This window comes from Leuresthes tenuis, unplaced genomic scaffold (genome assembly GCF_036924035.1).
Source record: "Leuresthes tenuis unplaced genomic scaffold, fLeuTen1.0.hap1 SCAF_6, whole genome shotgun sequence".
Taxonomy (NCBI): Eukaryota; Metazoa; Chordata; class Actinopteri; order Atheriniformes; family Atherinopsidae; genus Leuresthes; species Leuresthes tenuis.
Window position 1 is genome coordinate 32,453,318 of NW_027325360.1, and position 72,089 is coordinate 32,525,406.

The 72,089-nt window shown below is 41.9% G+C and overlaps 6 non-coding genes across 6 annotated transcripts; 4 read left to right on the forward strand and 2 right to left on the reverse strand.

Annotated features, from left to right (window-relative positions):
• The first annotated feature begins 3,909 nt into the window (after positions 1-3,909).
• On the forward strand, positions 3,910-4,023 carry LOC140310838 (U5 spliceosomal RNA). Its single transcript, XR_011916871.1, has one exon. It is a non-coding gene; the product is annotated as a U5 spliceosomal RNA (small nuclear RNA).
• Positions 4,024-4,331: 308 nt separating this feature from the next.
• Positions 4,332-4,515, forward strand: LOC140310453 (U2 spliceosomal RNA). The gene has a single exon (XR_011916522.1). It is a non-coding gene; the product is annotated as a U2 spliceosomal RNA (small nuclear RNA).
• Positions 4,516-7,661: 3,146 nt separating this feature from the next.
• On the reverse strand, positions 7,662-7,775 carry LOC140310769 (U5 spliceosomal RNA). Its single transcript, XR_011916809.1, has one exon. It is a non-coding gene; the product is annotated as a U5 spliceosomal RNA (small nuclear RNA).
• Positions 7,776-16,912: 9,137 nt separating this feature from the next.
• On the forward strand, positions 16,913-17,026 carry LOC140310591 (U5 spliceosomal RNA). The gene has a single exon (XR_011916646.1). It is a non-coding gene; the product is annotated as a U5 spliceosomal RNA (small nuclear RNA).
• Positions 17,027-17,334: 308 nt separating this feature from the next.
• LOC140310454 (U2 spliceosomal RNA) lies at positions 17,335-17,518 on the forward strand. Its single transcript, XR_011916523.1, has one exon. It is a non-coding gene; the product is annotated as a U2 spliceosomal RNA (small nuclear RNA).
• A 34,051-nt stretch (positions 17,519-51,569) lies between these two features.
• LOC140310833 (U5 spliceosomal RNA) lies at positions 51,570-51,685 on the reverse strand. Its single transcript, XR_011916867.1, has one exon. It is a non-coding gene; the product is annotated as a U5 spliceosomal RNA (small nuclear RNA).
• Positions 51,686-72,089: the final 20,404 nt, after the last annotated feature.

Genomic DNA, 72,089 nt, shown 5'->3' on the forward strand with positions numbered 1-72,089 from the left:
GATGTATAGTCGGGCATTCTCACCCTTTCTCATCAGCTTTTTGCAAATTATGATCTGACATTCACACCTACTTGCAGTCGAACAGCTCTGCTCCCGCTTTTGATTATGTTTGGTTGGATATTCGAACCTTTTCTTAACTTCTTTTTACATATTTTGGTTGGACGTTCACACATTCTTGTAGCCGAACACTTCCACTCCTGCTTTTGATGATGTATGGTTGGGCATTCACACCTTTTTTTTGCCCATTTTTCAGGAATTATGGGTGGACATTCACACCTTGCAGCTGAACACCTCCTATCCCACTTATGATCATGTGCGGTTTGATTTTCGAAAAGTTTCTTCCATGTTTTCTAGCAATTATTGATGGACATGTAGACCTTCTTGCAGCTGAACACCTCCGCTCCCGCTTTTGATCATACATTGTCAGGCATTCGCACCTTGTCTTACCCACTTTTTACAAACTTTAGTCGAACAATCACACCTTTTTGCAGCCGAACACCACCTCTACCGCTTTTGATGATGTATGGTCCAGCATTCTTACCTTTTCTAACACATTCTTCAGCAATTATGGTCGGACATTCACACCTACTCAGAGCCGAACACCTCCGCTCACGCATTTGATGGTCTATAATCGGGCATTCTACAGCGGAAAAGACTCATTCTTATGTTTGGTTAGATATTCGAACCTTTTCTTAACTGCTTTTTACAAACTTTGGTCGGACGTTCACAATATCTTGCAGCCGAACACCTCCACTTACGCTTTTGATGGTGTATATTCGGGCATACGAACCTTTTCTTACCCGCTTTTTACAAACCAAGGTCGGACTTTCACACCTTCTCTTAGCTGAACAACTCCGCTCCCTCTTTTGATTGTGTACAGTCGGGTAATTTAACCTTTTCTTACCCGCTTTTTACCATCTATGGTCGGACATTCACACCGTCTTACAGCGGAACACCTCCGCTCCCTCTTTTGATGATGGATGGTTAGGCATTTGCACCTTTTCTTACCCATTTTTCAGTAATTATGGGTAGACATTCACACCTTCTTGCAGCTGAACACCTCCTCTCCCGCTTATGATCATGTGCAGTTTGATATTCGAAAATTTTCTTTCATGTTTTCTAGCAATTATTGATGGACATTCAGACCGTCTTGCAGCTGAACACCTCCGCTCCCATTTTTGATGGTGTATAGTCGGGCTTTCGAGCCTTTTCTTCCCCGGTTTTTACAAATTATGGTTGGACATTCAGACCTTCTTGCAGCCGAAAACCTCCACTCCCTCTTTTGATCATACATTGTCGGGCATTCGCACCTTTTCTTACCCGCTTTTTACAAACCATGGTCGGACATTCACACCTTCTTACAGCAGAACACCTCCGCTCCCTGTTTTGATTATGTATGGTTTGACATTCGCACCTTCTCTCACCCGCCTTTTACTATGGTCGGCCATTCACAGCTTCCTCTCCACCATACTTGTATGGTGGGATATTCACACCCACTTGCATCCGAAGACCTCCGCCCCCACTTTTGTTGATATTTAGTCGGTCATTCGCACCTTACCCGCTTTTGGCAAACTATGGCCTTCTTGCAGCCAAACACCTCTGATCTCGCTTTTGATGATGTAAGGTTGGGCATTCAGACCTTGCTTCACCTGCTTTTCACCAAATATAGTCAGACATTCACACCTTCTTGCAGCCGAACACTTCCGCTTTTAGTGTTCTATGAGGCATTCACATATTTTTTTTCACCGTATTTTATAGATTATGGTTGGAAATTCTCACCCACTCTCATCCGAAGACCTCTCCTCCCGCTTTTGTTAATATATAGTCGGGCATTCGAACCTTTTCTTACCCGCTTTTTACAAATTATGGTCGAACATTCACACCTACTTGCAGCTGAATACTTCCGCTCCACCTTTTAGGTATGTATGGTTGGCATTTGCACCTCTTTTTATACTGATTGCTGAAGATTAAGTTGTTCTTTCTCAAACTACAAATTTTTTTTAATTGTTGAAACTTGATTTGAAGGGGATAAATAAGGAGGACAAACAGTTTTAAGTCAGGCTGATAGAAGGAATTCATTTTATAGCAAAATCTGTATTTCGTCATATGTCGAGAGATGCTTATTGCTGAAGAAGTTCTTTCTCATCTTTCTCACAAAGCAGTCTTAACTTGGTTTGAGTTAATGAATTCGTTTTATAGGAGAATCCGAATTCGTGCATAACTCATAAAATAGAGCTTATTTTCGGATTCCTGAAGAATGAGTCTGGTTCTTTCTCATAATACAAAGTTTGTTGTTTATTGTTGAAACTTCATCAGAAGTGAAGAAATAAATGACTGCCTATCAACAAATTTGGGATCTAAACTCTAGTGCTTCCTCTAAAATAATTTCCTTTCTCAATTTAGAAATGTGTGTGTGTAAGTCACAACCCCCGTGACACCAAAACGGCTTTCTTTTCTCTACACTCTGCACTATGAGCACACACACCAAATCAGAAAGGCTTTTTTCTCTCTTTTCTACATTATGGACTCTGGGGACACAAAAACGCTCTCTCTCTTTTTTTTTTTTTATCGTGTGCCAGGGCGTTGTCTCACGTATTAGATTATGCTTAAGATACGAATGGGTTTATCAGTCACATCAGAATCCATACATACTGATCCTCCCGTAATAAAATGGTCGGATCTTATCAAACACACTTTGTTTCTTGTGACAATCAAGTCAGCGAAACAGCGTATACACGTCAAGACACTGAATCAAGTTTGCCACAAGAACTCATAAGTTTGGCAGTATTGCTCTGCCGTCAGCAATCATACACCCATTTTATTTTCGTGAGACATGTGCAAGCACCTGTTCATCTACTGTTCTATCACTATGAATTAGTGATATATTATCAATAAGGATACTTCTACAACTACTATCAAAGTATGTCCGGACTTCTTATGTTGTCAGTTGCTATATATGAATAAGTGGGTAGCTACTGACAAGCATTAAGCATGTCACACAGCCCAAACATATAACATTTCAGGACACACCACACAGTTAACAACCACAGTGAAGCGTGTCAAAGCCCAAACATGTAACATTCAACAGGACACTTACACAACACATTCAAATCAAACAGTCAGACAACATACAAGAACATATACCCCAGCCGGCATTGCTCCCTGCCTATTTTCGTACAGCACACTATGTGTGCGCACACCTTTATTCACAAACTCTTCAACTTATACTCTTTTACCGAAGCTGCTACAGCTCGATTGGCCGAATACCCTTTGATCCTATTTCGGTGAATTTGACATCTGCCTTACATATAACAGATTAGCGGTTTAGCAGTTTTAATTTAGTTTGAGTGAAGGAATTCATTTTATAGCAAAATCCGAAATCGTGAAGAACTCATGAAAGTAAGCTTATTCTCGGATTCCTGAAACTTTAGATTTGCTCTTTCTTTTACTGCAAAGTACAACGTTGTTTTTTTTGTTTAAATCTTTCTAGACATGGTAAATATTAAGGGCAAAGCAGTTTTCACATAGTTTGACTGAAGGAATTCATTTTATAGATAAAATCCCAAGAGTCTGCTGAGAAAAGAGAGTGAATGCGAAGTAGACTTTAACACGGCTATGGGAGCGAGCCGAGTGTGGGCTAACCGGGAGAATTGCTTGAAAGAAACGCGACACCGAATGAGCGGTCAGAACAAAGCCTCAATACGGGATTCTCGTGGTGTTTTTGTTGCTGCCTTGTCTTTTGCATAGAGTAAAAGACAAGGCAGCCATCGAATAGGGCCCGATTGTTCCTACTTGGTCAGCCGAGGAGCAAGGGGGGGGGGGCAAGCGTCTCAACCAAGCAAAGCTCACCATGGGGAAGGTGGCTATACCAACTAGCCTGATGCCCTGCTCCCGCAGTGACGGATAATCGTACTCTGGTTTCTCTTCATAACATACAAGTCTTTCGCCTTTTAGTAAAGACTTCCGTGGAGAGCAGCACTAATGAGTTGTTTCTATTATTGGCAGGCTTTACCTTTGCGGGTGAAGCCCTTTCTGTCTGTGCAAAAGAAATCTTGCTACTTTGCAGAGTGACTTCTCTGAGTAGAGTCGCCTTACTTGTTGCGACTGTGCCGATGTTCGAAGCTGGAGTGCAAAGTTGTTGCTTGAATGGTGCTTGCTGGAGCATGCGGGAGTGCAAAGTTATACCATTTAAAAGGGCTGAAGAGTGCTCAGTGCAGCGGGTGGGCGGAGGTGCAACGTGACACTCTGGCCACCTATGGCCATAAAAAGAACATTGCTACAAGTGCGCATTGTGCCAGCAAGGGCCCTCGGACCTGAAACAGTGGACAGTTATCGCTTCTCGGCCTTTTGGCTAAGATCAAGTGTAGTATCTGTTCTTATCAGTTTAATATGTCCTCTATACGAGGACAACATATTAAATGGATTTTTAAGAATAGGAGTTGAAAAAGAAGCTTGCTCCGTTCACTCCAAGCCTCGACCCGGTACTGCAGTGCCGCTGGGAACGGTGCGCTCTCCTCTGCTCTTGTGAAAAAGCAAACAGCGGTGCAGGATGGAAGTTTCAGGGAGCCCAAGATGAAACTTTCTTTTAATCTGCTGAGAAAAGAGAGTGAATGCGAAGTGGACTTTAACACGGCTCTGGGAGCGAGCCAAGTGCGGGCTAACCGGGAGAATTGCTTGCAGCCATCGAATAGATTGTTTCTACTTGGTCAGCCGAGGAGCAGGGGGGGGGGGGGCAAGCGTCTCAACCAAGCAAAGCTCACCAAGTAGGAACAATCGGGCCCTTTTCGATGGCTGCAACACCTGAAAGAGATATTGATGCGAGACCCGATCAAATGCTTTTTCAAAGTCTAAATTTAAGATGACAAGCCGGGTGTTTCTGTCTCTAGCGTAATCAATGATGTCTCGAATCAGTACGAGGCTGTCGGTGAGTTGTCTCCCTGAGATGGCACAAGCTTGGTCTGGGTGAATTACCTCCTCTAAAACAGAGGACATCCGTGTCGCTAAAACCTTGCTAAAAAGTTTACAGTCAAAGTTTAAAAGTGTGATGGGCCTCCAATTCTTTAGGTCAGTCTTATCACTTTATCATGATAAAGTAGAGTCACTATTCCCACTCTAAAACTGTCAGGCAGTCGGTCGAGTTTTTCAAAATCTTTAAAAACATCTAAAATGTCTGATGATAAAAGGTCCCAATAGGTCAGATAGAATTCTGCAGGAAGCCCGTCTAAACCCGGTGCTCGACTTCTCTTAAAACCTGTTAGGCATTTTTTTAACTCTAAAGCAGTAAAATTCTGTGTCAAGTGTGCATTCTCTTTTACGGTTTTGTCAACGAATTTTAAGATTTCTGCCGATGTTTCCAAGTGCACTGGTTTCTCTTTGTACATGTTACTATAAAAGGTATGTACAGTTTCAATCATCTCTTGTGTGGATTTTGTTAAAAACCCATCTTCTCTTTTTAGATTTTGAATACACTCCTTTTTATTTATAACTTTCTTTCTTTTTCACCTTCCTCAATTTCCTGCTCCCTGCTTCTTACAAAAATTCCTTTACTCTTTATTTCTGCTAAAACTGACATTTCCTTTTTGACATCTTTGATTTCTTCTTTAAAGTCTATGCCACACTGATTTAGTTTAAAGTAGCGCTGTAAGTGTTTATGTAGTCCCATCATACATCTATTCTCTTTCCTTTTTTTACGTTTACCTTGCTGTTTAAAAAAAGTCTGGGTCGTTTCCTTCACCATTTCCCACCATTGTGCATGTGTTTCGTAGAGGTCTTGAAGGGTCTGCCACTCTTTATAACATTCCCTGTACTGACTGACTATGATTTCATCCTCCAACAGGGAACAGTTGAGTTTCCACAGACCACTTCCTACCGTCACACCAGAAGGGGGTGAAAGGGTGCAGGAGAGCATAAGGTGGTCTGAAAAGAAAAAAGGGGTTAATCTAACATCAGTGGGTGGGCAATCTCTAGTAAAGAAATAATCAATGCGAGAGGCTCTGGTGCCATCATGACTAAACCAGTTGAAGCCCTCCTCTCTGGGATGCATGGTTTTAAAACAGTCAGTAAGCTTAAAATCCCTGCATATGCCCTGAAGTAAAATCAAAGTCTTATCCACTTTAAAATCTACCCCTGCTCTTTTTCTATCTTTCCTGCTCAAGATACAGTTAAAATCCCCTCCTACAACTAAAGGTACTTGCCCTAGCATGTAAAGCTGTATATCTTCTAAAAGGTCATACCTTTAATTTTTTCCATTGAAACCATAAATATTTAAGAGGTTAAAGTCTTGCCCCATAAAATTCAAGTGTGCTAAAAGTGCCCGTCCGTCTCTCACCACTGTGCTACCTTTCACCAGAACATGCGGATTTTTAATTAGAATGGCCACACCATCATTTTTATTTTGATTTGAGCCACTCCATATCGATAAATGGGGCCACATTTCCTCCCATTGTCTATGGTTTTTTAAAAAAGGTAGTCCACATTCTTGTATTAAAAACACATCTGATTTTATGGAGTCTAAGAAGGATAAAATACTCTGGGCTCTTGTCTTTGATTTCACACTTCTCACATTTAGTGTTGAGAAGGTGAGAACCATTAAAAGCATAAAGGAAAGTAGGTATGTCATTTTCGTTTTTCTAAGTTATCAAAACAAATTACACACAGGTTATTTCTTGGGAAATTAGCTCTTCCTTCATTTCTTTAGGTGAAAAGTGAGTAGGGTGATCTATATTTCCTTTTCGGACTCTCGGTGTTGGCCTCTGACGCAATGTTGCATTTAACTTTGAGTCCCTGGGGGTTGATTGCAGAGCTGAAGTTAAAAAGGAGACCTCATTTGGTGAGTCGGAGGGGAAGAATCTAGGTTCTTCCACTGAAGAACTGTCTGAAAGGGACCTAACCCTTCCCCTCTTCTCTGATACCACTGGGGAATCAGAGGCTCAGATGCCGTCCTCTTCGGCTGTTGACCTTCGGGGAGGTGAGTATCTTCACTAGACTCACCTGTCTGCTCTTCCTCCTCATTTAGCGTAGCTCCACCCTCTGCCTGTGAATTCTCACAGACTTCAACACTGAGTGGTGAGGCCTCTACAGGCCCCTCCCCTTTTTGCTCCTCACTTCCAATCCAAGCTTTTGGCGGGAAGTTTGAATTTATTGGGTCAACCTCTTCACTTTGTTCACCAACTGCCACCTTTGGTCCTTCTCTTTGTTGGCTTGACTGTGGCTTTACCGTCTTTAATTTGTTGGCAAAAGATTTAGGGCAATCTCTGAAGAGGTGATTTCATTCTCCACAGAGATTACATTTCCTGCCATTTGGACACTCTCCAAAAGTTTGCCCAATTTCTCTGCTCTTCCCACATAACACCTTGGTACAAGCCTCAACCAGGTGCCCATGCTCACCACACTTGCGGCAGAACTTGGGCTGCCCCTGGTAGTGGATGTAACCTCGGTTTTCAAGGTGGCCAGAGTGTCGCCCACCCGCTGCACTGAGCACTCTTCAGCCCTTTTAAATGGTATAACTTTGCACTCCCGCACGCTCCAGCAAGCACCATTCAAGCAACAACTTTGCACTCCAGCTTCGAACATCGGCACAGTCGCAACAAGTAAGGCGACTCTACTCAGAGAAGTCACTCTGCACAGTAAGAAGATTTCTTTTGCACAGACAGAAAGGGCTTCACCCGCAAAGGTAAAGCCTGCCAAAAATAGAAACAACTCATTAGTGCTGCTCTCCACAGAAATCTTTCGTAAAAGGCGAAAGACTTGTACGTTATGAAGAGAAACCAGAGTACGATTATCCGTCACTGCGGGAGCAGGGCATCAGGCTAGTTGGCATAGCCACCTTCCCCATGGTGAGCTTTGCTTGGTTGAGACGCTTGCTCCCCCACCCCTTGCTCCTCGGCTGACCAACTAGGAACAATCGGGCCCTATTCGATGGCTGCCTTGTCTTTTACTCTGTGCAAAAGACAAGGCAGCAACAAAAACACCACGAGAATCCCGTATTGAGGCTTTGTTCTGATCGCTCATTCGGTGTCGCGTTTCTTTCAAGCAATTCTCCCGGTTAGCCCACACTCGGCTCGCTCCCATAGCCGTGTTAAAGTCTACTTCGCATTCACTCTCTTTTCTCAGCAGACTCTTGGGATTTTATCTATAAAATGAATTCCTTCACTCAAACTATGTGAAAACTGCTTTGTCCTTAATATTTACCATGTCTAGAAAGATTTAAACAAAAAAAACAACGTTGTACTTTGCAGTAAAAGAAAGAGCAAATCTAAAGTTTCAGGAATCCGAGAATAAGCTTACTTTCATGAGTTCTTCACGATTTCGGATTTTGCTATAAAATGAATTCCTTCACTCAAACTAAATTAAAACTGCTAAACCGCTAATCTGTTATATGTAAGGCAGATGTCAAATTCACCGAAATAGGATCAAAGGGTATTCGGCCAATCGAGCTGTAGCAGCTTCGGTAAAAGAGTATAAGTTGAAGAGTTTGTGAATAAAGGTGTGCGCACACATAGTGTGCTGTACGAAAATAGGCAGGGAGCAATGCCGGCTGGGGTATATGTTCTTGTATGTTGTCTGACTGTTTGATTTGAATGTGTTGTGTAAGTGTCCTGTTGAATGTTACATGTTTGGGCTTTGACACGCTTCACTGTGGTTGTTAACTGTGTGGTGTGTCCTGAAATGTTATATGTTTGGGCTGTGTGACATGCTTAATGCTTGTCAGTAGCTACCCACTTATTCATATATAGCAACTGACAACATAAGAAGTCCAGACATACTTTGATAGTAGTTGTAGAAGTATCCTTATTGATAATAGATCACTAATTCATAGTGATAGAACAGTAGATGAACAGGTGCTTGCACATGTCTCACGAAAATAAAATGGGTGTATGATTGCTGACGGCAGAGCAATACTGCCAAACTTATGAGTTCTTGTGGCAAACTTGATTCAGTGTCTTGACGTGTATACGCTGTTTCGCTGACTTGATTGTCACAAGAAACAAAGTGTGTTTGATAAGATCCGACCATTTTATTACGGGAGGATCAGTATGTATGGATTCTGATGTGACTGATAAACCCATTCGTATCTTAAGCATAATCTAATACGTGAGACAACGCCCTGGCACACGATAAAAAAAAAAAAAGAGAGAGAGAGCGGTTTTGGGTCCCCACAGTCCATAATGTAGAAAAGAGAGAAAAAAGCCTTTCTGATTTGGTGTGTGTGCTCATAGTGCAGAGTGTAGAGAAAAGAAAGCCGTTTTGGTGTCACGGGTGTTGTGACTTACACACACACATTTCTAAATTGAGAAAGGAAATTATTTTAGAGGAAGCACTAGAGTTTAGATCCCACATTTGTTGATAGGCATTCATTTATTTCTTCACTTCTGATGAAGTTTCAACAACAAACTTTGTATTATGAGAAAGAACCAGACTCATTCTTCAGGAATCCGAAAATAAGCTCTATTTTATGAGTTATGCACGAATTCGGATTCTCCTATAAAACGAATTCATTAACTCAAACCAAGTTAAGACTGCTTTGTCCTTCATATTTATTCATGTCTAATCAAGTTTCAACGATAAACAACGTTGTACTTTGTAGAATGAGAAAGAACTTCTTCAGCAATAAGCATCTCTCGACATATGACGAAATACAGATTTTGCTATAAAATTAATTCCTTCTATCAGCCTGACTTAAAACTGTTTGTCCTCCTTATTTATCCACTTCAAATCAAGTTTCAACAATTAAAAAAAATTTGTAGTTTGAGAAAGAACAACTTAATCTTCAGCAATCAGTATAAAAAGAGGTGCAAATGCCAACCATACATACCTAAAAGGTGGAGCGGAAGTATTCAGCTGCAAGTAGGTGTGAATGTTCGACCATAATTTGTAAAAAGCGGATAAGAAAAGGTTCGAATGCCCGACTATATATTAACAAAAGCGGGAGGAGAGGTCTTCGGATGAGAGTGGGTGAGAATTTCCAACCATAATCTATAAAATACGGTGAAAAAAAATATGTGAATGCCTCATAGAACACTAAAAGCGGATGTGTTCGGCTGCAAGAAGGTGTGAATGTCCGACTATATTTGGTGAAAAGCAGGTGAAGCAAGGTCTGAAGGCCCAACCTTACATCATCAAAAGCGAGATCAGAGGTGTTTGGCTGCAAGAAGGCCATAGTTTGCCAAAAGCGGGTAAGGTGCGAATGACCGACTAAATATCAACAAAAGTGGGGGCGGAGGTCTTCGGATGCAAGTGGGTGTGAATATCCCACCATACAAGTATGGTGGAGAGGAAGCTGTGAATGGCCGACCATAGTAAAAGGCGGGTGAGAGAAGGTGCGAATGTCAAACCATACATAATCAAAACAGGGAGCGGAGGTGTTCTGCTGTAAGAAGGTGTGAATGTCCAACCATAGTTGGTAAAAAGCGGGTAAGAAAAGGTTAAAATACCCGACTGTACACAATCAATAGCGGGAGCTGAGTTGTTCGGCTACTAAAAGGTGTGAAAGTCCGACCATGGTTTGTAAAAAGCGGGTAAGAAAAGGTGCGAATGCCCGACAATGTATGATCAAAAGAGGGAGTGGAGGTTTTCGGCTGCAAGAAGGTCTGAATGTCCAACCATAATTTGTAAAAATCGGGGAAGAAAAGGCTCGAAAGCCCGACTATACACCATCAAAAGTGGGAGCGGAGGTGTTCAGCTGCAAGACGGTCTGAATGTCCATCAATAATTGCTAGAAAACATGTAAGAAAATTTTAGAATATCAAACTGCACATGATCATAAGCGGGAGAGGAGGTGTTCAGCTGCAAGAAGGTGTGAATGTCTACCCATAATTACTGAAAAATGGGTAAGAAAAGGTGCGAATGCCTAACCATACATCATCAAAAGAGGGAGCGGAGGTGTTCCGCTGCAAGAAGGTCTGAATGTCCATCAATAATTGCTAGAAAACATGGAAGAGAATTTTCGAATATCAAACCGCACATGATCATAAGCGGGAGAGGAGGTGTTCAAATGCAAGAAGGTGTGAATGTCCACCCATAATTACTGCAAAATGGGTAAGAAAAGGTACGAATGCCCAACAATACATGATCCGAACAGGGAAGGGAGGTGTTTGGCTGCAACAAGGTGTGTATGTCCACCCATAATTAATGAAAAGCGGGCAACAAGTAGGTTTGAATACCCATCATCAAAAGCAGGAGTGGATGTGTTCGGCTACAAGAAGGTTTGAATGTCTGACCATAGTTTGTAAAAAGCGGGTAAGAAAAGGTTCGAATGCCCGAACATACACCATCAAAGGAGGGAGCGGAGGTGTTCCGCTGTAAGAAGGTGTGAATGTCCAACCATAATTGGCAAAAAGCAGGTAAGAAAAGGTTAAAATACCCTATTGTACACAATCAATAGCGGGAGCAGAGTTGTTCCGCTACTAAAAGGTGTGAAAGTCCAACCATGAATTGTAAAAAGCGGGTAAGAAAAGGTGCGAATGCCCGACAATGTATGATCAAAAGAGGGAGCGGAGGTTTTCGGCTGAAAGAAGGTCTGAATGTCCATCCATAATTTGTAAAAATCGGGGAAGAAAAGGCTCGAAAGCCCGACTATACACCATCAACAGCTGGAGCGGAGGTGTTCAGCTGCAAGAAGGTCTGAATGTCCATCAATAATTGCTAGAAAACATGGAAGAGAATTTTCGAATATCAAACCGCACATGATCATAAGCGGGAGAGGAGGTGTTAAAATGCAAGAAGGTGTGAATGTCCACCCATAATTACTGAAAAATGGGTAAGAAAAGGTACGAATGCCCAACCATACATGATCCTAACAGCGAGCGGAGGTGTTTGGCTGCGACAAGGTGTGTATGTCCAACCATAATTAATGAAAAGCGGGCAACAAGTAGGTTTGAATACCCATCATCAAAAGCAGGAGTGGATGTGTTCGGCTACAAGAAGGTTTGAATGTCTGACCATAGTTTGTAAAAAGCGGGTAAGAAAAGGTTCGAATGCCCGAACATACACCATCAAAGGAGGGAGCGGAGGGGTTCCGCTGTAAGAAGGTGTGAATGTCCAACCATAATTGGCAAAAAGCGGGTAAGAAAAGGTTAAAATACCCTATTGTACACAATCAATAGCGGGAGCAGAGTTGTTCCGCTACTAAAAGGTGTGAAAGTCCGACCATGAATTGTAAAAAGCGGGTAAGAAAAGGTGCGAATGCCCGACAATGTATGATCAAAAGAGGGAGCGGAGGTTTTCGGCTGAAAGAAGGTCTGAATGTCCATCCATAATTTGTAAAAACCGGGGAAGAAAAGGCTCGAAAGCCCGACTATACACCATCAAAAGTGGGAGCGGAGGTGTTCAGCTGCAAGACGGTCTGAATGTCCATCAATAATTGCTAGAAAACATGAAAGAAAATTTTCGAATATCAAACTGCACATGATCATAAGCGGGAGAGGAGGTGTTCAGCTGCAAGAAGGTGTGAATGTCTACCCATAATTACTGAAAAATGGGTAAGAAAAGGTGCGAATGCCTAACCATACATCATCAAAAGAGGGAGCGGAGGTGTTCCGCTGTAAGACGGTGTGAATGTCCGACCATAGATGGTAAAAAGCGGGTAAGAAAAGGTTAAAATACCCGACTGTACACAATCAAAAGAGGGAGCGGAGTTGTTCAGCTAAGAGAAGGTGTGAAAGTCCGACCTTGGTTTGTAAAAAGCGGGTAAGAAAAGGTTCGTATGCCCGAATATACACCATCAAAAGCGGAAGCGGAGGTGTTCGGCTGCAAGATACTGTGAACGTCCGACCAAAGTTTGTAAAAAGCAGTTAAGAAAAGGTTCGAATATCTAACCAAACATAAGCTGCAAGAAGGTCTACATGTCCATCAATAATTGCTAGAAAACATGAAAGAAAATTTTCGAAAATCAAACCGCACATGATCTTAAGCGGGAGAGGAGGTGTTCAAATGCAAGAAGGTGTGAATGTCCACCCATAATTCCTGAAAAATGGGCAAAAAAAAGGTGTGAATGCCCAACCATACATCATCAAAAGCAGGAGTGGAAGTGTTCGGCTACAAGAAGGTGTGAACGTCCAACCAAAATATGTAAAAAGAAGTTAAGAAAAGGATCGAATATCCAACCAAACATAATCAAAAGCGGGAGCAGAGCTGTTCGACTGCAAGTAGGTGTGAATGTCAGATCATAATTGCTGAAAAATGTGTTAGAAAAGGTAAAAATGCCGGTCCATACATCATCAAAAGCGAGAGAGGTTGTGTTCGGCTGCAAGTAGGTGTGAATCTCCGACCATAATTGCTGAAAAATGTGTTAGAAAAGGTAAAAATGCCGGTCCATACATCATCAAAAGCGAGAGAGGTTGTGTTCGGCTGCAAGTAGGTGTGAATGTCCAGCCATAATTACTCACAAACGGGTAAGAAAAGGTAGTATTGCCAGACCATATATGATCAAAACAGGGAGCGGAGGTGGTTCAGCTGCAAGAAGGTTTGAATGTCAAACTAAAGTTCAAATATATTAACAAAAGCGGGAGGAGAGGTCTTCGGATGAAAGTGGCTGAAAATTTCCAACCATTCCAACTAGAATATCGGACAATACATCATCAAAAGCAGGAGAGGTGGTTTTTCGGCTGCAAGAAGGTGTGAAAGTCCAACAATGGTTTGTAAAAAGCGGGTAAAAAAAGGTTCGAATGCCCGAATATACATCATCAAAAGCGGAAGCGGAGGTGTTCGGATGCAAGAAGGTGTGAACGTCCGACCAAAGTTTGTAAAAAGCAGTGAAAAGCGAGAAAAAGCATTTCGTGAGTTCTGCATGATTTGGGATTTTGCTTAAAAAATGCATTACTTCACTCAAACTATGTTAAAACTGATTTGTCCTCCGCTCCCTCTTTTGATGATGTATGGTTAGGCATTCGCACCTTTTCTTACCCATTTTTCAGTAATTATGGGTAGACATTCACACCTTCTTGCATTTTAACACCTCCTCTCCCGCTTAAGATCATGTGCGGTTTGATATTCGAAAATTCTCTTCCATGTTTTCTAGCAATTATTGATGGACATTCAGACCTTCTTGCAGCTGAACACCTCCGCTCCAGCTGTTGATGGTGTATAGTCGGGCTTTCGAGCCTTTTCTTCCCAGATTTTTACAAAATATGGATGGACATTCAGACCTTGTTTCAGCCGAAAACCTCCGCTCCCTCTTTTGATCATACATTGTCGGGCATTCGCACCTTTTCTTACCCGCTTTTTACAAACCATGGTCGGACTTTCACACCTTTTAGTAGCGGACAACTCTGCTCCCGCTATTGATTGTGTACAATCGGGTATTTTAACCTTTTCTTACCTGCTTTTTGCCAACTATGGTCGGACATTCACACCTTCTTACAGCGGAACACCTCCGCTCCCTCCTTTGATGGTGTATGTTCGGGCATTCGAACCTTTTCTTACCCGCTTTTTACAAACTATGGTCAGATATTCACACCTTCTTGCAGCCGAACACTTCCGCTCTACCTTTTAGTGTTCTCTGGGGTATTCACACCTTTTTTTTCACTGTATTTTATAGATTATGGTTGTAAATTCTCACCCACTCTTATCCGAAGACCTCTCCTCCTGCTTTGGTTAATATATAGTCGGGCATTCGAACCTTTTCTTACCCGCTTTTTACAAATTATGGTCGAACATTCACACCTACTTGCAGCCGAACACCTCCGCTCCCGCTTTTGATGGTGTATAGTCGGGCTTTCGAGCCTTTTCTTCCCCGGTTTTTACAAATTATGGTTGGACATTCAGACCTTGCAGCCGAAAACCTCCGCTCCCTCTTTTGATCATGCAATGTCAGGCATTCGCACCTACTTGCAGCCGAATACTTCCGCTCCACCTTTTAGTGATGTATGGTTGGCATTTGCACCTTTTCTTACCCTTTCTTACCCTACTGATTGCTTAAGATTAAGTTGTTTTTTCTCAAACTACAAAATTTTTTTAATTTTTGAAACTTGATTTGAAGTGGATAAATAAGGAGGACAAACAGTTTTAAGTCAGGCTGATAGAAGGAATTAATTTTATAGCAAAATCTGTATTTCGTCATATGTCGAGAGATGCTTATTGCTGAAGAAGTTCTTTCTCATTCTACAAAGTACAACGTTGTTTATCGTTGAAACTTGATTAGACATGAATAAATATGAAGGACAAAGCAGTCTTAACTTGGTTAGAGTTAAGGAATTCGTTTTATAGGAGAATCCGAATTCGTGCATAACTCGTAAAATAGAGCTTATTTTCGGATTCCTGAAGAATGAGTCTGGTTCTTTCTCATAATACAAAGTTTGTTGTTTATTGTTGAAACTTCATCAGAAGTGAAGAAATAAATGAATGCCTATCAACAAATGTGGGATCTAAACTCTAGTGCTTCCTCTAAAATAATTTCCTTTCTCAATTCAGAAATGTGTGTGTGTAAGTCACAACACCCGTGACACCAAAACGGCTTTCTTTTCTCTCTTTTCTCTACACTCTGCACTGTGAGCACACACACCAAATCAGAAAGGCTTTTTTCTCTCTTTTCTACATTATGGACTGTGGGGACACAAAACCGCTCTCTCTTTTTTTTTTTGATTGTGTGCCAGGGCGTTGTCTCACGTATTAGATTATGCTTAAGATACGAATGGGTTTATCAGTCACATCAGAATCCATACATACTGATCCTCCCGTAATAAAATGGTCGGATCTTATCAAACACACTTTGTTTCTTGTGACAATCAAGTCAGCGAAACAGCGTATACACGTCAAGACACTGAATCAAGTTTGCCACAAGAACTCATAAGTTTGGCAGTATTGCTCTGCCGTCAGCAATCATACACCCATTTTATTTTCGTGAGACATGTGAAGGCACCTGTTCATCTACTGTTCTATCACTATGAATTACTTTATCTATTATCAATAAGGATACTTCTACAACTACTATCAAAGTATGTCCAGACTTCTTATGTTGTCAGTTGCTATATATGAATAAGTGGGTAGCTACTGACAAGCATTAAGCATGTCACACAGCCCAAACATATAACATTTCAGGACACACCACACAGTTAACAACCACAGTGAAGTGTCAAAGCCCAAACATTCAACAGGACACTTACACAACACATTCAAATCAAACAGTCAGACAACATACAAGAACATATACCCCAGCCGGCATTGCTCCCTGCCTATTTTCCTACAGCTCACTATGTGTGCGCACACCTTTATTCTCAAACTCTTCAACTTATACTCTTTTACCGAAGCTGCTACAGCTCGATTGGCCGAATACCCTTAGATCCTATTTCGGTGAATTTGACATCTGCCTTACATGTAACAGATTAGCGGTTTAGCAGTTTTAATTTAGTTTGAGTGAAGGAATTCATTTTATAGCAAAATCCGAAATCGTGAAGCACTCATGAAAGTAAGCTTATTCTCGGATTCCTGAAACTTTAGATTTGCTCTTTCTTTTACTGCAAAGTACAACGTTGTTTTTTTTGTTTAAATCTTTCTAGACATGGTAAATATGAACGACAAAGCAGTTTTAACATAGTTTGAGTGAAGGAATTCATTTTATAGATAAAATCCCAAGAGTCTGCAGAGAAAAGAGAGTGAATGCGAAGTAGACTTTAACACGGCTATGGGAGTGAGCCGAGTGTCGGCTAACCGGGAGAATTGCTTGAAAGAAACGCGACACCGAATGAGCGGTCAGAACAAAGCCTCAATACGGGATTCTCGTGGTGTTTTTGTTGCTGCCTTGTCTTTTGCACAGAGTAAAAGACAAGGCAGCCATCGAATAGGGCCCGATTGTTCCTACTTGGTCAGCCGAGGAGCAAGGGTCGGGGGGCAAGCGTCTCAACCAAGCAAAGCTCACCATGGGGAAGGTGGCTATACCAACTAGTCTGATGCCCTGCTCCCGCAGTGACGGATAATCGTACTCTGGTTTCTCTTCATAACATACAAGTCTTTCGCCTTTTACTAAAGACTTCCGTGGAGAGCAGCACTAATGAGTTGTTTCTATTATTGGCAGGCTTTACCTTTGCGGGTGAAGCCCTTTCTGTCTGTGCAAAAGAAATCTTGCTACTTTGCAGAGTGACTTCTCTGAGTAGAGTCGCCTTACTTGTTGCGACTGTGCCGATGTTCGAAGCTGGAGTGTAAAGTTGTTGCTTGAATGGCGCTTGCTGGAGCATGCGGGAGTGCAAAGTTATACCATTTAAAAGGGCTGAAGAGTGCTCAGTGCAGCGGGTGGGCGGAGGTGCAACGTGACACTCTGGCCACCTATGGCCATAAAAAGAACACTGCTACAAGTGCGCATTGTGCCAGCAAGGGCCCTCGGACCTGAAACAGTGGACAGTTATCGCTTCTCGGCCTTTTGGCTAAGATCAAGTGTAGTATCTGTTCTTATCAGTTTAATATGTCCTCTATACGAGGACAACATATTAAATGGATTTTTAAGAATAGGAGTTGAAAAAGAAGCTTGCTCCGTTCACTCCAAGCCTCGACCCGGTACTGCAGTGCCGCTGGGAACGGTGCGCTCTCCTCTGCTCTTGTGAAAAAGCAAACAGCGGTGCAGGATGGAAGTTTCAGGGAGCCCAAGATGAAACTTTCTTTTAATCTGCTGAGAAAAGAGAGTGAATGCGAAGTGGACTTTAACACGGCTCTGGGAGCGAGCCGAGTGCGGGCTAACCGGGAGAATTGCTTGAAAGAAACGCGACACCGAATGAGTGGTCAGAACAAAGCCTCAATACGGTGTTCCCGTGGTGTTTGTGGCTGCCTTGTCTTTTGCACAGAGTAAAAGACAAGCGTCTCAACCAAGCGAAGCTCACCAAGTAGGAACAATCGGGCCCTTTTCGATGGCTGCAACATTTGAAAGAGATATTGATGCGAGACCCGATCAAATGCTTTTTCAAAGTCTAAATTTAAGATGACAAGCCGGGTGTTTCTGTCTCTAGCGTAATCAATGATGTCTCGAATCAGTACGAGGCTGTCGGTGAGTTGTCTCCCTGAGATGGCACAAGCTTGGTCTGGGTGAATTACCTCCTCTAAAACAGAGGACATCCGTGTCGCTAAAACCTTGCTAAAAAGTTTACAGTCAAAGTTTAAAAGTGTGATGGGCCTCCAATTCTTTAGGTCAGTCTTATAATTTTTTTTATAAAGTAGAGTCACTATTCCCACTCTAAAACTGTCAGGCAGTCGGTCGAGTTTTTCAAAATCTTTAAAAACATCTAAAATGTCTGATGATAAAAGGTCCCAATAGGTCAGATAGAATTCTGCAGGAAGCCCGTCTAAACCCGGAGCTCGACTTCTCTTAAAACCTGTTAGGCATTTTTTTAACTCTAAAGCAGTAAAATTCTGTGTCAAGTGTGCATTCTCTTTTACGGTTTTGTCAACGAATTTTAAGATTTCTGCCGATGTTTCCAAGTGCACTGGTTTCTCTTTGTAGATGTTACTATAAAAGGTATGTACAGTTTCAATCATCTCTTGTGTGGATTTTGTTAAAAACCCATCTTCTCTTTTTAGATTTTGAATACACTCCTTTTTATTTATAACTTTCTTTATTTTTCACCTTCCTCAATTTCCTGCTCCCTGCTTCTTACAAAAATTCCTTTACTCTTTATTTCTGCTAAAACTGACATTTCCTTTTTGACATCTTTGATTTCTTCTTTAAAGTCTATGCCACACTGATTTAGTTTAAAGTAGCGCTGTAAGCGTTTATGTAGTCCCATCATACATCTATTCTCTTTCCTTTTTTTACGTTTACCTTGCTGTTTAAAAAAAGTCTGGGTCGTTTCCTTCACCATTTCCCACCATTGTGCATGTGTTTCGTAGAGGTCTTGAAGGGTCTGCCACTCTTTATAACATTCCCTGTACTGACTGACTATGATTTCATCCTCCAACAGGGAACAGTTGAGTTTCCACAGACCACTTCCTACCGTCACACCAGAAGGGGGTGAAAGGGTGCAGGAGAGCATAAGGTGGTCTGAAAAGAAAACAGGGGTTAATCTAACATCAGTGGGTGGGCAATCTCTAGTAAAGAAATAATCAATGCGAGAGGCTCTGGTGCCATCATGACTAAACCAGTTGAAGCCCTCCTCTCTGGGATGCATGGTTTTAAAACAGTCAGTAAGCTTAAAATCCCTGCATATGCCCTGAAGTAAAATCGAAGTCTTATCCACTTTAAAATCTACCCCTGCTCTTTTTCTATCTTTCCTGCTCAAGATACAGTTAAAATCCCCTCCTACAACTAAAGGTACTTGCCCTAGCATGTAAAGCTGTATATCTTCTAAAAGGTCATACCTTTAATTTTTTCCATTGAAACCATAAATATTTAAGAGGTTAAAGTCTTGCCCCATAAAATTCAAGTGTGCTAAAAGTGCCCGTCCGTCTCTCACCACTGTGCTACCTTTCACCAGAACATGCGGATTTTTAATTAGAATGGCCACACCATCATTTTTATTTTGATTTGAACCACTCCATATCGATAAATGGGGCCACATTTCCTCCCATTGTCTATGGTTTTTTAAAAAAGGTAGTCCACATTCTTGTATTAAAAACACATCTGATTTTATGGAGTCTAAGAAGGATAAAATACTCTGGGCTCTTGTCTTTGATTTCACACTTCTCACATTTAGTGTTGAGAAGGTGAGAACCATTAAAAGCATAAAGGAAAGTAGGTATGTCATTTTCGTTTTTCTAAGTTATCAAAACAAATTACACACAGGTTATTTCTTGGGAAACTAGCTCTTCCTTCATTTCTTTAGGTGAAAAGTGAGTAGGGTGATCTATATTTCCTTTTCGGACTCTCGGTGTTGGCCTCTGACACAATGTTGCATTTAACTTTGAGTCCCTGGGGGTTGATTGCAGAGCTGAAGTTAAAAAGGAGACCTCATTTGGTGAGTCGGAGGGGAAGACTCTAGGTTCTTCCACTGAAGAACTGTCTGAAAGGGACCTAACAACTCTTCTCTGATACCACTGGGGAATCAGAGGCTCAGATGCCGTCCTCTTCGGCTGTTGACCTTCGGGGAGGTGAGTATCTTCACTAGACTCACCTGTCTGCTCTTCCTCCTCATTTAGCGTAGCTCCACCCTCTGCCTGTGAATTCTCACAGACTTCAACACTGAGTGGTGAGGCCTCTACAGGCCCCTCCTCTTTTTGCTCCTCACTTCCAATCCAAGCTTTTGGCGGGAAGTTTGAATTTATTGGGTCAACCTCTTCACTTTGTTCACCAACTGCCACCTTTGGTCCTTCTCTTTGTTGGCTTGACTGTGGCTTTACCGTCTTTAATTTGTTGGCGAAAGATTTAGGGCAATCTCTGAAGAGGTGATTTAATTCTCCACAGAGATTACATTTCCTGCCATTTGGACACTCTCCAAAAGTTTGCCCAATTTCTCTGCTCTTCCCACATAACACCTTGGTACAAGCCTCAACCAGGTGCCCATGCTCACCACACTTGCGGCAGAACTTGGGCTACCCCTGGTAGTGGATGTAACCTCGGTTTTCAAGGTGGCCAGAGTGTCGCCCACCCGCTGCACTGAGCACTCTTCAGCCCTTTTAAATGGTATAACTTTGCACTCCCGCACGCTCCAGCAAGCACCATTCAAGCAACAACTTTGCACTCCAGCTTCGAACATCGGCACAGTCGCAACAAGTAAGGCGACTCTACTCAGAGAAGTCACTCTGCACAGTAAGAAGATTTCTTTTGAGAAACCAGAGTACGATTATCCGTCACTGCGGGAGCAGGGCATCAGGCTAGTTGGCATAGCCACCTTCCCCATGGTGAGCTTTGCTTGGTTGAGACGCTTGCTCCCCCCCCCCCTTGCTCCTCGGCTGACCAACTAGGAACAATCGGGCCCTATTCGATGGCTGCCTTGTCTTTTACTCTGTGCAAAAGACAAGGCAGCAACAAAAACACCACGAGAATCCCGTATTGAGGCTTTGTTCTGATCGCTCATTCGGTGTCGCGTTTCTTTCAAGCAATTCTCCCGGTTAGCCCACATTCGGCTCGCTCCCATAGCCGTGTTAAAGTCTACTTCGCATTCACTCTCTTTTCTCAGCAGACTCTTGGGATTTTATCTATAAAATGAATTCCTTCACTCAAACTATGTGAAAACTGCTTTGTCCTTAATATTTACCATGTCTAGAAAGATTTAAACAAAAAAACAACGTTGTACTTTGCAGTAAAAGAAAGAGCAAATCTAAAGTTTCAGGAATCCGAGAATAAGCTTACTTTCATGAGTGCTTCACGATTTCGGATTTTGCTATAAAATTAATTCCTTCACTCAAACTAAATTAAAACTGCTAAACTGCTAATCTGTTATATGTAAGGCAGACTTCAAATTCACCGAAATAGGATCAAAGGGTATTCGGCCAATCGAGCTGTACCAGCTTCGGTAAAAGAGTATAAGTTGAAGAGTTTGTGAATAAAGGTGTGCGCACACATAGTGTGCTGTACGAAAATAGGCAGGGAGCAATGCCGGCTGGGGTATATGTTCTTGTATGTTGTCTGACTGTTTGATTTGAATGTGTTGTGTAAGTGTCCTGTTGAATGTTACATGTTTGGGCTTTGACACGCTTCACTGTGGTTGTTAACTGTGTGGTGTGTCCTGAAATGTTATATGTTTGGGCTGTGTGACATGCTTAATGCTTGTCAGTAGCTACCCACTTATTCATATATAGCAACTGACAACATAAGAAGTCTGGACATACTTTGATAGTAGTTGTAGAAGTATCCTTATTGATAATAGATCACTAATTCATAGTGATAGAACAGTAGATGAACAGGTGCTTGCACATGTCTCACGAAAATAAAATGGGTGTATGATTGCTGACGGCAGAGCAATACTGCCAAACTTATGAGTTCTTGTGGCAAACTTGATTCAGTGTCTTGACGTGTATACACTGTTTCGCTGACTTGATTGTCACAAGAAACAAAGTGTGTTTGATAAGATCCGACCATTTTATTACGGGAGGATCAGTATGTATGGATTCTGATGTGACTGATAAACACATTCGTATCTTAAGCATAATCTAATACGTGAGAAAACGCCCTGGCACACGATAAAAAAAAAAAAAGAGAGAGAGCGGTTTTGTGTCCCCACAGTCCATAATGTAGAAAAGAGAGAAAAAAGCCTTTCTGATTTGGTGTGTGTGCTCATAGTGCAGAGTGTAGAGAAAAGAAAGCCGTTTTGGTGTCACGAGTTTTGTGACTTACACACACACATTTCTAAATTGAGAAAGGAAATTATTTTAGAGGAAGCACTAGAGTTTAGATCCCACATTTGTTGATAGGCATTCATTTATTTCTTCACTTCTGATGAAGTTTCAACAATAAACAACAAACTTTGTATTATGAGAAAGAACCAGACTCATTCTTCAGGAATCCGAAAATAAGCTCTATTTTATGAGTTATGCACGAATTCGGATTCTCCTATAAAACGAATTCATTAACTCAAACCAAGTTAAGACTGCTTTGTCCTTCATATTTATTCATGTCTAATCAAGTTTCAACGATAAACAACGTTGTACTTTGTAGAATGAGAAAGAACTTCTTCAGCAATAAGCATCTCTCGACATATGACGAAATACAGATTTTGCTATAAAATTAATTCCTTCTATCAGCCTGACTTAAAACTGTTTGTCCTCCTTATTTATCCACTTCAAATCAAGTTTCAACAGTTAAAAAAAATTTGTAGTTTGAGAAAGAACAACTTAATCTTCAGCAATCAGTATAAAAAGAGGTGCAAATGCCAACCATACATACCTAAAAGGTGGAGCGGAAGTATTCAGCTGCAAGTAGGTGTGAATGTTCGACCATAATTTGTAAAAAGCGGGTAGGAAAAGGTTCGAATGCCCGACTATATATTAACAAAAGCGGGAGGAGAGGTCTTCGGATGAGAGTGGGTGAGAATTTCCAACCATAATCTATAAAATACGGTGAAAAAAAATATGTGAATGCCTCATAGAACACTAAAAGTGTTCGGCTGCAAGAAGGTGTGAATGTCCGACTATATTTGGTGAAAAGCAGGTGAAGCAAGGTCTGAATGCCCAACCTTACATCATCAAAAGCGAGATCAGAGGTGTTTGGCTGCAAGAAGGCCATAGTTTGCCAAAAGCGGGTAAGGTGCGAATGACCGACTAAATATCAACAAAAGTGGGGGTGGAGGTCTTCGGATGCAAGTGGGTGTGAATATCCCACCATACAAGTATGGTGGAGAGGAAGCTGTGAATGGCCGACCATAGTAAAAGGCGGGTGAGAGAAGGTGCGAATGTCAAACCATACATAATCAAAACAGGGAGCGGAGGTGTTCTGCTGTAAGAAGGTGTGAATGTCCAACCATAGTTGGTAAAAAGCGGGTAAGAAAAGGTTAAAATACCCGACTGTACACAATCAATAGCGGGAGCGGAGTTGTTCGGCTACTAAAAGGTGTGAAAGTCCAACCATGGTTTGTAAAAAGCGGGTAAGAAAAGGTGCGAATGCCCGACAATTTATGATCAAAAGAGGGAGTGGAGGTTTTCGGCTGCAAGAAGGTCTGAATGTCCAATCATAATTTGTAAAAAACGGGGAAGAAAAGGCTCGAAAGCCCGACTATACACCATCAAAAGTGGGAGCGGAGGTGTTCAGCTGCAAGACGGTCTGAATGTCCATCAATAATTGCTAGAAAACATGAAAGAAAATTTTCGAATATCAAACTGCACATTATCATAAGCGGGAGAGGAGGTGTTCAGCTGCAAGAAGGTGTGAATGTCTACCCATAATTACTGAAAAATGGGTAAGAAAAGGTGCGAATGCCTAACCATACATCATCAAAAGAGGGAGCGGAGGTGTTCCGCTGTAAGACGGTGTGAATGTCCGACCATAGATGGTAAAAAGCGGGTAAGAAAAGGTTAAATTCCCCGACTGTACACAATCAAAAGAGGGAGCGGAGTTGTTCAGCTAAGAGAAGGTGTGAAAGTCCGACCATGGTTTGTAAAAAGCGGGTAAGAAAAGGTGCGAATGTCCGACAATGTATGATCAAAAGAGAGAGCGGAGGTTTTCGGATACAAGAAGGTTTGAATGTCCCACCATAGTTTGTAAAAAGCGGGTAAGAAAAGGTTCGAATGCCCGACTATACACCATCAAAAGCGGGAGCAGAGGTGTTCCGCTGTAAGACGGTGTGAATGTCCAACCATAGTTGGTAAAAAGCGGGTAAGAAAAGGTTAAAATACCCGACTGTACACAATCAATAGCGGGAGCGGAGTTGTTCGGCTACAAGAAGGTGTGAAAGTCCGACCATGGTTTGTAAAAACCGGGAAGAAAAGGCTCGAAAGCCCGACTATACACCATCAAAAAGAAGGTTTGAATGTCCATCAATAACTGCTTTAAAACAAGAAAGTAAATTTTCGAATATCAAACCGTACATGATCATAAGCGGGAGAGGAGGTGTTCCGCTGTAAGACGGTGTGAATGTCCGACCATAGTTGATAAAAAGCGGGTAAGAAAAGGTTAAAATACCCGACTGTACACAATCGATAGCGGGAGCGGAGTTGTTCGGCTACTAAAAGGTGTGAAAGTCCGACCCTGGTTTGTAAAAAGCGGGTAAGAAAAGGTTCGAATGCCCGAACATACACCATCAAAAGAGGGAGCGGAGGTGTTCCGCTGTAAGACGGTGTGAATGTCCGATCATAGTTGGTAAAAAGCGGGTAAGAAAAGGTTAAAATACCCGACTGTACACATCAAAAGAGGGAGCGGAGTTGTTCAGCTAAGAGAAGGTGTGAAAGTCCGACCATGGTTTTGTAAAAAGCGGGTAAGAAAAGGTTCGTATGCCCGAATATACACTATCAAAAGCGGAAGCGTAGGTGTTCGGCTGCAAGAAGGTCTGAACGTCCGACCAAAGTTTGTAAAAAAGCAGTTAAGAAAAGGATCGAATATCTAACCAAACATAATCAAAAGCGGGAGCAGAGCTGTTCGACTGCAAGTAGGTGTGAATGTCAGAGAATAATTTGCAAAAAGCTGATGAGAAAGGGTGAGAAATCCCGACTATACACCATCAAATGCGGTAGCGGAGTTGTTCGGCTGTGAGTAGGTGTGATTCTCCAACCATATTTGCTGAAAAATGTGTTAGAAAATGTAAGAATGCCGGTCCATACATCATCAAAAGCGGGAGAGGTGGTATTCCGCTGCAAGTAGGTGTGAATGTCCATTAATAATTGCTTTAAAACATGGAAGAAAATTTTCGAATATCAAACCTTACATGATCATTAGCGGGAGAGGAGGTGTTCAGCTGCAAGAAGATGTGAATATCCACCCATAATTACTGAAAAATGGGTAGGAAAAGATGCGAATGTCCAACCATAAGTCATCAAAAGCAGGAGTGGAGTAGTTCAGCTACAAGAAGGTATGAAAGTCCAACCATGGTTTGTAAAAAGCGGGTAAGAGAATTTTCGAATACCCGAATATATACCATCAAAAGCGGAAGCGGGGGTGTTCGGCTGCAAGAAGGTGTGAACGTCCGACCAAAGTTTGTAAAAAGCAGTTAAGAAAAGGTTTGAATATCCAACCGAACATAATCAAAAGCGGGAGCAGAGCTGTTCGACTGCAAGTAGGTGTGAATGTCAGATCATAATTGCTGAAAAATGTGATAGAAAAGACTAGAATGCCGGACAATACATCATCAAAAGCGGGAGAGGTGGTTTTTCGGCTGCAAGTAGGTGTGAATGTCCAGCCATAATTACTCACAAACGGGGGAAGAAAAGGTAGTATTTCCAGACCACACATGATCAAAACAGGGAATGGAGGTGGTTCAGCTGCAAGGTGTGAATGTCTGACTAAAGTTTGTAAAAACCGTGTAAGACAAGGGGCGAATGCCCGACAATGTATGATCAAAAGAGGGAGCGGAGGTTTTCGGCTGCAAGGTCTGAATGTCCAACCATAATTTTTAAAAATCGGGGAAGAAAAGGCTCGAAAGCCCGACTATACACCATCAAAAGTGGGAGCAGAGGTGTTCAGGTGCAAGAAGGTCTGAATGTCCGACCAATAATTACTGAAAAATGGGTAAGAAAAGGTGCGAATGCCAAATCATACATCATCAAAAGCAGGAGCGGATGTGTTCGGCTACAAGAAGGTTTGAATGTCCAACCATGGTAAGTAATAGGTGGGTAAGAAAAGGCTCGAATGCCCGACTATACACCATCAAAAGCGGAAGCGGAGGTGTTCGGCTGCAAGACGGTGTGAACGTCCGACCAAAGTTTGTAAAAAGCATTAAGAAAATGTTCGAATATCCAACCAAACATAATCAAAAGCGGGAGCAGAGCTGTTTGACTGCAAGTAGGTGTGAATATCAGATCATAATTTGCAAAAAGCTGATGAGAAAGGGTGAGAATGCCCGACTATACACTATCAAATGTGGGAGCGGAGGTGTTCGTCTGTGAGTAGGTGTGAATGTCCGACCATAATTGCTGAAAAATGTGTTAGAAAAGGTAAGAATGCCTGTCCATACATCATCAAAAGCGGGAGAGGTGGTGTTCGGCTGCAAGTAGGTGTGAATGTCCATTAATAATTGCTTTAAAACATGAAAGAAAATTTTCGAATATCAAACCTTACATGATCATTAGCAGGAGAGGAGGTGTTCAGCTGCAAGTAGGTGTGAATGTCCAGCCATAATTACTCACAAACGGGTAAGAAAAGGTACTATTGCCAGACCATATATGATCAAAACAGGGAGCGGAGGTGGTTCAGCTGCAAGAAGGTTTGAATGTCCGACTAAAGTTTGTAAAAAGCGGGTAAGACAAGGTGTGAATGCCCGACAATGTATGATCAAAAGAGGAGCGGAGGTTTTCGGCTGCAAGAAGGTCTGAATGTCCACCCATAATTACTGAAAAATGGGTAAGAAAAGGTGCGAAAGCCCAACCGCACATGATCATAAGTGGATGAGAAGGTCTTTGACTGCAAGTAGGTGTGAATGTTAGATCATAATTTGTAAAAAGCGGGTAAGAAAAGGTAAGAATGCCCAACCATTTTCAAAAGCGGCAGCAGAGTTTTGGCTGGTATTTATCAATGTCTAGATAGATTTCAACAAAAAACAACGTTGTACTTTGCAGTAAAAGAAAGTGCAAATCAAAAGTTTTAGGAATCCGAGAATAAGCTTATTTTCATGAGTTCTGCACGATTTCGGATTTTATGTATAAAATGAATTTCTTCACGCAAACTAAGTTAACACTGCTTTGTCCTTCATATGTACCCATTTCTACATATATTTCAAGCATAAACTTCCTCATATTACCCTGAATGAGAAAGACCCACACTTGTGATTAAGCCATACCTCCCTTTTGAGGAGTTCTGCATGATTTGGGATTTTATCTATAAAATGAATTCCTTCACTCAAACTATGTTAAAACGGCTTTTACCTTCATATTTATCAATGTATCGATAGATTTAAACAAAAAAAACAACGTTGTACTTTGCAATAAAAGAAAGAGCAAATCAAAAGTTTTAGGAATCCGAGAATAAGCTTATTTTCATGAGTTCTGCACTATTTCGGATTTTATGTATAAAATGAATTCATTCACTCAAACCAAGTTAAAACTGCTTTTTCCTTCATATTTATCAATGTCTAGATCGACTTCAACAAAGAAAAACATTGGACTTTGCAGTAGAAGAAGTTGAAATCCATCTACACATTGATAAATATGAAGGACAAAGCAGTTCCCACTTGCCCATAAGAAAATAAGCTTATTCTCGGATTCCTGATCCTTCAGTGTTGCTCTTTCTTCTACTGCAAAATACAATGTTGTTCTTTGTTGAAGTCGATCTACACATTGATAAATATGAAGGAAAAAGCAGTTTTAACTTGGTTTGAGTGAATGAATTCATTTTATACATAAAATCCGAAATCGTGCAGAACTCATGAAAATAAGCTTATTCTCGGATTCCTAAAACTTTTGATTTGCTCTTTCTTTTATTGCAAAGTACAACGTTGTTTTTTTGTTTAAATCTATCGAGACATTGATAAATATGAAGGTAAAAGCCGTTTTAACATAGTTTGAGTGAAGGAATTGATTTTATAGATAAAATCCCAAATCATGCAGAACTCCTTAAAAGGGAGGTATGGCTTAATCACAAGTGTGGCTCTTTCTCATTCAGGGTAATATGAGGAAGTTTATGCTTAAAATATATGTAGAAATGGGTACATATGAAGGAGAAAGCAGTGTTAACTTAGTTTGAGTGAAGGAATTCATTTTATACATAAAATCCCAAATCATGCAGAACGTATGAAAAGAAGCTTATTCTCGGATTCCTGATCCTTCAGTTTTGCTCTTTCTTCTACTGCAAAATACAATGTTGTTCTTTGTTGAAGTCAATCTAGACATTGATAAATATGAAGGAAAAAGCAGTTTTAACTTGGTTTGAGTGAATTAATTCATTTTATACATAAAATCCGAAATCGTGCAGAACTCATGAAAATAAGCTTATTCTCGGATTCCTAAAACTTTTGATTTGCTCTTTCTTTTATTGCAAAGTACAACGTTGTTTTTTTGTTTAAATCTATCGAGACATTGATAAATATGAAGGTAAAAGCCGTTTTAACATAGTTTGAGTGAAGGAATTAATTTTATAGATAAAATCCCAAATCATGCAGAACTCCTCAAAAGGGGCGTATGGCTTAATCACAAGTGTGGCTCTTTCTCATTCAGGGTAATATGAGGAAGTTTATGCTTGAAATATATGTAGAAATGGGTACATATGAAGGACAAAGCAGTGTTAACTTAGTTTGCGTGAAGAAATTCATTTTATGCATAAAATCCAAAATCGTGCAGTACTCATGAAAATAAGCTTATTCTCGGATTCCTAAAACTTTTGATTTACACTTTCTTTTACTGCAAAGTACAACGTTGTTTTTTGTTGAAATCTATCTAGACATTGATAAATACCAGCCGAAACTCTGCTGCCGCTTTTGATAATTTATGGTTGGGCATTCTTACCTTTTCTTACCCGCTTTTTACAAATTATGATCTTACATTCACACCTACTTGCAGTCGAACATCTTCTCATCCACTTATGATCATGTGCGGTTGGGCTTTCGCACCTTTTCTTACCCATTTTTCAGTAATTATGGGTGGACATTCAGACCTTCTTGCAGCCGAAAACCTCCGCTCCTCTTTTGATCATACATTGTCGGGCATTCACACCTTGTCTTACCCGCTTTTTACAAACTTTAGTCGGACATTCAAACCTTCTTGCAGCTGAACCACCTCCGCTCCCTGTTTTGATCATATATGGTCTGGCAATAGTACCTTTTCTTACCCGTTTGTGAGTAATTATGGCTGGACATTCACACCTTCTTGCAGCCGAACACAACCTCTCCCGCTTTTGATGATATATGGTCCGGCATTCTTACCTTTTCTAACACATTTTTCAGCAATTATGGTCGGACATTCACACCTAGTCACAGACGAACACCTCCGCTCCCACATTCGATAGTGTATAGTCGGGCATTCTCACCCTTTCTCATCAGCTTTTTGCAAATTATGATCTGATATTCACACCTACTTGCAGTCGAAGAGCTCTGCTCCCGCTTTTGATTATGTTTGGTTGGATATTCGAACATTTTCTTAATGCTTTTTACAAACTTTGGTCGGACGTTCACACCGTCTTGCAGCCGAACACCTCCGCTTCCGCTTTTGATGGTATATAGTCGGGCATTCGAGCCTTTTCTTACCCACCTATTACTTACTATGGTTGGACATTCAAACCTTCTTGTAGCCGAACACATCCGCTCCTGCTTTTGATGATGTATGATTTGGCATTCGCACCTTTTCTTACCCATTTTTCAGTAATTATTGGTCGGACATTCAGACCTTCTTGCAGCTGAACACCTCCTCTCCCACTTATGATCATGTGTGGTTTGATTTTCGAAAATTTTCTTTCATGTTTTCTAGCAATTATTGATGGACATTTAGACCTTCTTGCAGCTGAAAACCACCTCTCCCGATTTTGATTATGTATGGACCGGCATTTTTACCTTTTCTAACACATTTTTCAGAAATTATGGTTGGAGATTCACACCTACTCACAGCCGAACAACTCCGCTACCGCATTTGATGGTGTATAGTCGGGCATTCTCACCCTTTCTCATCAGCTTTTTGCAAATTATGATCTGACATTCACACCTACTTCCAGTCGAACAGCTCTGCTCCCGCTTTTGATTATGTTTGGTTAGATATTCGAACCTTTTCTTAACTGCTTTTTACAAACTTTGGTCGGACGTTCACAATATCTTGCAGCCGAACACCTCCGCTTCCGCTTTTGATGGTGTATATTCGGGCATACGAACCTTTTCTTACCCGCTTTTTACAAACCAAGGTCGGACTTTCACACCTTCTCTTAGCTGAACAACTCCGCTCCCTCTTTTGATTGTGTACAGTCGGGTAATTTAACCTTTTCTTACCCGCTTTTTACCATCTATGGTCGGACATTCACACTGTCTTACAGCGGAACACCTCCGCTCCCTCTTTTGATGATGTATGGTTAGGCATTCGCACCTTTTCTTACCCATTTTTCAGTAATTATGGGTAGACATTCACACCTTCTTGCAGCTGAACACCTCCTCTCCCGCTTATGATCATGTGCAGTTTGATATTCGAAAATTTTCTTTCATGTTTTCTAGCAATTATTGATGGACATTCAGACCGTCTTGCAGCTGAACACCTCCGCTCCCACTTTTGATGGTGTATAGTCGGGCTTTCGAGCCTTTTCTTCCCCGGTTTTTACAAATTATGGTTGGACATTCAGACCTTCTTGCAGCCGAAAACCTCCACTCCCTCTTTTGATCATACATTGTCGGGCATTCGCACCTTTTCTTACCCGCTTTTTACAAACCATGGTCGGACTTTCACACCTTTTAGTAGCCGAACAACTCCGCTCCCGCTATTGATTGTGTACAGTCGGGTATTTTAACCTTTTCTTACCCGCTTTTTACCAACTATGGTTGGACATTCACACCTTCTTACAGCAGAACACCTCCGCTCCCTGTTTTGATTATGTATGGTTTGACATTCGCACCTTCTCTCACCCGCCTTTTACTATGGTCGGCCATTCACAGCTTCCTCTCCACCATACTTGTATGGTGGGATATTCACACCCACTTGCATCCGAAGACCTCCGCCCCCACTTTTGTTGATATTTAGTCGGTCATTCGCACCTTACCCGCTTTTGGCAAACTATGGCCTTCTTGCAGCCAAACACCTCTGATCTCACTTTTGATGATGTAAGGTTGGGCATTCAGACCTTGCTTCACCTGCTTTTCACCAAATATAGTCGGACATTCACACCCACTTGCATCCGAAGACCTCCGCCCCAAATTTTGTTGATATTTAGTTGGACATTCGCACCTTACCCGCTTTTGGCAAACTATGGCCTTCTTGCAGCCAAACACCTCTGATCTCGCTTTTGATGATGTAAGGTTGGGCATTCAGACCTTGCTTCACCTGCTTTTCACCAAATATAGTCGGACATTCACACCTTCTTGCAGCCGAACACTTCCGCTCCACCTTTTAGTGTTCTATCACACCTTTTTTTCACCGCATTTTATACATTATGGTTGGAAATTTTCAACCACTCTCATCCGAAGACCTCTCCTCCCGCTTATGTTAATATATTTGAACTTTAGTCAGACATTCAAACCTTCTTGCAGCTGAACCACCTCCGCTCCCTGTTTTGATCATATATGGTCTGGCAATACTACCTTTTCTTACCCGTTTGTGAGTAATTATGGCTGGACATTCACACCTACTTGCAGCCGAACACAACCTCTCTCGATTTTGATGATGTATGGACCGGCATTCTTACCTTTTCTAACACATTTTTCAGCAATTATGGTCGGAGATTCACACCTACTCACAGCCGAACAACTCCGCTCCCGCATTTGATGGTGTATAGTCGGGCATTCTCACCCTTTCTCATCAGCTTTTTGCAAATTATGATCTGACATTCACACCTACTTGCAGTCGAACACTTCTGCTCCCGCTTTTGATTATGTATGGTTGGATATTCGAACCTTTTCTTAACTGCTTTTTACAAACTTTGGTTGGACGTTCACACCTTCTTGTAGCCGAACACTTCCACTCCTGCTTTTGATGATGTATGGTTGGGCATTCGCACCTTTTTTTTACCCATTTTTCAGGTATTATGGGTGGACATTCACACCTTCTTGCAGCTGAACACCTCCTCTCCCACTTATGATCACGTGTGGTTTGATTTTCGAAAATTTTCTTTCATGTTTTCTAGCAATTATTGATGGACATTTAGACCTTCTTGCAGCTGAACAGCACCTCTCCCGATTTTGATGATGTATGGACCGGCATTTTTACCTTTTCTAACACATTTTTCAGCAATTATGGTTGGAGATTCACACCTACTCACAGCCGAACAACTCCGCTACCGCATTTGATGGTGTATAGTCGGGCATTCTCACCCTTTCTCATCAGCTTTTTGCAAATTATGATCTGACATTCACACCTACTTCCAGTCGAACAGCTCTGCTCCCGCTTTTGATTATGTTTGGTTAGATATTCGAACCTTTTCTTAACTGCTTTTTACAAACTTTGGTCGGACGTTCACAATATCTTGCAGCCGAACACCTCCGCTTCCGCTTTTGATGGTGTATATTCGGGCATACGAACCTTTTCTTACCCGCTTTTTACAAACCAAGGTCGGACTTTCACACCTTCTCTTAGCTGAACAACTCCGCTCCCTCTTTTGATTGTGTACAGTCGGGTAATTTAACCTTTTCTTACCCGCTTTTTACCATCTATGGTCGGACATTCACACCGTCTTACAGCGGAACACCTCCGCTCCCTCTTTTGATGATGTATGGTTAGGCATTCGCACCTTTTCTTACCCATTTTTCAGTAATTATGGGTAGACATTCACACCTTCTTGCAGCTGAACACCTCCTCTCCCGCTTATGATCATGTGCAGTTTGATATTCGAAAATTTTCTTTCATGTTTTCTAGCAATTATTGATGGACATTCAGACCGTCTTGCAGCTGAACACCTCCGCTCCCACTTTTGATGGTGTATAGTCGGGCTTTCGAGCCTTTTCTTCCCCGGTTTTTACAAATTATGGCTGGACATTCAGACCTTCTTGCAGCCGAAAACCTCCACTCCCTCTTTTGATCATACATTGTCGGGCATTCGCACCTTTTCTTACCCGCTTTTTACAAACCATGGTCGGACTTTCACACCTTTTAGTAGCCGAACAACTCCGCTCCCGCTATTGATTGTGTACAGTCGGGTATTTTAACCTTTTCTTACCCGCTTTTTACCAACTATGGTTGGACATTCACACCTTCGTACAGCGGAACACCTCCGCTCCCTCTTTTGATGGTGTATGTTCGGGCATTCAAACCTTTTCTTACCCGCTTTTTCCAAACTATGGTCGGCTATTCACAGCTTCCTCTCCACCATACTTGTATGGTGGGATATTCACACCCACTTGCATCCGAAAACCTCCGCCCCAAATTTTGTTGATATTTAGTCGGACATTCGCACCTTACCCGCTTTTGGCAAACTATGGCCTTCTTGCAGCCAAACAACTCTGATCTTGCTTTTGATGATGTAAGGTTGGGCATTCAGACCTTGCTTCACCTGCTTTTCACCAAATATAGTCGGACATTCACACCTTCTTGCAGCCGAACACTTCCGCTCCACCTTTTAGTGTTCTATCACACCTTTTTTTTCACCGCATTTTATACATTTTGGTTGGAAATTTTCAACCACTTTCATCCGAAGACCTCTCCTCCCGCTTTTGTTAATATATTTGAACTTTAGTTTGACATTCAAACCTTCTTGCAGCTGAACCACCTCCGCTCCCTGTTTTGATCATATATGGTCTGGCAATAGTACCTTTTCTTACCCGTTTGTGAGTAATTATGGCTGGACATTCACACCTTCTTGCAGCCGAACACAACCTCTCTCGCTTTTGATGATATATGGTCCGGCATTCTTACCTTTTCTAACACATTTTTCAGCAATTATGGTCGGACATTCACACCTAGTCACAGACGAACACCTCCGCTCCCACATTCGATAGTGTATAGTCGGGCATTCTCACCCTTTCTCATCAGCTTTTTGCAAATTATGATCTGATATTCACACCTACTTGCAGTCGAAGAGCTCTGCTCCCGCTTTTGATTATGTTTGGTTGGATATTCGAACATTTTCTTAATGCTTTTTACAAACTTTGGTCGGACGTTCACACCGTCTTGCAGCCGAACACCTCCGCTTCCGCTTTTGATGGTGTATAGTCGGGCATTCGAGCCTTTTCTTACCCACCTATTACTTACCATGGTTGGACATTCAAACCTTCTTGTAGCCGAACACATCCGCTCCTGCTTTTGATGATGTATGATTTGGCATTCGCACCTTTTCTTACCCATTTTTCAGTAATTATTGGTCGGACATTCAGACCTTCTTGCAGCTGAACACCTCCTCTCCCACTTATGATCATGTGTGGTTTGATTTTCGAAAATTTTCTTTCATGTTTTCTAGCAATTATTGATGGACATTTAGACCTTCTTGCAGCTGAAAACCACCTCTCCCGATTTTGATTATGTATGGACCGGCATTTTTACCTTTTCTAACACATTTTTCAGAAATTATGGTTGGAGATTCACACCTACTCACAGCCGAACAACTCCGCTACCGCATTTGATGGTGTATAGTCGGGCATTCTCACCCTTTCTCATCAGCTTTTTGCAAATTATGATCTGACATTCACACCTACTTCCAGTCGAACAGCTCTGCTCCCGCTTTTGATTATGTTTGGTTAGATATTCGAACCTTTTCTTAACTGCTTTTTACAAACTTTGGTCGGACGTTCACAATATCTTGCAGCCGAACACCTCCGCTTCCGCTTTTGATGGTGTATATTCGGGCATACGAACCTTTTCTTACCCGCTTTTTACAAACCAAGGTCGGACTTTCACACCTTCTCTTAGCTGAACAACTCCGCTCCCTCTTTTGATTGTGTACAGTCGGGTAATTTAACCTTTTCTTACCCGCTTTTTACCATCTATGGTCGGACATTCACACTGTCTTACAGCGGAACACCTCCGCTCCCTCTTTTGATGATGTATGGTTAGGCATTCGCACCTTTTCTTACCCATTTTTCAGTAATTATGGGTAGACATTCACACCTTCTTGCAGCTGAACACCTCCTCTCCCGCTTATGATCATGTGCAGTTTGATATTCGAAAATTTTCTTTCATGTTTTCTAGCAATTATTGATGGACATTCAGACCGTCTTGCAGCTGAACACCTCCGCTCCCACTTTTGATGGTGTATAGTCGGGCTTTCGAGCCTTTTCTTCCCCGGTTTTTACAAATTATGGTTGGACATTCAGACCTTCTTGCAGCCGAAAACCTCCACTCCCTCTTTTGATCATACATTGTCGGGCATTCGCACCTTTTCTTACCCGCTTTTTACAAACCATGGTCGGACTTTCACACCTTTTAGTAGCCGAACAACTCCGCTCCCGCTATTGATTGTGTACAGTCGGGTATTTTAACCTTTTCTTACCCGCTTTTTACCAACTATGGTTGGACATTCACACCTTCTTACAGCAGAACACCTCCGCTCCCTGTTTTGATTATGTATGGTTTGACATTCGCACCTTCTCTCACCCGCCTTTTACTATGGTCGGCCATTCACAGCTTCCTCTCCACCATACTTGTATGGTGGGATATTCACACCCACTTGCATCCGAAGACCTCCGCCCCCACTTTTGTTGATATTTAGTCGGTCATTCGCACCTTACCCGCTTTTGGCAAACTATGGCCTTCTTGCAGCCAAACACCTCTGATCTCGCTTTTGATGATGTAAGGTTGGGCATTCAGACCTTGCTTCACCTGCTTTTCACCAAATATAGTCGGACATTCACACCCACTTGCATCCGAAGACCTCCGCCCCAAATTTTGTTGATATTTAGTCGGACATTCGCACCTTACCCGCTTTTGGCAAACTATGGCCTTCTTGCAGCCAAACACCTCTGATCTCGCTTTTGATGATGTAAGGTTGGGCATTCAGACCTTGCTTCACCTGCTTTTCACCAAATATAGTCGGACATTCACACCTTCTTGCAGCCGAACACTTCCGCTCCACCTTTTAGTGTTCTATCACACCTTTTTTTCACCGCATTTTATACATTATGGTTGGAAATTTTCAACCACTCTCATCCGAAGACCTCTCCTCCCGCTTATGTTAATATATTTGAACTTTAGTCAGACATTCAAACCTTCTTGCAGCTGAACCACCTCCGCTCCCTGTTTTGATCATATATATGGTCTGGCAATACTACCTTTTCTTACCCGTTTGTGAGTAATTATGGCTGGACATTCACACCTACTTGCAGCCGAACACAACCTCTCTCGATTTTGATGATGTATGGACCGGCATTCTTACCTTTTCTAACACATTTTTCAGCAATTATGGTCGGAGATTCACACCTACTCACAGCCGAACAACTCCGCTCCCGCATTTGATGGTGTATAGTCGGGCATTCTCACCCTTTCTCATCAGCTTTTTGCAAATTATGATCTGACATTCACACCTACTTGCAGTCGAACAGCTCTGCTCCCGCTTTTGATTATGTATGGTTGGATATTCGAACCTTTTCTTAACTGCTTTTTACAAACTTTGGTTGGACGTTCACACCTTCTTGTAGCCGAACACTTCCACTCCTGCTTTTGATGATGTATGGTTGGGCATTCGCACCTTTTTTTTACCCATTTTTCAGGTATTATGGGTGGACATTCACACCTTCTTGCAGCTGAACACCTCCTCTCCCACTTATGATCACGTGTGGTTTGATTTTCGAAAATTTTCTTTCATGTTTTCTAGCAATTATTGATGGACATTTAGACCTTCTTGCAGCTGAACAGCACCTCTCCCGATTTTGATGATGTATGGACCGGCATTTTTACCTTTTCTAACACATTTTTCAGCAATTATGGTTGGAGATTCACACCTACTCACAGCCGAACAACTCCGCTACCGCATTTGATGGTGTATAGTCGGGCATTCTCACCCTTTCTCATCAGCTTTTTGCAAATTATGATCTGACATTCACACCTACTTCCAGTCGAACAGCTCTGCTCCCGCTTTTGATTATGTTTGGTTAGATATTCGAACCTTTTCTTAACTGCTTTTTACAAACTTTGGTCGGACGTTCACAATATCTTGCAGCCGAACACCTCCGCTTCCGCTTTTGATGGTGTATATTCGGGCATACGAACCTTTTCTTACCCGCTTTTTACAAACCAAGGTCGGACTTTCACACCTTCTCTTAGCTGAACAACTCCGCTCCCTCTTTTGATTGTGTACAGTCGGGTAATTTAACCTTTTCTTACCCGCTTTTTACCATCTATGGTCGGACATTCACACCGTCTTACAGCGGAACACCTCCGCTCCCTCTTTTGATGATGTATGGTTAGGCATTCGCACCTTTTCTTACCCATTTTTCAGTAATTATGGGTAGACATTCACACCTTCTTGCAGCTGAACACCTCCTCTCCCGCTTATGATCATGTGCAGTTTGATATTCGAAAATTTTCTTTCATGTTTTCTAGCAATTATTGATGGACATTCAGACCGTCTTGCAGCTGAACACCTCCGCTCCCACTTTTGATGGTGTATAGTCGGGCTTTCGAGCCTTTTCTTCCCCGGTTTTTACAAATTATGGCTGGACATTCAGACCTTCTTGCAGCCGAAAACCTCCACTCCCTCTTTTGATCATACATTGTCGGGCATTCGCACCTTTTCTTACCCGCTTTTTACAAACCATGGTCGGACTTTCACACCTTTTAGTAGCCGAACAACTCCGCTCCCGCTATTGATTGTGTACAGTCGGGTATTTTAACCTTTTCTTACCCGCTTTTTACCAACTATGGTTGGACATTCACACCTTCGTACAGCGGAACACCTCCGCTCCCTCTTTTGATGGTGTATGTTCGGGCATTCAAACCTTTTCTTACCCGCTTTTTCCAAACTATGGTCGGCTATTCACAGCTTCCTCTCCACCATACTTGTATGGTGGGATATTCACACCCACTTGCATCCGAAAACCTCCGCCCCAAATTTTGTTGATATTTAGTCGGACATTCGCACCTTACCCGCTTTTGGCAAACTATGGCCTTCTTGCAGCCAAACAACTCTGATCTTGCTTTTGATGATGTAAGGTTGGGCATTCAGACCTTGCTTCACCTGCTTTTCACCAAATATAGTCGGACATTCACACCTTCTTGCAGCCGAACACTTCCGCTCCACCTTTTAGTGTTCTATCACACCTTTTTTTTCACCGCATTTTATACTTTATGGTTGGAAATTTTCAACCACTTTCATCCGAAGACCTCTCCTCCCGCTTTTGTTAATATATTTGAACTTTAGTTTGACATTCAAACCTTCTTGCAGCTGAACCACCTCCGCTCCCTGTTTTGATCATATATGGTCTGGCAATACTACCTTTTCTTACCCGTTTGTGAGTAATTATGGCTGGACATTCACACCTACTTGCAGCCGAACACAACCTCTCTCGCTTTTGATGATGTATGGACCGGCATTTTTACCTTTTCTAACACATTTTTCAGCAATTATGATCTGACATTCACACCTACTTGCAGTCGAACAGCTCTGCTCCCGCTTTTGATTATGTATGGTTGGATATTCGAACCTTTTCTTAACTGCTTTTTACAAACTTTGGTTGGACGTTCACACCTTCTTGTAGCCGAACACTTCCACTCCTGCTTTTGATGATGTATGGTTGGGCATTCACACCTTTTCTTACCCATTTTTCAGTAATTATGGGTAGACATTCACACCTTCTTGCAGCTGAACACCTCCTCTCCCGCTTATGATTATGTGCAGTTTGATATTCAAAAATTTTCTTTCATGTTTTCTAGCAATTATTGATGGACATTCAGACCGTCTTGCAGCTGAACACCTCCGCTCCCTCCTTTGATGGTGTATGTTCGGGCATTCGAACCTTTTCTTACCCGCTTTTTACAAACTATGGTCAGACATTCAAACCTTCTTGTAGCCGAACACATCCACTCCTGCTTTTGATGATGGGTATTCAAACCTACTTGTTGCCCGCTTTTCATTAATTATGGGTGGACATACACACCTTGTCGCAGCCAAACACCTCCGCTCCCTGTTAGGATCATGTATGGTTGGGCATTCGTACCTTTTCTCACCCATTTTTCAGTAATTATGGGTGGACATTCACAACTTCTTGCATTTGAACACCTCCTCTCCCGCTTATGATCATGTGCGGTTTGATATTCGAAAATTCTCTTCCATGTTTTCTAGCAATTATTGATGGACATTCAGACCTTCTTGCAGCTGAACACCTCCGCTCCAGCTGTTGATGGTGTATAGTCGGGCTTTCGAGCCTTTTCTTCCCCGATTTTTACAAATTATGGATGGACATTCAGACCTTCTTTCAGCCGAAAACCTCCGCTCCCTCTTTTGATCATACATTGTCGGGCATTCGCACCTTTTCTTACCCGCTTTTTACAATTCATGGTTGGACTTACACACCTTTTAGTAGCGGAACAACTCTGCTCCCGCTATTGATTGTGTACAATAGGGTATTTTAACCTTTTCTTACCTGCTTTTTGCCAATTATGGTTGGACATTCACACCTTCTTACAGCGGAACACCTCCGCTCCCTCCTTTGATGGTGTATGTTCGGGCATTCGAACCTTTTCTTACCCTCTTTTTACAAACTATGGTCAGACATTCAAACCTTCTTGTAGCCAAACACATCCACTCCTGCTTTTGATGATGGGTATTCAAACCTACTTGTTGCCCGCTTTTCATTAATTATGGGTGGACATACACACCTTGTCGCAGCCAAACACCTCCGCTCCCTGTTAGGATCATGTATGGTTGGGCATTCGTACCTTTTCTTACCCATTTTGCAGTAATTATGGGTGGACATTCACACCTTCTTGCATTTGAACACCTCCTCTCCCGCTTATGATCATGTGCGGCTTGATATTCGAAAATTCTCTTCCATGTTTTCTAGCAATTATTGATGGACATTCAGACCTTCTTGCAGCGGAACACCTCCGCTCCCTCTTTTGATGATGTATGGTTAGGCATTCGCACCTTTTCTTACCCATTTTTCAGTAATTATGGGTAGACATTCACACCTTCTTGCAGCTGAACACCTCCTCTCCCGCTTATGATCATGTGCAGTTTGATATTCGAAAATTTTCTTACATGTTTTCTAGCAATTATTGATGGACATTCAGACCGTCTTGCAGCTGAACACCTCCGCTCCCACTTTTGATGGTGTATAGTCGGGCTTTCGAGCCTTTTCTTCCCCGGTTTTTACAAATTATGGTTGGACATTCAGACCTTCTTGCAGCCAAAAACCTCCACTCCCTCTTTTGATCATACATTGTCGGGCATTCGCACCTTTTCTTACCCGCTTTTTACAAACCATGGTCGGACTTTCACACCTTTTAGTAGCCGAACAACTCCGCTCCCGCTATTGATTGTGTACAGTCGGGTATTTTAACCTTTTCTTACCCGCTTTTTACCAACTATGGTTGGACATTCACACCTTCTTACAGCAGAACACCTCCGCTCCCTGTTTTGATTATGTATGGTTTGACATTCGCACCTTCTCTCACCCGCCTTTTACTATGGTCGGCCATTCACAGCTTCCTCTCCACCATACTTGTATGGTGGGATATTCACACCCACTTGCATCCGAAGACCTCCGCCCCCACTTTTGTTGATATTTAGTCGGTCATTCGCACCTTACCCGCTTTTGGCAAACTATGGCCTTCTTGCAGCCAAACACCTCTGATCTCGCTTTTGATGATGTAAGGTTGGGCATTCAGACCTTGCTTCACCTGCTTTTCACCAAATATAGTCGGACATTCACACCCACTTGCATCCGAAGACCTCCGCCCCAAATTTTGTTGATATTTAGTCGGACATTCGCACCTTACCCGCTTTTGGCAAACTATGGCCTTCTTGCAGCCAAACACCTCTGATCTCGCTTTTGATGATGTAAGGTTGGGCATTCAGACCTTGCTTCACCTGCTTTTCACCAAATATAGTCGGACATTCACACCTTCTTGCAGCCGAACACTTCCGCTCCACCTTTTAGTGTTCTATCACACCTTTTTTTCACCGCATTTTATACATTATGGTTGGAAATTTTCAACCACTCTCATCCGAAGACCTCTCCTCCCGCTTATGTTAATATATTTGAACTTTAGTCAGACATTCAAACCTTCTTGCAGCTGAACCACCTCCGCTCCCTGTTTTGATCATATATATGGTCTGGCAATACTACCTTTTCTTACCCGTTTGTGAGTAATTATGGCTGGACATTCACACCTACTTGCAGCCGAACACAACCTCTCTCGATTTTGATGATGTATGGACCGGCATTCTTACCTTTTCTAACACATTTTTCAGCAATTATGGTCGGAGATTCACACCTACTCACAGCCGAACAACTCCGCTCCCGCATTTGATGGTGTATAGTCGGGCATTCTCACCCTTTCTCATCAGCTTTTTGCAAATTATGATCTGACATTCACACCTACTTGCAGTCGAACAGCTCTGCTCCCGCTTTTGATTATGTATGGTTGGATATTCGAACCTTTTCTTAACTGCTTTTTACAAACTTTGGTTGGACGTTCACACCTTCTTGTAGCCGAACACTTCCACTCCTGCTTTTGATGATGTATGGTTGGGCATTCGCACCTTTTTTTTACCCATTTTTCAGGTATTATGGGTGGACATTCACACCTTCTTGCAGCTGAACACCTCCTCTCCCACTTATGATCACGTGTGGTTTGACTTTCGAAAATTTTCTTTCATGTTTTCTAGCAATTATTGATGGACATTTAGACCTTCTTGCAGCTGAACAGCACCTCTCCCGATTTTGATGATGTATGGACCGGCATTTTTACCTTTTCTAACACATTTTTCAGCAATTATGGTTGGAGATTCACACCTACTCACAGCCGAACAACTCCGCTACCGCATTTGATGGTGTATAGTCGGGCATTCTCACCCTTTCTCATCAGCTTTTTGCAAATTATGATCTGACATTCACACCTACTTCCAGTCGAACAGCTCTGCTCCCGCTTTTGATTATGTTTGGTTAGATATTCGAACCTTTTCTTAACTGCTTTTTACAAACTTTGGTCGGACGTTCACAATATCTTGCAGCCGAACACCTCCGCTTCCGCTTTTGATGGTGTATATTCGGGCATACGAACCTTTTCTTACCCGCTTTTTACAAACCAAGGTCGGACTTTCACACCTTCTCTTAGCTGAACAACTCCGCTCCCTCTTTTGATTGTGTACAGTCGGGTAATTTAACCTTTTCTTACCCGCTTTTTACCATCTATGGTCGGACATTCACACCGTCTTACAGCGGAACACCTCCGCTCCCTCTTTTGATGATGTATGGTTAGGCATTCGCACCTTTTCTTACCCATTTTTCAGTAATTATGGGTAGACATTCACACCTTCTTGCAGCTGAACACCTCCTCTCCCGCTTATGATCATGTGCAGTTTGATATTCGAAAATTTTCTTTCATGTTTTCTAGCAATTATTGATGGACATTCAGACCGTCTTGCAGCTGAACACCTCCGCTCCCACTTTTGATGGTGTATAGTCGGGCTTTCGAGCCTTTTCTTCCCCGGTTTTTACAAATTATGGCTGGACATTCAGACCTTCTTGCAGCCGAAAACCTCCACTCCCTCTTTTGATCATACATTGTCGGGCATTCGCACCTTTTCTTACCCGCTTTTTACAAACCATGGTCGGACTTTCACACCTTTTAGTAGCCGAACAACTCCGCTCCCGCTATTGATTGTGTACAGTCGGGTATTTTAACCTTTTCTTACCCGCTTTTTACCAACTATGGTTGGACATTCACACCTTCGTACAGCGGAACACCTCCGCTCCCTCTTTTGATGGTGTATGTTCGGGCATTCAAACCTTTTCTTACCCGCTTTTTCCAAACTATGGTCGGCTATTCACAGCTTCCTCTCCACCATACTTGTATGGTGGGATATTCACACCCACTTGCATCCGAAAACCTCCGCCCCAAATTTTGTTGATATTTAGTCGGACATTCGCACCTTACCCGCTTTTGGCAAACTATGGCCTTCTTGCAGCCAAACAACTCTGATCTTGCTTTTGATGATGTAAGGTTGGGCATTCAGACCTTGCTTCACCTGCTTTTCACCAAATATAGTCGGACATTCACACCTTCTTGCAGCCGAACACTTCCGCTCCACCTTTTAGTGTTCTATCACACCTTTTTTTTCACCGCATTTTATACATTTTGGTTGGAAATTTTCAACCACTTTCATCCGAAGACCTCTCCTCCCGCTTTTGTTAATATATTTGAACTTTAGTTTGACATTCAAACCTTCTTGCAGCTGAACCACCTCCGCTCCCTGTTTTGATCATATATGGTCTGGCAATACTACCTTTTCTTACCCGTTTGTGAGTAATTATGGCTGGACATTCACACCTACTTGCAGCCGAACACAACCTCTCTCGCTTTTGATGATGTATGGACCGGCATTTTTACCTTTTCTAACACATTTTTCAGCAATTATGGTCGGAGATTCACACCTACTTGCAGCCGAACACAACCTCTCTCGCTTTTGATGATGTATGGACCGGCATTTTTACCTTTTCTAACACATTTTTCAGCAATTATGATCTGACATTCACACCTACTTGCAGTCGAACAGCTCGGCTCCCGCTTTTGATTATGTTTGGTTGGATATTCGATCCTTTTCTTAACTTCTTTTTACATATTTTGGTTGGACGTTCACACCTTCTTGTAGCCGAACACAACCTCTCTCGCTTTTGATGATGTATGGACCGGCATTTTTACCTTTTCTAACACATTTTTCAGCAATTATGATCTGACATTCACACCTACTTCCAGTCGAACAGCTCTGCTCCCGCTTTTGATTATGTTTGGTTAGATATTCGAACCTTTTCTTAACTGCTTTTTACAAACTTTGGTCGGACGTTCACAATATCTTGCAGCCGAACACCTCCGCTTCCGCTTTTGATGGTGTATATTCGGGCATACGAACCTTTTCTTACCCGCTTTTTACAAACCAAGGTCGGACTTTCACACCTTCTCTTAGCTGAACAACTCCGCTCCCTCTTTTGATTGTGTACAGTCGGGTAATTTAACCTTTTCTTACCCGCTTTTTACCATCTATGGTCGGACATTCACACTGTCTTACAGCGGAACACCTCCGCTCCCTCTTTTGATGATGTATGGTTAGGCATTCGCACCTTTTCTTACCCATTTTTCAGTAATTATGGGTAGACATTCACACCTTCTTGCAGCTGAACACCTCCTCTCCCGCTTATGATCATGTGCAGTTTGATATTCGAAAATTTTCTTTCATGTTTTCTAGCAATTATTGATGGACATTCAGACCGTCTTGCAGCTGAACACCTCCGCTCCCACTTTTGATGGTGTATAGTCGGGCTTTCGAGCCTTTTCTTCCCCGGTTTTTACAAATTATGGTTGGACATTCAGACCTTCTTGCAGCCGAAAACCTCCACTCCCTCTTTTGATCATACATTGTCGGGCATTCGCACCTTTTCTTACCCGCTTTTTACAAACCATGGTCGGACTTTCACACCTTTTAGTAGCCGAACAACTCCGCTCCCGCTATTGATTGTGTACAGTCGGGTATTTTAACCTTTTCTTACCCGCTTTTTACCAACTATGGTTGGACATTCACACCTTCTTACAGCAGAACACCTCCGCTCCCTGTTTTGATTATGTATGGTTTGACATTCGCACCTTCTCTCACCCGCCTTTTACTATGGTCGGCCATTCACAGCTTCCTCTCCACCATACTTGTATGGTGGGATATTCACACCCACTTGCATCCGAAGACCTCCGCCCCCACTTTTGTTGATATTTAGTCGGTCATTCGCACCTTACCCGCTTTTGGCAAACTATGGCCTTCTTGCAGCCAAACACCTCTGATCTCGCTTTTGATGATGTAAGGTTGGGCATTCAGACCTTGCTTCACCTGCTTTTCACCAAATATAGTCGGACATTCACACCCACTTGCATCCGAAGACCTCCGCCCCAAATTTTGTTGATATTTAGTCGGACATTCGCACCTTACCCGCTTTTGGCAAACTATGGCCTTCTTGCAGCCAAACACCTCTGATCTCGCTTTTGATGATGTAAGGTTGGGCATTCAGACCTTGCTTCACCTGCTTTTCACCAAATATAGTCGGACATTCACACCTTCTTGCAGCCGAACACTTCCGCTCCACCTTTTAGTGTTCTATCACACCTTTTTTTCACCGCATTTTATACATTATGGTTGGAAATTTTCAACCACTCTCATCCGAAGACCTCTCCTCCCGCTTTTGTTAATATATTTGAACTTTAGTCAGACATTCAAACCTTCTTGCAGCTGAACCACCTCCGCTCCCTGTTTTGATCATATATGGTCTGGCAATACTACCTTTTCTTACCCGTTTGTGAGTAATTATGGCTGGACATTCACACCTACTTGCAGCCGAACACAACCTCTCTCGCTTTTGATGATGTATGGACCGGCATTCTTACCTTTTCTAACACATTTTTCAGCAATTATGGTCGGAGATTCACACCTACTCACAGCCGAACAACTCCGCTCCCGCATTTGATGGTGTATAGTCGGGCATTCTCACCCTTTCTCATCAGCTTTTTGCAAATTATGATCTGACATTCACACCTACTTGCAGTCGAACAGCTCTGCTCCCGCTTTTGATTATGTATGGTTGGATATTCGAACCTTTTCTTAACTGCTTTTTACAAACTTTGGTTGGACGTTCACACCTTCTTGTAGCCGAACACTTCCACTCCTGCTTTTGATGATGTATGGTTGGGCATTCGCACCTTTTTTTTACCCATTTTTCAGGTATTATGGGTGGACATTCACACCTTCTTGCAGCTGAACACCTCCTCTCCCACTTATGATCACGTGTGGTTTGATTTTCGAAAATTTTCTTTCATGTTTTCTAGCAATTATTGATGGACATTTAGACCTTCTTGCAGCTGAACAGCACCTCTCCCGATTTTGATGATGTATGGACCGGCATTTTTACCTTTTCTAACACATTTTTCAGCAATTATGGTTGGAGATTCACACCTACTCACAGCCGAACAACTCCGCTACCGCATTTGATGGTGTATAGTCGGGCATTCTCACCCTTTCTCATCAGCTTTTTGCAAATTATGATCTAACATTCACACCTACTTCCAGTCGAACAGCTCTGCTCCCGCTTTTGATTATGTTTGGTTAGATATTCGAACCTTTTCTTAACTGCTTTTTACAAACTTTGGTCGGACGTTCACAATATCTTGCAGCCGAACACCTCCGCTTCCGCTTTTGATGGTGTATATTCGGGCATACGAACCTTTTCTTACCCGCTTTTTACAAACCAAGGTCGGACTTTCACACCTTCTCTTAGCTGAACAACTCCGCTCCCTCTTTTGATTGTGTACAGTCGGGTAATTTAACCTTTTCTTACCCGCTTTTTACCATCTATGGTCGGACATTCACACCGTCTTACAGCGGAACACCTCCGCTCCCTCTTTTGATGATGTATGGTTAGGCATTCGCACCTTTTCTTACCCATTTTTCAGTAATTATGGGTAGACATTCACACCTTCTTGCAGCTGAACACCTCCTCTCCCGCTTATGATCATGTGCAGTTTGATATTCGAAAATTTTCTTTCATGTTTTCTAGCAATTATTGATGGACATTCAGACCGTCTTGCAGCTGAACACCTCCGCTCCCACTTTTGATGGTGTATAGTCGGGCTTTCGAGCCTTTTCTTCCCCGGTTTTTACAAATTATGGCTGGACATTCAGACCTTCTTGCAGCCGAAAACCTCCACTCCCTCTTTTGATCATACATTGTCGGGCATTCGCACCTTTTCTTACCCGCTTTTTACAAACCATGGTCGGACTTTCACACCTTTTAGTAGCCGAACAACTCCGCTCCCGCTATTGATTGTGTACAGTCGGGTATTTTAACCTTTTCTTACCCGCTTTTTACCAACTATGGTTGGACATTCACACCTTCGTACAGCGGAACACCTCCGCTCCCTCTTTTGATGGTGTATGTTCGGGCATTCAAACCTTTTCTTACCCGCTTTTTCCAAACTATGGTCGGCTATTCACAGCTTCCTCTCCACCATACTTGTATGGTGGGATATTCACACCCACTTGCATCCGAAAACCTCCGCCCCAAATTTTGTTGATATTTAGTCGGACATTCGCACCTTACCCGCTTTTGGCAAACTATGGCCTTCTTGCAGCCAAACAACTCTGATCTTGCTTTTGATGATGTAAGGTTGGGCATTCAGACCTTGCTTCACCTGCTTTTCACCAAATATAGTCGGACATTCACACCTTCTTGCAGCCGAACACTTCCGCTCCACCTTTTAGTGTTCTATCACACCTTTTTTTTCACCGCATTTTATACTTTATGGTTGGAAATTTTCAACCACTTTCATCCGAAGACCTCTCCTCCCGCTTTTGTTAATATATTTGAACTTTAGTTTGACATTCAAACCTTCTTGCAGCTGAACCACCTCCGCTCCCTGTTTTGATCATATATGGTCTGGCAATACTACCTTTTCTTACCCGTTTGTGAGTAATTATGGCTGGACATTCACACCTACTTGCAGCCGAACACAACCTCTCTCGCTTTTGATGATGTATGGACCGGCATTTTTACCTTTTCTAACACATTTTTCAGCAATTATGATCTGACATTCACACCTACTTGCAGTCGAACAGCTCTGCTCCCGCTTTTGATTATGTATGGTTGGATATTCGAACCTTTTCTTAACTGCTTTTTACAAACTTTGGTTGGACGTTCACACCTTCTTGTAGCCGAACACTTCCACTCCTGCTTTTGATGATGTATGGTTGGGCATTCACACCTTTTCTTACCCATTTTTCAGTAATTATGGGTAGACATTCACACCTTCTTGCAGCTGAACACCTCCTCTCCCGCTTATGATTATGTGCAGTTTGATATTCAAAAATTTTCTTTCATGTTTTCTAGCAATTATTGATGGACATTCAGACCGTCTTGCAGCTGAACACCTCCGCTCCCTCCTTTGATGGTGTATGTTCGGGCATTCGAACCTTTTCTTACCCGCTTTTTACAAACTATGGTCAGACATTCAAACCTTCTTGTAGCCGAACACATCCACTCCTGCTTTTGATGATGGGTATTCAAACCTACTTGTTGCCCGCTTTTCATTAATTATGGGTGGACATACACACCTTGTCGCAGCCAAACACCTCCGCTCCCTGTTAGGATCATGTATGGTTGGGCATTCGTACCTTTTCTCACCCATTTTTCAGTAATTATGGGTGGACATTCACAACTTCTTGCATTTGAACACCTCCTCTCCCGCTTATGATCATGTGCGGTTTGATATTCGAAAATTCTCTTCCATGTTTTCTAGCAATTATTGATGGACATTCAGACCTTCTTGCAGCTGAACACCTCCGCTCCAGCTGTTGATGGTGTATAGTCGGGCTTTCGAGCCTTTTCTTCCCCGATTTTTACAAATTATGGATGGACATTCAGACCTTCTTTCAGCCGAAAACCTCCGCTCCCTCTTTTGATCATACATTGTCGGGCATTCGCACCTTTTCTTACCCGCTTTTTACAATTCATGGTTGGACTTACACACCTTTTAGTAGCGGAACAACTCTGCTCCCGCTATTGATTGTGTACAATAGGGTATTTTAACCTTTTCTTACCTGCTTTTTGCCAATTATGGTTGGACATTCACACCTTCTTACAGCGGAACACCTCCGCTCCCTCCTTTGATGGTGTATGTTCGGGCATTCGAACCTTTTCTTACCCTCTTTTTACAAACTATGGTCAGACATTCAAACCTTCTTGTAGCCAAACACATCCACTCCTGCTTTTGATGATGGGTATTCAAACCTACTTGTTGCCCGCTTTTCATTAATTATGGGTGGACATACACACCTTGTCGCAGCCAAACACCTCCGCTCCCTGTTAGGATCATGTATGGTTGGGCATTCGTACCTTTTCTTACCCATTTTGCAGTAATTATGGGTGGACATTCACACCTTCTTGCATTTGAACACCTCCTCTCCCGCTTATGATCATGTGCGGCTTGATATTCGAAAATTCTCTTCCATGTTTTCTAGCAATTATTGATGGACATTCAGACCTTCTTGCAGCGGAACACCTCCGCTCCCTCTTTTGATGATGTATGGTTAGGCATTCGCACCTTTTCTTACCCATTTTTCAGTAATTATGGGTAGACATTCACACCTTCTTGCAGCTGAACACCTCCTCTCCCGCTTATGATCATGTGCAGTTTGATATTCGAAAATTTTCTTACATGTTTTCTAGCAATTATTGATGGACATTCAGACCGTCTTGCAGCTGAACACCTCCGCTCCCACTTTTGATGGTGTATAGTCGGGCTTTCGAGCCTTTTCTTCCCCGGTTTTTACAAATTATGGTTGGACATTCAGACCTTCTTGCAGCCAAAAACCTCCACTCCCTCTTTTGATCATACATTGTCGGGCATTCGCACCTTTTCTTACCCGCTTTTTACAAACCATGGTCAGACTTTCACACCTTTTAGTAGCCGAACAACTCAGCTCCCGCTATTGATTGTGTACAGTCGGGTATTTTAACCTTTTCTTACCCGCTTTTTACCAACTATGGTTGGACATTCACACCTTCTTACAGCAGAAAACCTCCGCTACCTGTTTTGATTATGTATGGTTTGACATTCGCACCTTCTCTCACCCGCCTTTTACTATGGTCGGCCATTCACAGCTTCCTCTCCACCATACTTGTATGGTGGGATATTCACACCCACTTGCATCCGAAGACCTCCACCCCCACTTTTGTTTTTAGTCGGTCATTCGCACCTTACCCGCTTTTGGCAAAATATGGCCTTCTTGCAGCCAAACTCCTCTGATCTCGCTTTTGATGATGTAAGGTTGGGCATTCAGACCTTGCTTCACCTGCTTTTCACCAAATATAGTCGGACATTCACACCTTCTTGCAGCCGAACACTTCCGCTTTTAGTGTTCTATGAGGCATTCACATATTTTTTTTCACCGTATTTTATAGATTATGGTTGGAAATTCTCACCCACTCTCATCCGAAGACCTCTCCTCCCGCTTTTGTTAATATATAGTCGGGCATTCGAACCTTTTCTTATCCGCTTTTTACAAATTATGGTCGAACATTCACACCTACTTGCAGCTGAATACTTCCGCTCCACCTTTTAGGTATGTATGGTTGGCATTTGCACCTCTTTTTATACTGATTGCTGAAGATTAAGTTGTTCTTTCTCAAACTACAAATTTTTTTTAATTGTTGAAACTTGATTTGAAGTGGATAAATAAGGAGGACAAACAGTTTTAAGTCAGGCTTATAGAAGGAATTAATTTTATAGCAAAATCTGTATTTCGTCATATGTCGAGAGATGCTTATTGCTGAAGAAGTTCTTTCTCATTCTACAAAGTACAACGTTGTTTATCGTTGAAACTTGATTAGACATGAATAAATATGAAGGACAAAGCAGTCTTAACTTGGTTTGAGTTAATGAATTCGTTTTATAGGAGAATCCGAATTCGTGCATAACTCATAAAATAGAGCTTATTTTCGGATTCCTGAAGAATGAGTCTGGTTCTTTCTCATAATACAAAGTTTGTTGTTGAAACTTCATCAGAAGTGAAGAAATAAATGAATGCCTATCAACAAATGTGGGATCTAAACTCTAGTGCTTCCTCTAAAATAATTTCCTTTCTCATTTTAGAAATGTGTGTGTGTAAGTCACAACACCCGTGACACCAAAACGGCTTTCTTTTCTCTACACTCTGCACTATGAGCACACACACCAAATCAGAAAGGCTTTTTTCTCTCTTTTCTACATTATGGACTGTGGGGACACAAAACCGCTCTCTCTCTTTTTTTTTTTTTATCGTGTGCCAGGGCGTTGTCTCACGTATTAGATTATGCTTAAGATACGAATGGGTTTATCAGTCACATCAGAATCCATACATACTGATCCTCCCGTAATAAAATGGTCGGATCTTATCAAACACACTTTGTTTCTTGTGACAATCAAATCAGCGAAAAAGCGTATACACGTCAAGACACTGAATCAAGTTTGCCACAAGAACTCATAAGTTTGGCAGTATTGCTCTGCCGTCAGCAATCATACACCCATTTTATTTTCGTGAGACATGTGCAAGCACCTGTTCATCTACTGTTCTATCACTATGAATTAGTGATCTATTATCAATAAGGATACTTCTACAACTACTATCAAAGTATGTCCGGACTTCTTATGTTGTCAGTTGCTATATATGAATAAGTGGGTAGCTACTGACAAGCATTAAGCATGTCACACAGCCCAAACATATAACATTTCAGGACACACCACACAGTTAACAACCACAGTCAAGCGTGTCAAAGCTCAAACATGTAACATTCAACAGGACACTTACACAACTCCCGGTAATATAATAGAAACAACTCATTAGTGCTGCTCTCCACGGAAGTCTTTAGTAAAAGGCGAAAGACTTGTATGTTATGAAGAGAAACCAGAGTACGATTATCCGTCACTGCGGGAGCAGGGCATCAGGCTAGTTGGCATAGCCACCTTCCCCATGGTGAGCTTTGCTTGGTTGAGACGCTTGCTCCCCCCCCCCCCTTGCTCCTCGGCTGACCAAGTAGGAACAATCGGGCCCTAATCGATGGCTGCCTTGTCTTTTACTCTATGCAAAAGACAAGGCAGCAACAAAAACACCACGAGAATCCCGTATTGAGGCTTTGTTCTGACCGCTCATTCGGTGTCGCGTTTCTTTCAAGCAATTCTCCCGGTTAGCCGACACTCGGCTCGCTCCCATAGCCGTGTTAAAGTCTACTTCGCATTCACTCTCTTTTCTCTGCAGACTCTTGGGATTTTATCTATAAAATGAATTCCTTCACTCAAACTATGTTAAAACTGCTTTGTCGTTCATATTTACCATGTCTAGAAAGATTTAAACAAAAAAAACAACGTTGTACTTTGCAGTAAAAGAAAGAGCAAATCTAAAGTTTCAGGAATCCGAGAATAAGCTTACTTTCATGAGTGCTTCACGATTTCGGATTTTGCTATAAAATGAATTCCTTCACTCAAACTAAATTAAAACTGCTAAACCGCTAATCTGTTACATGTAAGGCAGATGTCAAATTCACCGAAATAGGATCTAAGGGTATTCGGCCAATCGAGCTGTAGCAGCTTCGGTAAAAGAGTATAAGTTGAAGAGTTTGTGAATAAAGGTGTGCGCACACATAGTGAGCTGTAGGAAAATAGGCAGGGAGCAATGCCGGCTGGGGTATATGTTCTTGTATGTTGTCTGACTGTTTGATTTGAATGTGTTGTGTAAGTGTCCTGTTGAATGTTTGGGCTTTGACACTTCACTGTGGTTGTTAACTGTGTGGTGTGTCCTGAAATGTTATATGTTTGGGCTGTGTGACATGCTTAATGCTTGTCAGTAGCTACCCACTTATTCATATATAGCAACTTGACAACATAAGAAGTCTGGACATACTTTGATAGTAGTTGTAGAAGTATCCTTATTGATAATAGATAAACTAATTCATAGTGATAGAACAGTAGATGAACAGGTGCCTGCACGTCTCACAAAAATAAAATGGGTGTATGATTGCTGACGGCAGAGCAATACTGCCAAACTTATGAGTTCTTGTGGCAAACTTGATTCAGTGTCTTGACGTGTATACGCTGTTTCGCTGACTTGATTGTCACAAGAAACAAAGTGTGTTTGATAAGATCCGACCATTTTATTACGGGAGGATCAGTATGTATGGATTCTGATGTGACTGATAAACCCATTCGTATCTTAAGCATAATCTAATACGTGAGACAACGCCCTGGCACACAATCAAAAAAAAAAAGAGAGAGCGGTTTTGTGTCCCCACAGTCCATAATGTAGAAAAGAGAGAAAAAAGCCTTTCTGATTTGGTGTGTGTGCTCATAGTGCAGAGTGTAGAGAAAAGAGAGAAAAGAAAGCCGTTTTGGTGTCACGGGTGTTGTGACTTACACACACACATTTCTGAATTGAGAAAAGAAATTATTTTAGAGGAAGCAGTAGAGTTTAGATCCCACATTTGTTGATAGGCATTCATTTATTTCTTCACTTCTGATGAAGTTTCAACAATAAACAACAAACTTTGTATTATGAGAAAGAACCAGACTCATTCTTCAGGAATCCGAAAATAAGCACGAATTCGGATTCTCCTATAAAACGAATTAATTAACTCAAACCAAGTTAAGACTGCTTTGTCCTTCATATTTATTCATGTCTAATCAAGTTTCAACGATAAACAACGTACTTTGTAGAATGTGAAAGAACTTCTTCAGCAATAAGCATCTCTCGACATATGACGAAATACAGATTTTGTTATAAAATTAATTTCTTCTATCAGCGTGACTTAAAACTGTTTGTCCTCCTTATTTATCCACTTCAAATCAAGTTTCAACAATTAAAAAAAAATTGTAGTTTGAGAAAGAACAACTTAATCTTCAGCAATCAGTATAAAAAGAGGGTAACAAAAGGTGCAAATGCCAACTATACATCACTAAAAGGTGGAGCGGAAGTATTCAGCTGCAAGTAGGTGTGAATGTTCGACCATAATTTGTAAAAAGTGGGTAAGAAAAGGTTCGAATGCCTGACTAAATATTAACAAAAGCGGGAGGAGAGGTCTTCGGATGAGAGTGGGTGAGAATTTCCTACCATACAAGTATGGTGGAGAGGAAGCTGTGATTGGCCGACAATAGTAAAAAGCAGGTGAGAAAAGGTGCGAATGTCAAAACATACATGATCAAAACAGGGAGCGGAGGTGTTTGGCTGCGACAAGGTGTGAATGTCCACCCATAATTAATGAAAAACGGGCAACAAGTAGGTTCGAATGCCCAACCATACATCATCAAAAGCAGGAGTGGATGTGTTCGGCTTCAAGAAGGTATGAATGTCCATCAATAATTGCTATAAAACATGAAAGAAAATTTTCGAATATCAAACCGCACATAATCATAAGCGGGAGAGGAGGTGTTCCGCTGCAAGAAGGTGTGAATATCCACCCATAATTACTGAAAAATGGGTAAGAAAAGGTGCGAATGCCCAACCATACATCATCAAAAGCAGGAGTGGATGTGTTCGGCTACAAGAAGGTTTGAATGTCCGACCATAGTTTGTAAAAAGCGGGTAAGAACAGGTTTGTATGCCCGACTGTACACCATCAAATGCGGGAGCGGAGGTGTTCGGCTGTGAGTAGGTGTGAATCTCCAACCATAATTGCTGAAAAATGTGTTAGAAAAGGTAAGAATGCCGGTCCATACATCATCAAAAGCAGGAGAGGTGGTGTTCGGCTGCAAGTAGGTGTGAATGTCCAGCCATAATTACTCACAAATGGGTAAGAAAAGGTAGTATTGCCAGACCATATATGATCAAAACAGGGAGCGGAGGTGGTTAAGCTGCAAGAAGGTGTTAATGTCCGACTAAAGTTCAAATATATTAACAAAAGCGGGAGGAGAGGTCTTCGGATGAAAGTGGTTGAAAATTTCCAACCATAATGTATAAAATGCGGTGAAAAAAAAGGTGTGATAGAACACTAAAAGGTGGAGCGGAAGTGTTCGGCTGCAAGAAGGTGTGAATGTCCGACTATATTTGGTGAAAAGCAGGTGAAGCAAGGTCTGAATTGCCCAACCTTACATCATCAAAAGCAAGATCAGAGTTGTTTGGCTGCAAGAAGGCCATAGTTTGCCAAAAGCGGGTATGGTGCGAATGTCCGACTAAATATCAACAAAATTTGGGGCGGATGTTTTCGGATGCAAGTGGGTGTGAATATCCCACCATACAAGTATGGTGGAGAGGAAGCTGTGAATAGCCGACCATAGTTTGGAAAAAGCGGGTAAGAAAAGGTTTGAATGCCCGAACATACACCATCAAAAGAGGGAGCGGAGGTGTTCCGCTGTACGAAGGTGTGAATGTCCGACTATACTTGGTAAAAAGCGGGTAAGAAAAGGTTAAAATACCCGACTGTACACAATCAATAGCGGGAGCGGATGTGTTCGGCTACAAGAAGGTGTGACAGTCCGACCATGGTTTGTAAAAAGCGGGTAAGAAAAGGTGCGAATGTCCGACAATGTATGATCAAAAGAGAGAGCGGAGGTTTTCGGATACACAAAGGTTTGAATGTCCTACCATAGTTTGTAAATAGCGGGTAAGAAAAGGTTCGAATGCCCGACTATACACCATAAAAAGCGGGAGTGGAGGTGTTCCGCTGTAAGACGGTGTGAATGTCCGACCATAGTTGGTAAAAAGCGGGTAAGAAAAGGTTAAAATACCCGACTGTACACAATCAAAAGCGGGAGCGGAGTTGTTCGGCTACAAGAAGGTGTGAAAGTCCGACCATGGTTTGTAAAAAGCAGTTAAGAAAAGGTTCGAATATCCAAACCAAACATAATCAAAAGCGGTAGCAGAGCATTTCGACTGCAAGTAGGTGTGAATGTCCAGCCATAATTACTCACAAACGGGGGAAGAAAAGGTAGTATTGCCAGACCATACATGATCAAAACAGGGAGCGGAGGTTCAGCTGCAAGGTGTGAATGTCTGACTATAGTTTGTAAAAAGCGGGTAAGACAAGGTGCGAATGCCCAACAATGTATGATCAAAAGAGAGAGCGGAGGTGTTCGGCTGCAAGGTCTGAATGTCCAACCATAATTTGTAAAAACCGGGTAAGAAAAGGCTCGAAAGCCCGACTATACATCATCAAAAGCGGGAGCGGAGGTGTTCAGCTGCAAGAAGGTGTGAATGTTCGACTAAAGTTTGTAAAAAGCTGGTAAGACAAGGAGCGATGTCCCGACATTGTATGATCAAAAGCGGGAGCGGAGGTGTCCAGCTGTGAGTAGGTGTGATTGTCCGACCATAATTGCTGAAAAATGTGTTAGAAAAGGTAAGAATACTGGACCATACATCATCAAAAGTGGGAGAGGTGGTGTTCGGCTGCAAGAAGGTGTGAAAGTCCGACAATGGTTTGTAAAAAGCGGGTAATAAAAGGTTCGAATGCCCGAATATACATCATCAAAAGCGGAAGCGGAGGTGTTCGGATGCAAGAAGGTGTGAACGTCCGACCAAAGTTTGTAAAAAGCAGTGAAAAGCGAGAAAAAGCATTTCGTGAGTTCCGCATGATTTGGGATTTTGCTTATAAAATGCATTACTTCACTCAAACTATGTTAAAACTGATTTGTCCTTCATATTTACCATGTCTACAAATATTTAGACAAAAAAACAAGGTTGTACTTTGCAGTAAAAGAAAGAGCAAATCTAAAGTTTCAGGAATCCGAGTATAAGCCTGCTTTCATGAGTTCTGCACGATTTCGGATTTTGCTATAAAATGAATTGCTTTGCTCAAACCAAGTTAAAACTGCTTTGTCCTTCCATATTCATCAATGTCTAGATCGACTTCAACAAAGAAAAACATTGGACTTTGCAGTAGAAGAAGTTGAAATCCATCTACACATTGATAAATATGAAGGACAAAGCAGTTCCCACTTGCCCATAAGAAAATAAGCTTATTCTCGGATTCCTGATCCTTCAGTGTTGCTCTTTCTTCTACTGCAAAATACAATGTTGTTCTTTGTTGAAGTCGATCTAGACATTGATAAATATGAAGTAAAAAGCAGTTTTAACTCGGTTTGAGTGAATGAATTCATTTTATACATAAAATCCGAAATCGTGCAGAACTCATGAAAATAAGCTTATTCTCGGATTCCTAAAACTTTTGATTGGCTCTTTCTTTTACTGCAAAGTACAACGTTGTTTTTTTGTTTAAATCTTTCGAGACATTGATAAATATGAAGGTAAAAGCCGTTTTAACATAGTTTGAGTGAAGGAATTGATTTTATAGATAAAATCCCAAATCATGCAGAACTCCTCAAAAGGGAGGTATGGCTTAATCACAAGTGTGGCTCTTTCTCATTCAGGGTAATATGAGGAAGTTTATGCTTGAAATATATGTAGAAATGGGTACATATGAAGGACAAAGCAGTGTTAACTTAGTTTGCGTGAAGAAATTCATTTTATACATAAAATCCGAAATCGTGCAGAACTCATGAAAATAAGCTTATTCTCGGATTCCTAAAACTTTTGATTTGCACTTTCTTTTACTGCAAAGTACAACGTTGTTTTTTGTTGAAATCTATCTAGACATTGATAAATACCAGCCAAAACTCTGCTGCCACTTTTGATAATTTATGGTTGGGCATTCTTACCTTTTCTTACCCGCTTTTTACAAATTATGATCTTACATTCACACCTACTTGCAGTCGAACACCTTCTCATCCACTTATGATCATGTGCGGTTGGGCTTTCGCACCTTTTCTTACCCATTTTTCAGTAATTATGGGTGGGCATTCAGACCTTCTTGCAGCCGAAAACCTCCGCTCCTCTTTTGATCATACATTGTTGGGCATTCACACCTTGTCTTACCCGCTTTTTACAAACTTTAGTCGGACATTCAAACCTTCTTGCAGCTGAACCACCTCCGCTCCCTGTTTTGATCATATATGGTCTGGCAATAGTACCTTTTCTTACCCGTTTGTGAGTAATTATGGCTGGACATTCACACCTTCTTGCAGCTGAACACCTCCTCTCCTGCTAATGATCATGTAAGGTTTGATATTCGAAAATTTTCTTTCATGTTTTAAAGCAATTATTAATGGACATTCACACCTACTTGCAGCCGAACACCACCTCTCCCGCTTTTGATGATGTATGGACAGGCATTCTTACCTTTTCTAACACATTTTTCAGCAATTATGGTTGGAGAATCACACCTACTCACAGCCGAACAACTCCGCTACCGCATTTGATGGTGTATAGTCGGGCATTCTCACCCTTTCTCATCAGCTTTTTGCAAATTATTCTCTGACATTCACACCTACTTGCAGTCGAACACCTTCTCATCCGCTTTTGATTATGTTTGGTTAGATATTCGAACCTTTTCTTAACTGCTTTTTTACAAAGTTTGGTTGGACGTTCACACCTTCTTGCAGCCGAACACCTACGCTTCCGGTTTTGATAGTGTATTTTCGGGCATACGAACCTTTTCTTACCCGCTTTTTACAAACCATGGTCGGACTTTCACACTTTCTCTTAGCTGAACAACTCCGCTCCCTCTTTTGATTGTGTACAGTCGGGTATTTTAACCTTTTCTTACCCGCTTTTTACCAACTATTGTCGGACATTCACACCGTCTTAGAGCGGAACACCTCCTCTCCCGCTTATGATCATGTACGGTTTGATGTTCGAAAATTTACTTTCTTGTTTTAAAGCAATTATTGATGGACATTCAAACCTTCTTTTTGATGGTGTATAGTCGGGCTTTCGAGCCTTTTCTTCCCGGTTTTTACAAACCATGGTCGGACTTTCACACCTTCTTGTAGCCGAACAACTCCGCTCCCGCTATTGATTGTGTACAGTCGGGTATTTTAACCTTTTCTTACCCGCTTTTTACCAACTATGGTCGGACATTCACACCGTCTTACAGCGGAACACCTCTGCTCCCGCTTTTGATGGTGTATAGTCGGGCATTCGAACCTTTTCTTACCCGCTTTTTACAAACTATGGTGGGACATTCAAACCTTCTTATATCCGAAAACCTCCGCTCTCTCTTTAGATCATACATTGTCGGACATTCGCACCTTTTCTTACCCGCTTTTTACAAACCATGGTCGGACTTTCACACCTTCTTGTAGCCGAACACATCCGCTCCCGCTATTGATTGTGTACAGTCGGGTATTTTAACCTTTTCTTACCCGCTTCTTACCAACTATGGTCGGACATTCACACCTTCGTACAGCGGAACACCTCCGCTCCCTCTTTTGATGGTGTATGTTCGGGTATTCAAACCTTTTCTTACCCGCTTTTTCCAAACTATGGTCGGCTATTCACAGCTTCCTCTCCACCATACTTTTATGGTTGGATATTCACACCCACTTGCATCCGAAGACCTCTGCCCCAAATTTTGTTGATATTTAGTATGACATTCGCACCTTACCCGCTTTTGGCAAACTATGGCCTTCTTGCAGCCAAACACCTCTGATCTCGCTTTTGATGATGTAAGGTTGGGCATTCAGACCTTGCTTCACCTGCTTTTCACCAAATATAGTCGGACATTCACACCTTCTTGCAGCCGAACACTTCCGCTCCACCTTTTAGTGTTCTATCACACCTTTTTTTCACCGCATTTTATACATTATGGTCGGAAATTTTCAACCACTCTCATCCGAAGACCTCTCCTCCCGCTTTCTTTAATGTATTTTAACTTTAGTCGGACATTCAAACCTTCTTGCAGCTGAACCACCTCCGCTCCCTGTTTTGATCATATATGGTCTGGCAATACTACCTTTTCTTACCCGTTTGTGAGTAATTATGGCTGGACATTCACACCTACTTGCAGCCGAACACAACCTCTCTCACTTTTGATGATGTATGGACCGGCATTTTTACCTTTTCTAACAAATTTTCAGCAATTATGGTCGGAGATTCACACCTACTCACAGCCGAACAACTCCGCTCCCGCATTTGATGATGTATAGTCGGGCATTCTCACCCTTTCTCATCAGCTTTTTGCAAATTATGATCTGACATTCACACCTACTTGCAGTCGAACAGCTCTGCTCCCGCTTTTGATTATGTATGGTTGGATATTCGAACCTTTTCTTAACTGCTTTTTACATATTTTGGTTTGACGTTCACACCTTCTTGTAGCCGAACACTTCCACTCCTGCTTTTGATGATGTATGGTTGGGCATTCACACCTTTTTTTTGCCCATTTTTCAGGAATTATGGGTGGACATTCACACCTTGCAGCTGAACACCTCCTATCCCACTTATGATCATGTGTGGTTTGATTTTCGAAAAGTTTCTTTCATGTTTTCTAGCAATTATTGATGGACATGTAGACCTTCTTGCAGCTGAACACCTCCGCTCCCGCTTATGATCATACATTGTCAGGCATTCGCACCTTGTCTTACCCACTTTTTACAAACTTTAGTCGAACAGTCACACCTACTTGCAGCCGAACACAACCTCTCTCGCTCAATGATGATGTATGGACCGGCATTCTTACCTTTTCTAACACATTTTTCAGCAATTATGGTCGGAGATTCACACCTACTCACAGCCGAACAACTCCGCTCCCGCATTTGATGGTGTATAGTTGGGCATTCTCACCCTTTCTCATCAGCTTTTTGCAAATTATGATCTGACATTCACACCTACTTGCAGTCGAAAAGCTCTGCTCCCGCTTTTGATTATGTTTGGTTGGATATTCGAACCTTTTCTTAACTGCTTTTTACAAACTTTGGTTGGACGTTCACACCTTCTTGTAGCCGAACACATGCACTCCTGCTTTTGATGATGTATGGTTGGGCATTCGCACCTTTTTTTTACCCATTTTTCAGGTATTATGGGTGGACATTCACACCTTCTTGCAGCTGAACACCTTCTCTCCCACTTATGATCATGTGTGGTTTGATTTTCGAAAATTTTCTTTCATGTTTTCTAGCAATTATTGATGGACATTTAGACCTTCTTGCAGCCGAACACAACCTCTCCCGCTTTTGGTGATATATGGTCCGGCATTCTTACCTTTTCTAACACATTTTTCAGCAATTATGGTCGGAGATTCACACCTACTCACAGACGAACAACTCCGCTCCCGCATTTGATGGTGTATAGTCGGGCATTCTCACCCTTTCTCATCAGCTTTTTGCAAATTATGATCTGACATTCACACCTACTTGCAGTCGAACAGCTCTGCTCCCGCTTTTGATTATGTATGGTTGGATATTCGAACCTTTTCTTAAGTGCTTTTTACAAACTTTGGTTGGACGTTCACACCTTCTTGTAGCCGAACACATGCACTCCTTCTTTTGATGATGTATGGTTGGGCATTCGCACCTTTTTTTTACCCATTTTTCAGGTATTATGGGTGGACATTCACACCTTCTTGCAGCTGAACACCTCCTCTCCCACTTATGATCATGTGTGGTTTGATTTTCGAAAATTTTCTTTCATGTTTTCTAGCAATTATTGATGGACATTTAGACCTTCTTGCAGCTGAACACCACCTCTCCCGATTTTGATGATGTATGGACCGGCATTTTTACCTTTTCTAACACATTTTTCAGCAATTATGGTTGGAGATTCACACCTACTCACAGCCGAACAACTCCGCTACCGCATTTGATGGTGTATAGTCGGGCATTCTCACCCTTTCTCATCAGCTTTTTGCAAATTATGATCTGACATTCACACCTACTTCCAGTCGAACAGCTCTGCTCCCGCTTTTGATTATGTTTGGTTAGATATTCGAACCTTTTCTTAAGTGCTTTTTACAAACTTTGGTCGGACGTTCACAATATCTTGCAGCCGAACACCTCCGCTTCCGCTTTTGATGGTGTATATTCGGGCATACGAACCTTTTCTTACCCGCTTTTTACAAACCAAGGTCGGACTTTCACACCTTCTCTTAGCTGAACAACTCCGCTCCCTCTTTTGATTGTGTACAGTCGGGTAATTTAACCTTTTCTTACCCGCTTTTTACCATCTATGGTCGGACATTCACACCGTCTTACAGCGGAACACCTCCGCTCCCTCTTTTGATGATGTATGGTTAGGCATTCGCACCTTTTCTTACCCATTTTTCAGTAATTATGGGTAGACATTCACACCTTCTTGCAGCTGAACACCTCCTCTCCCGCTTATGATCATGTGCAGTTTGATATTCGAAAATTTTCTTTCATGTTTTCTAGCAATTATTGATGGACATTCAGACCGTCTTGCAGCTGAACACCTCCGCTCCCACTTTTGATGGTGTATAGTCGGGCTTTCGAGCCTTTTCTTCCCCGGTTTTTACAAATTATGGTTGGACATTCAGACCTTCTTGCAGCCGAAAACCTCCACTCCCTCTTTTGATCATACATTGTCGGGCATTCGCACCTTTTATTACCCGCTTTTTACAAACCATGGTCGGACTTTCACACCTTTTAGTAGCCGAACAACTCCGCTCCCGCTATTGATTGTGTACAGTCGGGTATTTTAACCTTTTCTTACCCGCTTTTTACCAACTATGGTTGGACATTCACACCTTCTTACAGCAGAACACCTCCGCTCCCTGTTTTGATTATGTATGGTTTGACATTCGCACCTTCTCTCACCCGCCTTTTACTATGGTCGGCCATTCACAGCTTCCTCTCCACCATACTTGTATGGTGGGATATTCACACCCACTTGCATCCGAAGACCTCCGCCCCCACTTTTGTTGATATTTAGTCGGTCATTCGCACCTTACCCGCTTTTGGCAAACTATGGCCTTCTTGCAGCCAAACACCTCTGATCTCGCTTTTGATGATGTAAGGTTGGGCATTCAGACCTTGCTTCACCTGCTTTTCACCAAATATAGTCGGACATTCACACCCACTTGCATCCGAAGACCTCCGCCCCAAATTTTGTTGATATTTAGTCGGACATTCGCACCTTACCCGCTTTTGGCAAACTATGGCCTTCTTGCAGCCAAACACCTCTGATCTCGCTTTTGATGATGTAAGGTTGGGCATTCAGACCTTGCTTCACCTGCTTTTCACCAAATGTAGTCGGACATTCACACCTTCTCGCAGCCGAACACTTCCGCTCCACCTTTTAGTGTTCTATCACACCTTTTTTTCACCGCATTTTATACATTATGGTTGGAAATTTTCAACCACTCTCATCCGAAGACCTCTCCTCCCGCTTTTGTTAATATATTTGAACTTTAGTCGGACATTCAAACCTTCTTGCAGCTGAACCACCTCCGCTCCCTGTTTTGATCATATATGGTCTGGCAATACTACCTTTTCTTACCCGTTTGTGAGTAATTATGGCTGGACATTCACACCTACTTGCAGCCGAACACAACCTCTCTCGCTTTTGATGATGTATGGACCGGCATTCTTACCTTTTCTAACACATTTTTCAGCAATTATGGTCGGAGATTCACACCTACTCACAGCCGAACAACTCCGCTCCCGCATTTGATGGTGTATAGTCGGGCATTCTCACCCTTTCTCATCAGCTATTTGCAAATTATGATCTGACATTCACACCTACTTGCAGTCGAACAGCTCTGCTCCCGTTTTGATTATGTATGGTTGGATATTCGAACCTTTTCTTAACTGCTTTTTACAAACTTTGGTTGGACGTTCACACCTTCTTGTAGCCGAACACATGCACTCCTTCTTTTGATGATGTATGGTTGGGCATTCGCACCTTTTTTTTACCCATTTTTCAGGTATTATGGGTGGACATTCACACCTTCTTGCAGCTGAACACCTCCTCTCCCACTTATGATCATGTTTGGTTTGATTTTCGAAAATTTTCTTTCATGTTTTCTAGCAATTATTGATGGACATTTAGACCTTCTTGCAGCTGAACACCACCTCTCCCGATTTTGATGATGTATGGACCGGCATTTTTACCTTTTCTAACACATTTTTCAGCAATTATGGTTGGAGATTCACACCTACTCACAGCCGAATAACTCCGCTACCGCATTTGATGGTGTATAGTCGGGCATTCGCACCTTTTCTTACCCATTTTTCAGTAATTATTGGTAGACATTCACACCTTCTTGCAGCTGAACACCTCCTCTCCCGCTTATGATCATGTGCAGTTTGATATTCGAAAATTTTCTTTCATGTTTTTTAGCAATTATTGATGGACATTCAGACCGTCTTGCAGCTGAACACCTCCGCTCCAACTTTTGATGGTGTATAGTCGGGCTTTCGAGCCTTTTCTTCCCCGGTTTTTACAAATTATGGTTGGACATTCAGACCTTCTTGCAGCCGAAAACCTCCACTCCCTCTTTTGATCATACATTGTCGGGCATTCGCACCTTTTCTTACCCGCTTTTTACAAACCATGGTCGGACTTTCACACCTTTTAGTAGCCGAACAACTCCGCTCCCGCTATTGATTGTGTACAGTCGGGTATTTTAACCTTTTCTTACCCGCTTTTTACCAACTATGGTTGGACATTCACACCTTCTTACAGCAGAACACCTCCGCTCCCTGTTTTGATTATGTATGGTTTGACATTCGCACCTTCTCTCACCCGCCTTTTACTATGGTCGGCCATTCACAGGTTCCTCTCCACCATACTTGTATGGTGGGATATTCACACCCACCTGCATCCGAAGACCTCCGCCCCCACTTTTGTTGATATTTAGTCGGTCATTCACACCTTACCCGCTTTTGGCAAACTATGGCCTTCTTGCAGCCAAACACCTCTGATCTCGCTTTTGATGATGTAAGGTTGGGCATTCAGACCTTGCTTCACCTGCTTTTCACCAAATATAGTCGGACATTCACACCCACTTGCATCCGAAGACCTCCGCCCCAAATTTTGTTGATATTTAGTCAGACATTCGCACCTTACCCTCTTTTGGCAAACTATGGCCTTCTTGCAGCCAAACACCTCTGATCTCGCTTTTGATGATGTAAGGTTGGGCATTCAGACCTTGCTTCACCGGCTTTTCACCAAATATAGTCGGACATTCACACCTTCTTGCAGCCGAACACTTCCGCTCCACCTTTTAGTGTTCTATCACACCTTTTTTTCACCGCATTTTATACATTATGGTTGGAAATTTTCAACCACTCTCATCCGAAGACCTCTCCTCCCGCTTTTGTTAATATATTTTAACTTTAGTCGGACATTCAAACATTCTTGCAGCTGAACCACCTCCGCTCCCTGTTTTGATCATATATGGTCTGGCAATACTACCTTTTCTTACCCGTTTGTGAGTAATTATGGCTGGACATTCACACCTACTTGCAGCCGAACACAACCTCTCTCGCTTTTTATGATGTATGGACCGGCATTCTTACCTTTTCTAACACATTTTTCAGCAATTATGGTTGGAGATTCACACCTACTCACAACCGAACAACTCCGCTCCCGCATTTGATGGTGTATAGTCGGGCATTCTCACCCTTTCTCATCAGCTTTTTGCAAATTATGATCTGACATTCACACCTACTTGCAGTCGAACAGCTCTGCTCCCGCTTTTGATTATGTATGGTTGGATATTCGAACCTTTTCTTAACTGCTTTTTACAAACTTTGGTTGGACGTTCACACCTTCTTGTAGCCGAACACATGCACTCCTTCTTTTGATGATGTATGGTTGGGCATTCGCACCTTTTTTTTACCCATTTTTCAGTTATTATGGGTGGACATTCACACCTTCTTGCAGCTGAACACCTCCTCTCCCACTAATGATCATGTGTGGTTTGATTTTCGAAAATTTTCTTTCATGTTTTCTAGCAATTATTGATGGACATTTAGACCTTCTTGCAGCTGAACACCACCTCTCCCGATTTTGATGATGTATGGACCGGCATTCTTACCTTTTCTAACACATTTTTCAGCAATTATGGTCGGAGATTCACACCTACTCACAGCCGAACAACTCCGCTCCCGCATTTGATGGTGTATAGTCGGGCATTCTCACCCTTTCTCATCAGCTTTTTGCAAATTATGATCTGACATTCACACCTACTTGCAGTCGAACAGCTCTGCTCCCGCTTTTGATTATGTATGGTTGGATATTCGAACCTTTTCTTAACTGCTTTTTACAAACTTTGGTCGGACGTTCACAATATCTTGCAGCCGAACACCTCCGCTTCCTCTTTTGATGGTGTATATTTGGGCATACGAACCTTTTCTTACCCGCTTTTTACAAACCAAGGTCGGACTTTCACACCTTCTCTTAGCTGAACAACTCTGCTCCCTCTTTTGATTGTGTACAGTCGGGTAATTTAACCTTTTCTTACCCGCTTTTTACCATCTATGGTCGGACATTCACACCGTCTTACAGCGGAACACCTCCGCTCCCTCTTTTGATGATGTATGGTTAGGCATTCGCACCTTTTATTACCCATTTTTCAGTAATTATGGGTAGACATTCACACCTTCTTGCAGCTGAACACCTCCTCTCCCGCTTATGATCATGTGCAGTTTGATATTCGAAAATTTTCTTTCATGTTTTCTAGCAATTATTGATGGACATTCAGACCGTCTTGCAGCTGAACACCTCCGCTCCCACTTCTGATGGTGTATAGTCGGGCTTTCGAGCCTTTTCTTCCCCGTTTTTTACAAATTATGGTTGGACATTCAGACCTTCTTGCAGCCGAAAACCTCCACTCCCTCTTTTGATCATACATTGTCGGGCATTCGCACCTTTTCTTACCCGCTTTTTACAAACCATGGTCGGACTTTCACACCTTTTAGTAGCCGAACAACTCAGCTCCCGCTATTGATTGTGTACAGTCGGGTATTTTAACCTTTTCTTACCCGCTTTTTACCAACTATGGTTGGACATTCACACCTTCTTACAGCAGAACACCTCCGCTCCCTGTTTTGATTATGTATGGTTTGACATTCGCACCTTCTCTCACCCGCCTTTTACTATGGTCGGCCATTCACAGCTTCCTCTCCACCATACTTGTATGGTGGGATATTCACACCCACTTGCATCCGAAGACCTCCGCCCCCACTTTTGTTGATACCCGCTTTTGGCAAACTATGGCCTTCTTGCAGCCAAACACCTCTGATCTCGCTTTTGATGATGTAAGGTTGGGCATTCAGACCTTGCTTCACCTGCTTTTCACCAAATATAGTCGGACATTCACACCTTCTTGCAGCCGAACACTTCCGCTTTTAGTGTTCTAGGCATTCACATATTTTTTTTCACCGTATTTTATAGATTATGGTTGGAAATTCTCACCCACTCTCATCCGAAGACCTCTCCTCCCGCTTTTGTTAATATATAGTCGGGCATTCGAACCTTTTCTTATCCGCTTTTTACAAATTATGGTCGAACATTCACACCTACTTGCAGCTGAATACTTCCGCTCCACCTTTTAGGTATGTATGGTTGGCATTTGCACCTCTTTTTATACTGATTGCTGAAGATTAAGTTGTTCTTTCTCAAACTACAAATTTTTTTTAATTGTTGAAACTTGATTTGAAGTGGATAAATAAGGAGGACAAACAGTTTTAAGTCAGGCTGATAGAAGGAATTAATTTTATAGCAAAATCTGTATTTCGTCATATGTCGAGAGATGCTTATTGCTGAAGAAGTTCTTTCTCATTCTACAAAGTACAACGTTGTTTATCGTTGAAACTTGATTAGACATGAATAAATATGAAGGACAAAGCAGTCTTAACTTGGTTTGAGTTAATGAATTCGTTTTATAGGAGAATCCGAATTCGTGCATAACTCATAAAATAGAGCTTATTTTCGGATTCCTGAAGAATGAGTCTGGTTCTTTCTCATAATACAAAGTTTGTTGTTGAAACTTCATCAGATTGTGTCTATCAACAAATGTGTTAACTGTGTGGTGTGTCCTGAAATGTTATATGTTTGGGCTGTGTGACATGCTTAATGCTTGTCAGTAGCTACCCACTTATTCATATATAGCAACTGACAACATAAGAAGTCTGGACATACTTTGATAGTAGTTGTAGAAGTATCCTTATTGATAATAGATAAACTAATTCATAGTGATAGAACAGTAGATGAACAGGTGCCTGCACGTCTCACGAAAATAAAATGGGTGTATGATTGCTGACGGCAGAGCAATACTGCCAAACTTATGAGTTCTTGTGGCAAACTTGATTCAGTGTCTTGACGTGTATACGCTGTTTCGCTGACTTGATTGTCACAAGAAACAAAGTGTGTTTGATAAGATCCGACCATTTTATTACGGGAGGATCAGTATGTATGGATTCTGATGTGACTGATAAACCCATTCGTATCTTAAGCATAATCTAATACGTGAGACAACGCCCTGGCACACAATCAAAAAAAAAAAGAGAGAGCGGTTTTGTGTCCCCACAGTCCATAATGTAGAAAAGAGAGAAAAAAGCCTTTCTGATTTGGTGTGTGTGCTCATAGTGCAGAGTGTAGAGAAAAGAGAGAAAAGAAAGCCGTTTTGGTGTCACGGGTGTTGTGACTTACACACACACATTTCTGAATTGAGAAAAGAAATTATTTTAGAGGAAGCAGTAGAGTTTAGATCCCACATTTGTTGATAGGCATTCATTTATTTCTTCGCTTCTGATGAAGTTTCAACAATAAACAACAAACTTTGTATTATGAGAAAGAACCAGACTCATTCTTCAGGAATCCGAAAATAAGCACGAATTCGGATTCTCCTATAAAACGAATTAATTAACTCAAACCAAGTTAAGACTGCTTTGTCCTTCATATTTATTCATGTCTAATCAAGTTTCAACGATAAACAACGTTGTACTTTGTAGAATGTGAAAGAACTTCTTCAGCAATAAGCATCTCTCGACATATGACGAAATACAGATTTTGCTATAAAATTAATTTCTTCTATCAGCGTGACTTAAAACTGTTTGTCCTCCTTATTTATCCACTTCAAATCAAGTTTCAACAATTAAAAAAAAATTGTAGTTTGAGAAAGAACAACTTAATCTTCAGCAATCAGTATAAAAAGAGGGTAACAAAAGGTGCAAATGCCAACCATACATCACTAAAAGGTGGAGCGGAAGTATTCAGCTGCAAGTAGGTGTGAATGTTCGACCATAATTTGTAAAAAGTGGGTAAGAAAAGGTTCGAATGCCCGACTAAATATTAACAAAAGCGGGAGGAGAGGTCTTCGGATGAGAGTGGGTGAGAATTTCCTACCATACAAGTATGGTGGAGAGGAAGCTGTGATTGGCCGACAATAGTAAAAAGCAGGTGAGAAAAGGTGCGAATGTCAAAACATACATGATCAAAACAGGGAGCGGAGGTGTTTGGCTGCGACAAGGTGTGAATGTCCACCCATAATTAATGAAAAACGGGCAAAAAGTAGGTTCGAATGCCCAACCATACATCATCAAAAGCAGGAGTGGATGTGTTCGGCTTCAAGAAGGTATGAATGTCCATCAATAATTGCTATAAAACATGAAAGAAAATTTTCGAATATCAAACCGCACATAATCATAAGCGGGAGATGAGGTGTTACGCTGCAAGAAGGTGTGAATATCCACCCATAATTACTGAAAAATGGGTAAGAAAAGGTGCGAATGCCCAACCATACATCATCAAAAGCAGGAGTGGATGTGTTCGGCTACAAGAAGGTTTGAATGTCCGACCATAGTTTGTAAAAAGCGGGTAAGAACAGGTTTGTATGCCCGACTGTACACCATCAAATGCGGGAGCGGAGGTGTTCGGCTGTGAGTAGGTGTGAATCTCCAACCATAATTGCTGAAAAATGTGTTAGAAAAGGTAAGAATGCCGGTCCATACATCATCAAAAGCAGGAGAGGTGGTGTTCGGCTGCAAGTAGGTGTGAATGTCCAGCCATAATTACTCACAAATGGGTAAGAAAAGGTAGTATTGCCAGACCATATATGATCAAAACAGGGAGCGGAGGTGGTTAAGCTGCAAGAAGGTGTTAATGTCCGACTAAAGTTCAAATATATTAACAAAAGCGGGAGGAGAGGTCTTCGGATGAAAGTGGTTGAAAATTTCCAACCATAATGTATAAAATGCGGTGAAAAAAAAGGTGTGATAGAACACTAAAAGGTGGAGCGGAAGTGTTCGGCTGCAAGAAGGTGTGAATGTCCGACTATATTTGGTGAAAAGCAGGTGAAGCAAGGTCTGAATTGCCCAACCTTACATCATCAAAAGCAAGATCAGAGTTGTTTGGCTGCAAGAAGGCCATAGTTTGCCAAAAGCGGGTATGGTGCGAATGTCCGACTAAATATCAACAAAATTTGGGGCGGATGTTTTCGGATGCAAGTGGGTGTGAATATCCCACCATACAAGTATGGTGGAGAGGAAGCTGTGAATAGCCGACCATAGTTTGGAAAAAGCGGGTAAGAAAAGGTTTGAATGCCCGAACATACACCATCAAAAGAGGGAGCGGAGGTGTTCCGCTGTACGAAGGTGTGAATGTCCGACTATACTTGGTAAAAAGCGGGTAAGAAAAGGTTAAAATACCCGACTGTACACAATCAATAGCGGGAGCGGATGTGTTCGGCTACAAGAAGGTGTGACAGTCCGACCATGGTTTGTAAAAAGCGGGTAAGAAAAGGTGCGAATGTCCGACAATGTATGATCAAAAGAGAGAGCGGAGGTTTTCGGATACACAAAGGTTTGAATGTCCTACCATAGTTTGTAAATAGCGGGTAAGAAAAGGTTCGAATGCCCGACTATACACCATAAAAAGCGGGAGTGGAGGTGTTCCGCTGTAAGACGGTGTGAATGTCCGACCATAGTTGGTAAAAAGCGGGTAAGAAAAGGTTAAAATACCCGACTGTACACAATCAAAAGCGGGAGCGGAGTTGTTCGGCTACAAGAAGGTGTGAAAGTCCGACCATGGTTTGTAAAAAGCAGTTAAGAAAAGGTTCGAATATCCAAACCAAACATAATCAAAAGCGGTAGCAGAGCATTTCGACTGCAAGTAGGTGTGAATGTCCAGCCATAATTACTCACAAACGGGGGAAGAAAAGGTAGTATTGCCAGACCATACATGATCAAAACAGGGAGCGGAGGTTCAGCTGCAAGGTGTGAATGTCTGACTATAGTTTGTAAAAAGCGGGTAAGACAAGGTGCGAATGCCCAACAATGTATGATCAAAAGAGAGAGCGGAGGTGTTCGGCTGCAAGGTCTGAATGTCCAACCATAATTTGTAAAAACCGGGTAAGAAAAGGCTCGAAAGCCCGACTATACATCATCAAAAGCGGGAGCGGAGGTGTTCAGCTGCAAGAAGGTGTGAATGTTCGACTAAAGTTTGTAAAAAGCTGGTAAGACAAGGAGCGATGTCCCGACATTGTATGATCAAAAGCGGGAGCGGAGGTGTCCAGCTGTGAGTAGGTGTGATTGTCCGACCATAATTGCTGAAAAATGTGTTAGAAAAGGTAAGAATACTGGACCATACATCATCAAAAGTGGGAGAGGTGGTGTTCGGCTGCAAGAAGGTGTGAAAGTCCGACAATGGTTTGTAAAAAGCGGGTAATAAAAGGTTCGAATGCCCGAATATACATCATCAAAAGCGGAAGCGGAGGTGTTCGGATGCAAGAAGGTGTGAACGTCCGACCAAAGTTTGTAAAAAGCAGTGAAAAGCGAGAAAAAGCATTTCGTGAGTTCCGCATGATTTGGGATTTTGCTTATAAAATGCATTACTTCACTCAAACTATGTTAAAACTGATTTGTCCTTCATATTTACCATGTCTACAAATATTTAGACAAAAAAACAAGGTTGTACTTTGCAGTAAAAGAAAGAGCAAATCTAAAGTTTCAGGAATCCGAGTATAAGCCTGCTTTCATGAGTTCTGCACGATTTCGGATTTTGCTATAAAATGAATTGCTTTGCTCAAACCAAGTTAAAACTGCTTTGTCCTTCCATATTCATCAATGTCTAGATCGACTTCAACAAAGAAAAACATTGGACTTTGCAGTAGAAGAAGTTGAAATCCATCTACACATTGATAAATATGAAGGACAAAGCAGTTCCCACTTGCCCATAAGAAAATAAGCTTATTCTCGGATTCCTGATCCTTCAGTGTTGCTCTTTCTTCTACTGCAAAATACAATGTTGTTCTTTGTTGAAGTCGATCTAGACATTGATAAATATGAAGTAAAAAGCAGTTTTAACTCGGTTTGAGTGAATGAATTCATTTTATACATAAAATCCGAAATCGTGCAGAACTCATGAAAATAAGCTTATTCTCGGATTCCTAAAACTTTTGATTGGCTCTTTCTTTTACTGCAAAGTACAACGTTGTTTTTTTGTTTAAATCTTTCGAGACATTGATAAATATGAAGGTAAAAGCCGTTTTAACATAGTTTGAGTGAAGGAATTGATTTTATAGATAAAATCCCAA